Source organism: Mytilus galloprovincialis, chromosome 2 (genome assembly GCF_965363235.1).
Source record: "Mytilus galloprovincialis chromosome 2, xbMytGall1.hap1.1, whole genome shotgun sequence".
NCBI lineage: Eukaryota > Metazoa > Mollusca > Bivalvia > Mytilida > Mytilidae > Mytilus > Mytilus galloprovincialis.
The window spans coordinates 30,159,913-30,226,084 of record NC_134839.1 but is presented as its reverse complement, the minus strand read 5'-3'; the positions used below and the strand labels follow the sequence as shown (position 1 = coordinate 30,226,084).

The 66,172-nt window shown below is 31.7% G+C and overlaps 1 protein-coding gene across 1 annotated transcript; it reads left to right on the top strand.

The window, feature by feature from the left end:
- The first annotated feature begins 23,553 nt into the window (after positions 1–23,553).
- Positions 23,554–34,641, top strand: LOC143062200 (L-proline trans-4-hydroxylase-like). Its single transcript, XM_076233983.1, has 8 exons — positions 23,554–23,627; positions 24,190–24,271; positions 25,459–25,569; positions 27,295–27,386; positions 28,397–28,487; positions 29,766–29,895; positions 30,932–31,083; positions 33,925–34,641. Exons 2-8 carry the CDS (start codon positions 24,230–24,232, stop codon positions 34,051–34,053), a joined length of 747 nt encoding a protein of 248 aa, XP_076090098.1. The 5' UTR covers positions 23,554–23,627; positions 24,190–24,229; the 3' UTR covers positions 34,054–34,641.
- The last annotated feature ends 31,531 nt before the right edge of the window (positions 34,642–66,172 follow it).

Sequence of the window (66,172 nt, the reverse complement as noted above, 5' to 3'; positions counted from 1 at the left end):
ACTAAGACCGAGAGAAACACAAATATAAGAGGAAAACAACAAAAAAGCAGAAACACTGATATAAAAAAAAAACAACTAACGACAATGCAAAACACACAGAAACGTACTATAAGATGACAACTGCCATTTTCCTCACTTGGTACAGGACATTTTAAGACAAATGGTGGGTTGAACCTGGTTTTATTGCTAGCCAAACCTCGGGCTTTTATGACAATGTTAAATATAACACTAAAATGAAAACATTTCATGACAGGAATACAGTACAAATAAATGCAAGAACTTTCAGGATAGAAAAATACACAAATAAACAAATAAACAATACAATAGAGTTTTTCGAGATGCTTACCAAAGAATAAAAACGGACACGTAAAACAACAAAGGACAGCGCAGAACCACGACTGAATCAAACTTTATTAAACATCCCCAGTGTCTGAGCAGAAAGATGATGAACCAGTGGTATGTCAAAGAACGGCTCGTCTTTTATCTAAAAAATGTCCTCGGAAGATGCCAAGAATATTCTGTATCTACTTCACAAATAATACATAATGGTCTTGAAGTATCATTTCCAGATACTTGCGTTGTTTATCATCTTAATTACTCTTTATATCGTTCGTTTTATATATTTTGTATATGTTTAACCGTAACTGTTTAGTCCATGCTTTGTAATGTTCTTTTCACTTGGCTCGGTATTCAAGTATACCGTAATTGTGTTGTTGTTCTTTGGACATTTTTAGTATTCTTTTAGTGTTTTGTTATGTCTCTAATAATGTCGATATGCCGTTTTTTGTTTCTGATGATATAGTTGTTTGTTTGATAGTGATTAAGGTTATAACACAATGTTGATTGCTGTAACCCATTTTTTTGTTTAAAATTTACCTAGAATGTATGTTGTTTTGCTGAAATATTGTGACGTCAATACAACGGAATTCTCTGCAACTGTAAGAAAAGAGAGAGGTTCAGCTAGCTATAGAAACAGGTTAAAATCACCATTATCTACAAAATGAAATGGCTGTACCGATGCAGGATTATGATAGTTGTTTTTCATTCGTTTGATGTAGTTGAGCTTTAAATTTAGCCATTTGATAAGGGATTTTACGTTAATATTTTCCTTCGAGTACGTTTTTTTTAAAAACTTTTTAATGCATTGTCTCACCTTGTCCGTATTCAAGATTTAGTTTTGAATTTAATTTGATATCTATTGTATTTCAGTATTGCATTTCATAAGCATCCTAATAGTTATAATTTAGTACGCCAGACGCGCGTTTCGTCTACATAAGACTCATCAGTGACGCTCATATCAAAATAGTTATAAAGCCAAACAATACAAAGTTGAAGAGCATAGAGGATCCAAAATTCCAAACAGTGGTGCCAAATACGGCTAAGGTAATCTATTCCTGGGACAAGAAAATCCTTAGTTTTTCGAAAAATTCAAAGTTTTGTATCAGGAAATTTATAAAAATGATCACATTATTGATATTCATGTCAACACCGAAGTGCTGACTACTGGGCTGGTGATACCCTCGGGGACGAAACGTCCACCAGCAGTGGCATCGACCCAGTGGTGTAAATAGTTATCAAAAGTACCAGGATTATAATTTAGTACGCCAGACGCGCGTTTCGTCTACATAAGACTCATCAGTGACGCTCATATCGAAATAGTTATAAAGCCAAAACAATACAAAGTTAAAGAGCATAGAGGATCCAAAATTCCAAAGAGTTGTGCCAAATACGGCTAAGGTAATCTATTCCAGGGACAAGAAAATCCTTTTTTTTTTTGAAAAATTTAAAGTTTTGTATCAGGAAATTTATACAAATGATCACATTATTGATATTCATGTCAACACCGAAGTGCTGACTACTGGGCTGGTGATACCCTCGGGGACGAAACGTCCACGAGCAGTGGCATCGACCCAGTGGTGTAAATAGTTATCAAAAGTACCAGGATTATAATTTAGTACGCCAGACGCGCTTTCTAAATTATAATCCTAAGACATCTATTTTGATCTTCAATTCCTTTAAAAAAAAATAAAACATTGATGCAGCATAAAAAAGAAATATGAATTAAAGTTTTATGAAAGCAGCATATAATATATAAACAATATAAAATCTCTCAGGTGCTCCGGAAGGGTAAGCAGATCCTGCTCAATATGTGGCACCCGTCGTGTTGCTCATGTTATATCAAATACGGTAAATAATCTTATTCAGTAGGTCACATTCACGAAAGGAAAGGGGATTGTAGTAACGACGTAAGGAACATATCAGATATCATCTTTTAAACAATTATTCCTTATCGGTCAACCAACTCGTGATGGCGTAAAAGGGGTAGGTCCGGTAAGGACCGATTTTGGCCTCAAATTTCAGGTTCATCTGACGAAAGATTTTGACCACTTTTTAAACACTTAAGTGTCTATTATATTTGAATTAATTAGTTTATGTGAAAGGTTTTAACAGATTTAGTCATTAAAAACGATCCGATTCAAGCTCAAATATTAAAAATCTACCTAATATGCCGAAAAATGTCACTTTTCAGATGGTTTTTGGTAAAAATGAAAGTGGCCGCATCCGTGTTCATTTTCAACCTTTATATATGTTATGTATTATCATAAAATACAACTTACATTTCAATATTAAGGATGAACACGAATGCGGCCACTTTCGTTTTACACGAAAACCGTCTAAAATTTAACTAAAATGCTAGAATTATGAGGATTTCAGTAATTTAGCATGACTTAATGGTGTTAGTACCGGATATATGTGCATTGTATTGTCAAAAACAGCCCATATTTATGTAGCAGAAGCATTCTACTGTCCAATAAATAACTAAAGGTTTACATTTTAACATTTTTGTAAAACTGCTATATTTTGGGGCCAAAAAGGGGTCTTACTGAACCTACTCCTTTACGAAGGGATGATTTCAACTTTACCATTTGGAACTCTTGGTTTAATAGCTTCCTTGTGAGCAGCAAACCTCTATCAAGACAAACATGATAGGAAATACAAGCACGGGAATATCGTATCAATTGGGAGATATATACCCCGTATGCAGGTGCTGCTGGAATGTTGCTACTTAGAAATGGAAAGTTCACAATTGGAAAGCTGAAATCATCTCTTTTGTCGTAAAGTTTTGTTTTAAATCGACCCTCATTGTCAATTTCTACATGTAAATCAAGATATGAGGCCAACTTAACTGTATCAGTTGTATCCTTTATCTCTAGTTCGATGGGATAGATGCGTTCAACATAGTCACTAAATTTTGAATTATTAAGTGAGAGAATAGCATCTATATAGCGGAAAGTAAAGTTAAAGGATATAGCTAACTTCTTATCTTTCTTCCTAAGAAGTTCCCGTATGAAGTCAGCCTTGTAATAATAAGGAAACAAGTAGGTAAGAAGAGGGGCACAATTGGTTCCTATTGGAATGCCGACAGTCTGTTGAAAAACATGTCCTCCGAACGTAACCAATATATTGTCAATCAAGAAATCAAGCATCTTGATAATGTCCATTTCAGAGAAGTTTTTTGTTTGAATCAGAGTGATCCTTTGGTATCTGTCGTCCCTCTTTTACAAAGTTGGATTTATCCCTCCCTAAGACAAGATACTTGTATCTACGTTGGCCATTCTTATTTATGAAACAAAGCAATACCAACTCTTTCAATATGTCTTTTAGTTTGGAATGTGGAATACTTGCGTAAAGTGTTATTTAGCCATTTTGTTAGGGATTTTACGATTTATATTTTCCTTGGATTTCGTTTTTTTTTACTTTTTAATGCATGGTGTCACCTTGTCCGTTTTTAAGACTTAGTTTTGAATTTACATTAATATATATTTAGAAATGCATTTCATAAGCATTCTAAGACATCTATTTTGATCTTCAATTCTTATTAGAAAATTAAATCATTGATGCATCATGAACATGAAATATGAATTAAAGTTATATGAAAGCAGCATATAATATATAAACAATATAAACTCTTACAAACAATTTTATCTGATGTTTCAAAAAGTTGCACACGACTGCTTTATTGTTTTTTTCTATTTTATTTCAGATTAAATGCATCAAAACTATTTTTCAGTAAAACAAATTTTGCTTTTCGAAATACTTTATGTATTGTATTTCAGATAAAAAAAAGCAAAGTTAAGAGCTTGGGTTTTGGTTAAAAGAATGAACATTACAGTTTAATCTAACTAACCATTGAAGTAGAAACATTTTCTAATTATCTTTATTTATTTACAGTTTAATGGTAACCTTCTTCTCTAAAACATGACACAATTTTCAAATAATTCAGTAATTCATACGTATGGAGACAGGAATATTCTGTAAAACATCGTCATGGGTCAGGCGCTGGACCTCGATAAGATTAAATGTACAGTGAAATTTCCGTTTTGATTATTTTGTGTTTTGTATCGGAATCACAGCAGTAGGAATATTATTCCGTGGTAATTGATGATCTATCAGACAACAAGATTCGCCATTAAGTACTACTTTCCGTGTGTGAATCAATGTAACAAGTTATGTTCCGGGTGTTACGCTTGTATTTCCGGTTTTGCGAAAAGCTATGGGTCTAAATCAAGGTTTCATGAAAGCCTTGTCGTTTTATGCATTTTCGCTATAAAATAAATTGTTTACAGAAGTCGGATGCACAAATAATACAAAATAGAGTCAAAAGCTATTTCTGGTAATTCTGTTAGTAATTACCAATATTTATAACCAGTATGTATAACCTTTTATCCTAGCAAAACATTTTCAATTTTCCCAACAACAAACCAGTAATATTAAATATAGTGTGTGCTTTTGTAACTAGCATATATATTTATAAAAATAATCAGACATAGTCTAGACCTCGTGACCAATATGTTAAAACGGTAAAACAAATCTACAAAACAACCAAATACTATTTAAGATAATTTCTTTTAGAGTAGTATGAAATAGGTTATATTTTTCCTTTGTTTTTTTTTAAATGTTTGATCATATTGTCCAAGATTCACGCGGTATCACCAGCCCAGTAGTCAACACTTGACATGAATATCAATAATGTGGTATTTTTTTTTTTTATAAATTTCCTGTTTACAAAACTTTGAATTTTTCAAAAAGTGGCTAAGGATTTCCTTATCCCAGGCATAGATTACCTTAGCCGTATTTGGCACAACATTTAGAAATTTTTGATTCTCAATGCTCTTCAACTGTGTACTTGTTTGGCTTTATAAATATTTTGATATCAGCATCACTGATGAGTCTTTTGTAGACGAAACGCGCGTCTGGCATACTAAATTATAATCCTGCTACCTTTGATAACTATTATCATTACACTTTATTATTTGTGGATTTATCATTCTGAAGCATTTGCAGAAATGCGTTGACAACGATTATATAAAAAAAGTTTAAAACCATATTAAATATGAATATCGCAAATAAACAAAAGAATAGCCATAAGTGCATGCTTTTTATTTATCGATCTCAAAAATTAAATAAGGTATCATAAAAAAATATGAAAGTAGAAGTTCTAACGTTTTATTTAAAAAATAATATTTTAGATGACAAAGTACGATTGAAACTTCTTTAACAGAATGAACAATCCATATACAAGTTAACTGTCTCTAAGGAGGTTTCAATAAGTCCTTATGTCAAAATTAAATTTACGCCGCGTTCCAGAAATGGATCTAAAAGCACAGGCACTTGTTTCTGTCAATGTGGGGTTTACTATCCATACCAGTACAAAAAAACACAAGGTAGCTAACGGAAATTTTCAATGTGTTCGCTTCAACCAATATTTTTTTTAATTTCCCGTGATTTTTTCACAAATAAAAGTACACCAGTCTGTCGGTGATTGATTTATCTTTACAATGAAACAACTTTCACGTACCTTGAGAATACCCCTCAAACAGAATAACACACTTCAGATGAGAATTATTGACCTTTTTCCAGACCATTGAATTTGTAAGGACTTAACTTCCGGTAAACTTAGGAAGTTAATATAACTGTGCAATCCCATTGGTTTAATTCATCTGGTTACCTGTTTATTTATACTAGTTACCAGTAACCAGAAAAATGTGACCAATGGGATTACACAGTTATAAAATTTTCATAAAATGTGTTTTGGAGACTCATCCCACTCAGAATATCTCATTTTTTATAATATTTCACTTGAATAACAAGAAATTTTAACACATGAGATTACTCACAAGGTCACAGGTGGATGTACAGCATCCCATATTAGGTGTAATACCACCATTGATTTTCCCCTATAAGTCTTTGTTAAATTTGCACTTTTCAAAAAATTCTGTAGAATTCATTCTTGTTTCAAATAAAGAAATACTTGGCATGAGCAAAGGTTTATCCTGTCCAGTACTAGAGAAAAAAAGTCACATAACATTTCATTGCATATAAGAAAATAACCATCACTGGAAGTTAACCAATCAAATTTCTCCCCTTATTTTATCTGTGTACAAGGTTTAGTCACCATGTAACCTCAAGATTACAAAATATTCAATAGAAATCCCAAAATAAAAAAATAATGGTGCTTTGAAATACCCAAAACATATGTTTATGACACAGAAATATTTTACTGCAATAAAATGTAGGACTAGTTACCTACAACTGTCAAATTCAAGGGAATATTTTTTTCGACCTATTTTCGTATACAACCGTATGTGACGTACCATGATTTTGTGGTATTACACCTCTAGCACAACGATTGAAAAAAATCTTACCAAAACTTGTTAAAGAAGATCAAACTGGATATGTTAAAAATAGATTTATTGGTTTTCATCTTAGACAGATACAATATATTATTGATTTCACTGATCTATACAAAATTGATGGGGCTATAGTCTTTGTTGATTTTTTAAAAGCGTTTGACTCTCTAGAATGGAATTTTATGTTCTCAGTTCTAAAACATTTTGGATTTTGGACTCACTGCCCTGAGTGATTAGTGGATTGTAACAAGGAACATCAGGAGGAGCTTGGACTCCTGAAGGATATTGCAACAAGCCAATATTTGAAATAAATATTTATTTATGTTGTTAAAAAAAAGTAATCCCGAGTATAAAACTGACATATAAAGGATGGCATTCTTTTACTTTAAGAGTCCCTATACTTTAGAGGTAGAGTTTATTCATGGTAATGGTTATGTTATTGGATGTTCTAGGATAGGGTTAGGTTTTAGAGTGAGAGCTAGTATTAGGGTTAAATATTGATAAGGGTTAGATGTGGGTGATTAATAGTTTAGTACAGCTCTATAAGGGATGGAACCTAAGGAGGTATTCGACATTTCATAATCCATCACATCAATTTTTATTTATCTTTTTATCATCTGTCACATCACTTCATCATCCATCACACCATTATGATGGGAAATTCAGTGGTAAGAGATAAGAAGATGATGTAATGGAAATAATGTCTGACGAATGTAGTGACAGTCGGAATTTTGATGTTGAAAATAAATACTCTGTAAAGTGGTATATTCAGGTTTGAATAGCTATGCTTATTCATATATACATCAAATTGAGAATGGAAATGGGGATTGTGTCAAAGAGACAACAACCCGACCATGGAGTAGACAACAGCCGAGGGCCACCAATGTGTCTTCAATGTAGCAAGAAACTCCCGCACCCGGAGGTGTCCTTCAGCTGGCCACTAAACAAATATGTATACTAATTCAGTGATAATGGACGCCATACTTAACTCCAAATTATGTACAAGAAACAAAAATTAAAAATCATGCAAGACTAACACAGGCCAGAGGCTCCTGACTTGGGACAGGCGCAAAATTGCGGCAGGGTTGAATTTAGTTAAATTGTTGTACTCTTCAGTCTCTTGTACAGTCAGGATTCTACTTCGTCAAAATTATCTCCCCATTACGCCAGTTCATTTTCACAATCGTAGAAATAGAAGCCATTGTAGGGATGACGCGCTGCCAATTTTGTTCCTGGAAACCGATAAATTTATCCACATAGCACTATTACGATCCTTATTTGTCAGTTGTATTTTAAAAAGACAAATGTATCTACTAGCTAATGAGCATCAGGTAATGATCTTGTCTGCATTGATTCAAACTTAAAAACTATTGTCTGATCGGTTGTCAGGTGGAATTTTCGAAAATTCTTAAATATTTAAAAAAAATCGAATTAAATATTTCGTGGAAGGGCAGACTAAAAATTTTCAGTTGTTGAAGATTATAAACCCTAGTTATCAAACACAAATAAAAATATATTTTTTCAAAGATATGCATTTTCATCATCCAACTTAACAGTCAGGATTCTACTTCGTCAAAATTATCTCCCCATTACGCCAATTCATTTTCACAATCGTAAAAATGGAAGCCATTGTAGGGATGACGCGCTGCCAATTTTGCTCTTTTTCAATTTTTGAAAACCGATAAATTTATCCACATAGCACTATTACGATCCTTGAATGTGAGTTGTATTTTAAAAGACAAATGTATTTACTAGCTAATGAACATCAGTTAATGGTCTTGTCTGCATTGGTTAAACTGAAACTATTGTCTGATCGGTTGTCAGGTGGAATTTTCGAAAATTCACAAACATTTAAAAAAATACTAATTAATTATTACGTGCAAGGGCAGACTAGATTTTTTTAGTGGTTGAAGACTATAAACCCTAGTTATCACATTAAAAAAAAATGTTTTCCAAGACAATTTTCATCATCCAACTTGAAAGACTGTCGTCAAGAACTTTTAGTAAAAAAAAATAGCTATTCGTACACACCTACTCTGTTTTTGTGATTCATTAGATAGGTATTTCACTTGACCCATATGTTTCATCTTTTAGTATTGTGATTTTTTAATGTTATAAAGTCAACCTGTAGCTTTGATATATAAAATGATAGAATCTGAAGCGAGATGATGTATCAAATATTCTTACTTTGTACAATTTCAAGATAAAATATTCAACTCAAATGTCCTAACATAAAAAGGTGCACTCGTTTTTCACTTTTGGATATAATTGTTACCCATTTTTTGGATTTTTTTCTTGAGTCACATAATGGAAGGGCAGACACGAAAATTTCTGAACTAATAGATTGATATGTTCTCCGTCCGTGGTTAATTTCTTTTTAAAATCGGAGGTTATGCATTTTCTTCATCCAACTTGATAGATGCCGATGTCGTCGACTTGATATCTAATTGTTCTGTTTAACTATGTAATAGATAAATCAAAAACTTATGCAAATTGTGTTTTAAAATAAAACACTTCGTTATTGAGATGAAAATTGTCGTTTTATTTGTTTCTATTAAATTTTAAAATTTTTGTTACTATAGTAAACATTAAAGTAAGCATTTATCGCCTTCCCTAACAAAGAGCTTCGATTCTTTTGTTCTATTTCAACCGGGTTTCCGACTGTTAAAAGACTGTCGTCAAGTACTTTAATAAAATTGTTAAAAATTAGCTAGTCGAACACACCTTCTCTGTTTTTGTGATTCATTAGATAGGTATTTCACTTGACCCATATATTTCATCTTTTCGTACTGTGATTTTTTATGTTATAAAGTCAACCTGTAGCTTTGATATATAAAAATGATAGAATCTGAAGCGAGATGATATATCAAATACTCTTGCTCTGTACGTTTTAAAGACAACATATACACCTCAAACACGCCTTAACATAAAAAGGTGCACTCGATTTTCTCTTTTCGATACAATTGTTACCCATTTTTGGGGATTTTTTTCCTGAGTCACATAATGGAAGGGCAGACACGAAAATTACTGAACTAATAGATTCATATGTTCTCCGTCCGTGGTAATTTAAAAAAAAAATCGGAGGTTAAGCATTTATCGCCTTCTCTAACAAAGAGCTTCGATTCTTTTGTTCTATTTCAACTGGGTTTCCACCTGTGTAGGAATATCATTTGTTTTAAAAAGCAAACCTGTGTGAACCGTGTGAATCAAATATAAGGCCAGTGTGCGTGTTTTGTTTCAGATTCACGATCAATGAAAAAGGATACAACAAATACAGTTAAATCTGCCTCATAAGCTCATATCTTGACTTACATATGAAAATTTACAATCAGGGTCGGTTGTAAACTAAACTTTACGACAAAACAGATGATTGCAGATTTCCAAGTGCGAACTTTCAATTTCTTTTATGCAACATTTCAATAGTGCCTGCATACGGAGTATATTTCTTGCAGTTGATACAATATTTCAAGGCTTGTATTTCCTTGCATGATTTTCTTGAAAGAGGGTTGCTGCTCACAAGGGAGCTAACGAATCAAGGGTTCCAAGTGGTGATATTAAACCATACATTTAATGACGCCATCATGAGTTGGTTAATCGCTATCAAATATCACTTTCACAGATGGTAGTGGATATATATTAATTTTTGTAACTACAATCTATATAAAAAAAGAAGATGTGGTATGATTGCCAATTCGACAACTCTCTACAAGAGACCAAATGTCACAGAAATAAACAACTATAGGTCACCGTACGCCTTCAACAATGAGTACATGCTATATAGTCAGCTATAAAAAAACCCAAGATGAATAATGTTAAACAATTCAAACGAGAAAACTAACTGCCGAATTAAAGTACCAATAAATGAACGAAAAACAAATATGTAAAACTCTATAAATGAACATTGATATTAAATGCTTCATGTTGCTGTAATTTAGCTTGCTTTACGAAGTTTAATCATTTCTGATGTCTATCAATTCAAATTTTGATATTTCTAAGATAAAGAAATGTTTAAAAACATAAAGATATTTCGATAATAGGTATACTAACTTTGAACTATATATTACTACAAAGAATTTCAGTTTGTTTCACCTTTCGTCCTACCTTGAACCCTACCTTACACAGGTCGAGAACTCTAGATTTCTTTACGTCAGAATATATTTGCATAGTAATTTCCCAAACACAAGGCTAATACGGCCTTGAAAAACTGACCAATCGACTCAATGAGTTACAATGCATTGTGGGATACTACGAGTTTACTACAACCGGAAAACACGTTGAACTAGTTGAAGAACTGTCAACTAATATAGTGTCTGGGATTATCAAAATATATGGGTTTTTTTCTGCGAATGTTATTATTGTAAAATATATAACATAATCTTCAATTTGAATGCTCAGATTAAAAAAGTATTGTTTACGGGCTTCCTTTTAAAGTTGTTGAACAGGTTTTTTTCCATTGTTATGCATTGTACCTGTGGTTGTGCAATGATTTTACGACCTGAAACAGTGAAATTTCCGATGAAATGACCACTGTCCACTATGAAATTTTTTTGAGCTGTTTTAAACCTGTATAATGTCATTCCAAAATCATTTCTGCCTAGAAAAACACGAAAACTTTCATTGAAACACTTACACTCTAAAAATTGTGTTTAGAGCCTAAACACTAGGTCACTTTCCTAGACACATTTGTGAAACCGATTTTTGACATGTTTTAAATCTAAACATGTTTAATATTTAATGTGCTAACAGCCTACACGTGTCAAGCTATAACGTGCTTAGACTGTAAACATGTTTAGATGTAAAGTGTTTAGACTAGAAACATGTTTTGCTAAAAAGTGCTTATACTGTAAACATGTTTAGTTGTAAAGTGTTGTATCTGGAAACATGTTTAGTTCTGAAGTGTTTTGTCAGGAAACACATTTATCGTTTTAGTGCGATAAGCCGTTACTTCATTAGACCCCAAAAAAACTAATATTCCGGAAGACTAGACTGTAAAACGTATGATAGCTCTCAATACTACATCATGTTTTCATACCATCACAAAAGGAGCCAAACGCATCAAACTAAGAAACTTGAATTTTCAAATCAAATTGATTGTGACTAATACCTTTTCAATTTGAATGAGTATTTTCTTTAATTCAATTGTCGACATTCGACTATTGCATTTTTTCTTCATTTCAAATATTCATTAAACAGTATAGAAAGTTTGAAATGAAATCATTATTATACTAATTCTAAGATTAAAAACAAAATTACAACATATGAAACAAAGGAATTTATGTAATTGTTTATTTCCAGTTAATCATTGAACACAATCAAATATAAACTCATAAAATCATAAATTCATATCAACGTACATATACATAATATTGACCAATCAAAACAATTTGAAAATGTCCTGTTTTCATTTTACAAGTCAATAAGAGCTTCTCCTTTCTTAGTACCCAACTGCTGGTCACTGGCCTGAAAGATAGAAAAATATTGATAAGCATCTAAGTAGAATTAATCAAAAAATATAAGCAACGAACTACAACACCAAAAAGTAAAGGCATGATTTAAGATCAAGATAACAACATTAGAACCGTGGTATAAAAGCATAAATGTTCTAATGAGTCAATTGATATTTTTAACATAAAACTTCTTTTCATGCTAAATATCATTCATTTGATCAAATATATATTGACATTTTTAAAATCAAATACACTTCGGATTCTTACCTAGCAATATAGTTGCTACAGTGCATTATCTCCTCTTTTAGCATGTCAAGACAAATGATGTCCTCTGCACTTCTCTCATCTAGAATAAAACAATACATATCAATAAAAATATAAGAAAGCACAACCGCTTATAACTATTGAAGAAAAACGAGCATCTTTTTATTTATTTTGAGCAAATGTTGATTGTGCATTTAGGAAGTGCTTACTAAAACAATGAACTCGATATGACACTGATTTTGCGAATGATGCACTCGGCATTACACAAGATGGTTTGAACACTAAAAGCTCTTACAAGCACTTGTTTCGTGGGATGGTTCCCCCTTTTTCTTCTGTTGCATTGCCTATACGGTAGTGTACTTGTAAATAATACTTATAACTGTCAATAATCATTTAAAATTGGCAGTACAAAATAAAAATCAGTATAGTTATAACTCCTTACCTTTCTGAAACAGTTAAGTTACGATCAGTTATGGTCAGAAGTAAACAGCGTGTGATACGGTGCTTTTTGTCCGCGATTTGCTTTTTGTCCGCTTTTGCTTTTTGTACGATTATTTTGCTTTTTGTCCGTTGCTTTTTGTCCGTTTTGCTTTTTGTCCGATAATTTTGCTTTTTGTCCGATACTTTTGCTTTTTGTCCGTTGCTTTTTGTCCGTTTTGCTTTTTGTCCGATAATTGTGCTTTTTGTCCGACACTTTTGCTTTTTGTCCGTTGCTTTTTGTCCGTTTTGCTTTTTAGCTCACCTGGACCATAGGACTAAGTGAGCTTTTCTCATTTTCTCATTATTCGTCGTCGTCATTAATTTTTACAAAAATCTTCTCTTCTGAAACTACTGGCAAAATTAAAGCAAACATGGCCAAAATCATCCTTAGGGTATTTAGTTTCAAAAAAGTATCCGATGACCCCGCCCAATAATTAAGATGATACACATGTATTACGTAAACTTTGTGATAGTGTTCCAAAAATGAAGTTTGTTTGTTTGTTATATTTGTAATATTTGTAATGTTTAAGAAAAATAAAGTTGTTGGAAATATGACAAAAATATTACCAGACTTAAAAAAGTTTTTTTTTAACTGAAATGTTGCAAAATATTTTGGAGCGACTGTCAATCGGCCATTCGCATATAAGTGCAAATGGTGACTATATATTATTAGCGGGAAGAAGAAACTGTGCGTTTAAGCAATAACATGTCGTAAATGTGTGCACTTCCACGCCGACAGGAGCCTGTATATTCAGTGGTTGTCGTTTGTTTATGTGTTACATATTTGTTTTTTCATTTATTTTTTTGACATAAATAAGGCCGTTAGTTTTCTCGTTTGAATTGTTTTACATTGTCTTATCGGGGCCTTTTATAGCTGACTATGCTGTATGGGCTTTCCTCATTGTTGAAGGCCGTACGGTGACCTAATGCTGTTAATGTCTGTGTCATTTTGGTCTTTTGTGGATAGTTGTCTCATTTGCAATAATACCACATCTTCTTTTTTATAAGAATGCCAACTCCTCACACGTACAATTATTACTTCATTTTCTTTTTTTCACTCATCTAATTATTATGTCTATTTTAATTCAATATTGTATCCATATAAATGTATATGAACGCTTACATATATATAATTATTGCGATATCATATATAAGAGAGAGGCAAAGTGTACCAAAGGATAATCACACTAAAAAGGGTTGAAACAAACCAACAAAGCCGCAGCTGAATGAAAAACAACAAGATACACAACAGTCCACAAAACAAATGGTCCGAGAACACAATTAATTCGTAGTGCATTTCTTTTAGAACATAAATGAAAATTAAAAAAATCCCACCTGCGCTTTCTCAATGAAACTTTTACAGTGTGTTGTACTAATTTTGGGACAAATTATATCAAAATTATAGAAAACTTCATCGCGTCTAACTCAAAATATGGACAGTTTTGTGTTTAGGGTGTCTTGAAATCTTTTGACAGCTTCCGAAGTGCTAATTTTTAACCTTTTTCAGCTGGACCAAATCACTACTTTCCTGTAAAATTCTGGACCCAAATTTTTTTACAGTGTAATTTCACCCCCCCCTCCCCTACTTACAATGTGAGGCATTAAACAAGGAGAAATAAATTTGGAAGGGGTATAAAAATTATTGGCAAGTAACCCACTGTTATCACTAGGGACTAATAACGAAAATCAAGGGACGACAATTGTGGTCTCGGACGAAATCATTGAAATTTAAAATCTGAGCAACAAGAACCAATGCAACTGTGATGATGTATGGTTAACTGGAAGAGTAAGATAATCCTGCTCCGTCCATTAAGTTTTAAAAAGTCATGTATTAAACTCAAACTCTCGAACACGTTGTCTTGGAAGATCTTTATTCCAAGGGGGTCCTTAATAGTTGCTTTTTGATAATCCTATAAGGAGTTTATAATTTAACTCCTTGCGAACACTTTCATAAGGAACGAAAATTCCCATCTGCATCTTTTTGAAAAGATTGCAAATATTGTTTAAATTAAATAGGGTTTCCCATTTCAAACCCAGCGTCTCGGAAAATCTCATTTTAGGGCACTAGACAATGATTAAATGTAGTAATTCGATAATAATACATGGATAGCGTGGCCTTTGACTTCGGATTCTTTGTTTCTTCTTCCCGCTCAAAAAATAGCACGTGGTACGCATGCCGTCTTCGGCCTAAATGTGTTGTAATTCTAAACGTGTTTAGGAAAGTGTCTAAATATTGAAAGTGCTTAGAATTTAAACACGTTTAGCTTCATATAGTTGACGATGTAGCTAAACATGTTTAGCACAACATGTTTATTGCAAAGTGCTGAGAGCCAAAACATGTTTAGTGCGAAGTGCTGAGAGCCAAAACATGTTTAGTTTTTAATGCTTAGAAATTAAACACTTTCCTTAGCACTTAAGTCTTGCAACACGTTTAAATTCTAAGCACTATTTTTACAGTGTATTTCTGTACTGGATGTGTAAATTTTTTATCATGACCTGAACTGAAAGTAAGAACATCATAATATTCAGTATGCTAAAACTAAGTGTTATGAAAGTGACAGGGCGGATCCAGCCATTTTCAAAAGGCGGGTCCTAACCCAAGACAAAAGGGGTGGGTGGGGTGATGTGGGGTGGGGGTTCCAACTGCATGTCCTCATTCAAATGCATTGATCGTTCAAAAAAGGGGATCCAACCCCCGGAACCCCCTTCCCCCTTTGGGTCCGCCACTGAGAGGGTAAGTTATATAGCTTAATACATTTTGTATAGCTTCATCCATCGATAAAGTCCCTTTGTTGCTAATTTTATCATAAAATATACCTCAAAGGTTTTTTATCGTTCGGCTGCTGTCATGTTGACGTATGTGAAATATCTCCAATATTTAAAGCCTCTGGATCACAGTGGGTGCCATATTACCTATTATTTTTATTCTAAAACGTGCTTTGTATATAGAAATAAGAAGATGAGGTATGAGTGCCAAATGAGACATCTTTCCAAAAAAGACATAATCTAGTAAAGTAAGCAATCACAGGTTCATTGCCGAAAAGTACGCTATAAATGACCCCAAAAAAAAAAGATAAGATAACTTTATTAGCACTAACGCTAACAGTGGATATTTATGAGAGAAATATATAAAAGTAAAAATAGAAACATATACATTATTACAGAAATCAATTACCTTTTAATAATGAGTTTCTCACCAACAAGCATCCATTCAAATAGTTGACAACAAATTTTAATATTGTTGGGGAATTACTATTTAGAATTGATATGAGCAAGTTATATTATAAAGAAGTTAATTTTTAATGAGGTTATCTCTCACATAGTTATAGGAGGAACATTTCAAAAGAAAGTGTAGTTCATCTTCAATTTCCCCATTGTTACAGCAGACATACCTTACTCTGCTTTGATATTTTTAGATATCACCCTCTTTCAATAGATACAGTATGAGCACTTAACCTCAATCTACATAATATTGATCTATCACATTTGGATTTGCATTGATCAACATACAAGGGTCTACTATTTGGTTTATATAGTATATTGAAAAAGTTTAATTTTTATTTTGATTGATTTCAGTCTCTTGCTTCTGGAAGGCTAAATTGTGGATTCTCTCTTGGATGGGTTTTATATACATTTTAATATCAATTTGATTTAGATCAATAAAATAAAATCCAAGTTTTGAAATCAGATTTTTCATATTTATTATCCAAGAGTTATTTTTTTCAGTTGCTTTATATATTTTTAGGGCAAGTGAATTATTTGACTCAAGTATATGAAGCCAATATTGTATTGCTGAAAATTCAATTCTGGTATATAAAGGCAATCTATTCAGCTCGGCTTAACATGCAGCATTTGATGCTTTACAATGTATTCCTAGAATTTCTTAAATAAATTAATACTGTAAGTGTTCAAAGGGATCTGAATCTCTGTGTTGTTTGCCTATTCCCCATACTTCACTACCGTATAGGGCAATAGGCACAACTAGGGAGTCAAATAAATTTTCTAAAAGCTTGCATTGGTTATTCAGTCAAATTGGTTTTTTTTTAATTTTAAAAAGTGCTTTTCTACCCTTTTCAACAAGCAATGAGCTGCAGAGATTTAGATTTCCTGTGTGCTGCAGTGCCATGCCAAGGTACATGTAGCAGTATGATTTGACAGTTTCCAGGAATTTGTTATTATATCTAAAAAAAAAAAAACATATTATGGGTTTTTCCATTTCAGTTAAATATAATAACTTTTGATTTGTTTGTTAACTTCTAGTTTCCAGCATTTACGAAAGTCACTAAGACCATTTAAAGCTGTTTGTAATCCCTTTTCAGAATTTGATAATAAAACTATATCATCTGCAAATAAAAGGGAATTTATTGTTGTATCTCCAATTCCAATGGGATCTGTTTTAGCATCTTGGAGACTTTTAACCAAATTATTTATGTAAAGATTAAATAATAACGGACTGAGAACATCTCCCTGTTTAACGCCACGGTTGGAAACAAATTCTTCACTGAGACCATTTTGGAATTTAATCTACATGTTGTATCGTCATACATAGAATGGATTATATAAAAACGTTTACAGGGTAATTTAAGTTCCAAAAGGATATAAAATGTGTTACATATTTGTTTTTCGTTCATTTTTTTTTATATAATTAAGGCCGTTATTTTTCTCGATTGAATTGTTTTACATTGTCATATCGGTGTACTTTATAGCTGACTATGCGGTATGGGCTTTGCTCATTGTTGAAGACCGTACGATGACCTATAAATGTTAATTTCTGTGTCAGTTTGGTCTCTTGTGGACAGTTGTTCCATTGGCAATCATACCACATCTTCTTTTTTTTTTTATATATTAGACTCAACGCTGCAATTTTCACAAAACATATCAAATTTTCCAGCTCGTCGTACATACATATGGATAACACCATTACAGCTTATTTCCTATTGCATGCAGAGCAAATTTTTGGTTAGCTTGCTTGCTTTCTTTGTATATTGTACAATCATATTAGGATAAAAACAAATTAAATTCAAATAGAAAATATACAAGTTAAGCTATGCCTATATTTATCGTTTAAAGATGTCAATCTATTTTTCAAAGCTTGTTTAAACAACTATACATACAAAGAAAGCAAGCCAACCAAAGTTTTACTTTGCAAGCATTAGGAAATCAACTGTAATGATTTTATTCAGATTGGCAATGTCCGAGCCCGTTAAAAAACAAAAACAAAATGAAACTACAGTTGCTGACTTCACTACCTTCAAAACAAAGGGAACAGTTTGGAAGTCTCATATACTGAAATGTGACAAAAATAAATACTTATCGATTTTGTTAACACTGCCATGTATGTTAATATTTCTTCGCCTTTTTACGATCACAAAATTCAAGGATCACACATTTGCCTTTAATTATCTATACGGACATTGCTGTACTCGTGAATATTAGCACCGGCTGTTATCGACGGCTTACGTTACACCAGTAAGTTTGTCTCATGGGTAATTGTGTTTTTCGCTGTTGTTTCGTTGTTGTCGGGTGGACGAATACATGAAATCTCCGTGCCATCATCAAACATATTATAGTGCCTAACAAGATTTTGTGAGGTAGACGAAATTGACTTTAAAACGATCGTATTGACTTTTGATGTGAAGAAATAGGCAGATCGGACATATTTTGACTTTAGTTACTTACTTCTTAAGTTTGGGATTAATTGTAATCAACATATTCCAATGAGACTGAAAAATGCTTTTTTTTATTATGATAAATAATAATTTTACCTGCCGTAGTCGTGCGTAAAATATATTTCGGTATTTCTCTTACGAAAATGACTTGTTTAATGGAACAAAACGTATTATTTGTTAACTTTCTCTTTACTCTTCACAATAGGCTTTTAAAAAATAACCTTTCCAACTGTATATTCCGAAAATTTTGTGAAAATCGAATAAGTGGCAATTCTTACCTTTCATACCTTAACTTTTATTGATAAAACATAATATTGACTCTTCCAGTGTCCAGTTTGAAGCTCATTTTAGTTACCGGTCACATTCATGCACGTTCTAATTAATCAATAGTCATGTATGAAAAGCATAAACAAGTTTGAAGGTAAACTAATAACAACTTAATCCAATCAAATTGCCTACGATTCAATAACAATGACCAGTCCACATCATAAAAATGTATAGGGGTAAACTGGGTAGGGAGAAAATGTCAGATATATTAAGTTCATTATTTTGCAATAACGAGTAAAAATTTGTTAAGCAATAGATTTGTTATAATTTCATAATCATGTCGTTATGTATTGGTATAGTTTTTGGATCTTTCATTAGCGTATTTAAGGCTGTAGAAAGTTTGGCCTTCAAAAGTCAACATAATCATTGACTTTATACAGAAAATTCGCCTTTTTAAAACATTAAATGTTTCACAAATAATACGCGACAACAAAGCAAAATCATTTCTTAAAACACTGCAAAAAAAATAATTCTGATTGATGCAGTGGTATTGTCATAAATTGCACTGGAGTGAACAGTGGTACATCAAACGTCGAATTCCCTCACACAATGTTATCACACACTTTTTTTTTTTTTTTTTATAATGGCTATATATCGGGTAATTCAAACCCTTTTTTCTTCGCATAGAAACAACTCTTCGTTAATCTGAGCATGGAAGGAATACTTTATATCACGAACTATAAATGAGGATACACAAAACGAAAAACTAAGCGTGTGAATCCCGCACTGCACGAAAAAATGTGTTGTTTTTCAGTAAATAACACGTGTTCTCGGTTGATTGTAAACACGTAGTAGTCCATGCATTGTTACTCATTAAGTGGATTGGTCAAAAACCTAGGTAAAAATAAATTGCGTCACATGTAGATAAACAATTACATGTGCGACGACATAAGTATGCTAATTTATGCATTTCCATATAAGGTAGTGGTCCCGACCTGTTACAATAAGTAAACAAGTACTCAAATGTGACTTAACCTTTATATCAATGGTTATCAAATACTACATTTGATATATCATCAATATAGATAAATAGGGGAAATGAATGGTAAGGTCATCTTTCAACTTTTTAACAAAATGTTCAGTTTTTATAGTTATCAAAGTTACCAGTAATAAGAGTTCTATTTTAATGTTTAAACCATGTAAATATTTGTATTTTCTCCAGTATATTACAATATGCAAAATTATTGGGGGTGTACATCATTTATCTATTTGGGCAGCCATAATCATTCTGATCAAAGCATACGACACACCGTCAAAACCTTTATTCAAACAATTAGGATGGTTAACTTTTAAAAAAAGAATCACATATCACAAATGAGTATTAATGTATAAGAGTGTAAATAATATTGCATCTGATTATTTTTGTTAATTATTTCACAATAACCAAAATGTTAATGCCAGATATTCTTTACGTTCATCGGACAATAAGGGAGCTACCATTTGATTTGTATGGGGGGTGGGGGTGGGTGGGTGGAGTTGGGGGAGCTATGATGCAATTTGAAAAAAATAGGCAGGACAAGAGTTTTGAGTAAAAAAAATGCAGGATGAGACAGTTGCAAAAAAAAAAAGTCAGGATAAACTAAATATTAAAAAAGGTAGGATCGAATAGAGTGAAAAATAAAAAGGCAGGACAGAGATTACAACTAAAAAAAATGCAGGACCGAATTTTTCAACCTAGCCCCCCCCCCTCTTTCCCCCATAAAAATCAAATGGTAACTCCCTAATTGCCTTTTCAGGTATACAACCACTAATTCACAGCCCCATTGCTTTCTATGTTAAATTCTGCAATTTCAAGCATTTATGGCTACTTTGTCTTAACTTCAAATAAAGTGGCAGTTATTTCATGTCAAAACTGTATATTATCCTTACTTCTGCTGAACGAATCAACATACCGTTAATTGCATATTAGAGCGTACTGGTTCCCAGAAGTTTGATAGTACAAAAACAGGAACTTCTAATCTGAACAACAGGCCAAATGTGCCCTCCTATTACAATTTCATATACTTCTTTATTATTCAAGTAAAACTTTTAACAAGGGTTCTGCAGTGATCCCAAATCCTCAAGCTTTTATTTGATACAAAAACTACCAAAATATTCCCACTATTGACAAAGATACAGCTATGCGTAGGAACTATTTTGTTTAAAATATGTACTACTGTGTTGTATGTTATCTCCGACCGGGCCTGAAGTTAGTGGTTCTATACCGTTATACAACATCCGAGAACAAATTTTATGAAAATTAACATTTCGATATTTCGGTACAGTTCTTTGGGAAGTATTCCTGTAGAAATAAAAAAGATAGAAACGATAGAACAGTCCAAACAAAGTTATTATAATTTCTTGTTCGTACACTAAGTTATTACATGAAATTTATCTATATTTAAATAAAAATCCATATATTTGTCTTGTACATGTATATCATTAATAAAATATGTTTATGTAACAATTTTGTATTTTTTTCACCGGTTTTGGTTTTGCATAAAAAGCTGTTTGTATGCATCTATATGATACGGAGTATATTGTTGTTATATTTTGAATTATTCAGAGGGCATCAAGGAGATTAGTAGTGTAGTTACTGATTTAACCCTCTTTATCTATTAAATATATAATTCAAATAGAGAAAAATATTCAACGAGTGGTCGAACAACACATTACTTCACGAATGCGCATAGCACATGAGAGTTAATTATCAGTGTTGTTTGGTCATGAGTTGAATAATTTTCTCTATTTGAATTCTTTGATTAGTTATTCTTTTCATTACATTGGCAAATATTTTTTTATGAAATTAAAGTAGAAAATGTAAGGAACTATATATTTTTCTATGCATTCACATATTGCTTTGATCCGACATTATCGACATCGTGACAACGCCTATTGTTGTATAACATTAGAGGAGTGAAATAATTACGTTTATTTCAAATGTGAAATTATTGGTTTTTATTTCACTTGGAAATCTATGTTAATCATTGCAACCAGTGTAATAAAAACCAACATCACAAAGTTGATAGACATCAGAAATTTCGTCAATCTCATAATTCAGAATAAATTATTGCAACATGTTTACAAACATAAATGAAGTGTCAATATCCATTTATAAAGTGTGCATTTCAGCTTAGGACCAGAAGATGAAAATATAATTACATTGTAACCATATGCACAAACATTTTGAGTTTTATTGTATGTATACTTTTGTTACGTTTGCTATTCATGGGTAGGATTTTCTAATATAGTTCCATTGGCTTACCAATAAAAGAGGGACGAAAGATACCAAAGGGACAGTCAAACTCATAAATCTAAAACAAACTGACAACGCCATGGCTAAAAATGAAAAAGACAAACAAACAACAGCACACATGACACAACATAAAAAACTAAAGAATAAACAACACGAACCCCACCAAAAAACTAGGGGTGATCTCAGGTGCTCCGGAAGGGTAGGCAGATCCTGCTCCACATGTGGCACCCGTCGTGTTGCTTATGTGATAACAAATCCGGTAAATAGTCTAATTCGGTAGGTCACATTCATGAAAGGGAAGGGGATTGTAGTTACGACGTAAGGATATCATTTGTGAAACGGTTATTCCATAACGGTCAACCAATTCGTGATGGCGTCCCTAAAATTTACGATGGGATGATTTCAACTTCACCATTTGGAACTCTTGGTTTAATAGCTTCCTTGTGAGCAGCAACCTTCTATCAAGAAAATCATGATAGGAAATGCAAGCACGGGAATATCGTATCAATTGGGAGATATATACACCGTATGCAGGTGCTGCTGGAATGTTGCTACTTAGAAATGGATAGTTCACAATTGGAAAGCTGAAATCATCTCTTTTGTCGTAAAGTTTTGTTTTCAACCGACCCTCATTGTCAATTTCTAGATGTAAGTCAAGATATGAGGCCGACTTAACTGTATATGTAGTATTCTTTATCTCTAGCTCGATGGGACAGATGCGTTCCACATAGTCACCAAATTTTGAATTATTTAGTGAAAGAACATCATCTATATAGCGGAAAGTAGAGTTAAAGGATATTGCTAACTTCTTATCTTTCTTCCTAAGAACTTCCTGCATAAAGCCAGCCTCATAATAATAAAGAAACAAGTCAGCAAGTAGAGGGGCACAGTTTGTTCCCATTGGAATGCCGATAGTCTGTTGAAAAACACGTCCTCCGAACGTAACAAATATGTTGTCAATCAAGAAATCAAGCATCTTGATAATATCAGTTTCAGAGAATTTTTTGTTTGAATCAGGGTGATTCTTTACAAAGTAGGATTTATCCCTCCCTTAGACAAGATACTTGTTTCTACATTATTCGATTTTCAATTCTTGAATTCTTTTAATATCTATTAAATCATTTAGATGGCAGATTTCTTGCTGTTCATATGTTACCAGAAATAAGTTTATGCATTATTAATATATATTCCATCTATAACACTTATTTCAATTAACTTTTATACTAATTATAAATAACTAACCGATAGTCGAAAAGGCACGATTCACTGGCTGTTTATCAAATAATGCATTCAAATTAAACTTCATCCGCTTTTCTTTTCTTCAAAATTATTTCAAATATTAAATTGTCCTCCTGTTGTGTCTTCTATCCTCTGTTTTTGGTATATACATTGATTATTTACAGTTATTTGATTCCTTTAATGTTTTGTTTTTAGAATACGAATATAATGCATCGTTTGAGATTAATGATGAAATAAAGCAGAAGTTTGATGACAATGGATATATATTAGTCAGGTATTCATGAATTTAAAACTAAACAAACCAAAATGTTAGTTGTTGTTGCTAAGCTCGTGCTACCGAATATTTGAAAAAAAAACATGCATGGTTAAATTCACCAAGTGTGTTACTACTTCGTTTATAACGTGTTTTGTCGTTGAGCATTATTTTCATTTTTATAGGTACACTCTTTTCTTTCGCTAAACTAACACATCATAATTATTTATAAATAAGAATGTGATATGATTGCCAATAAGACAACTATTCTCCCAAGTCACATTGTATTAAAAGTTAACGACAGTTACAGGTCAAAGTACGGCTCACACAAAATTACAAGCTATAATGGACACAAAAATGACCAGTGTAAAACAATTCAAACAATTCAAACAGGAAAAACAACGGTCCATCATATATAAAAATCAGAAATGAGAACCACTTATGCACCATATCAAAAATCGACAACAATGCACTGAATTGACTTAGGACAGGTGCAAAAAAATGCAACACATACACGATTTTAAATATTTCAAGTTTATAACTAAGATTCAACAAACAAATAATCAATCGTTGTATTTTGCAGGAAATTATTTGAACCTGACGTGATAAATAGAGTAAAGGAAATGATACAGAACAATGATCAGATGCTTAAGTATAAGTGTGACGTAGGTTAACACACATCTGATCAGTTTGAAAACAAATATACTGTTTATGTCATGCATGTACTGTATACATTATTATTGCAAATAATTTGAAAGATTGAGAGTAAATTTTTGTCAAATGTTCCCTAATCTGCATTTTCTCCCTTCTCGTTGACATTACAACACAAAACACTCCCATACATCTAATCAATATACCACTTTCTAGTTATGGTCTTCATCGGATAAGTTCTTCAATTATATTATATTATTATATATATTATATCATATGGTGTGATTTACCAGGTACAACAAATGGAAGTTATTAACTACCTTGACTGGCTATACAGCCCTTGCACGGTCGGTTTACCAGGTAGAGACCACCTTTACACATGCACTGTAAAAAAAATTAAACCTCAATTGACAACGTTCTCCATAATATTCAGGACAAGAAAACAAAATGAAATAATTGGTTCTTAAAACTAGAATCTGAATTTAACATACCAAAATATGGATTTACCAATTTCTGCTGATAATATTGTTAATCAGCAACTAATCTAAAACGGATAAGAAGACTTCCTCAAATGTTGCGCAGATTCCTCTGCAGGGTATAAAGTTGTGTTATTCTATTTTGAGCTCAACTTTGGGTTGTTTCTTATTGCAGAATATGGCATATACTATATTTTATAAAAGTTTGTTAATCAGCAACCAATTGCAAAACAGATTAACAGTATTCCAATAAACTAATTCTTACATTATTTGAATACATTTCGAGCTAAACGAGTAGCGAAGATAGAAAAAAAATGTCAGATTAACTATCTGTCCATCCTTGAATTAAAAAAAGACGTAAATCTTTAAGCACTTTTAAAACTTCACATTGTAACTTGAGGGTGGTAAAGGGTTATTTTCGTTCAAGGTGTTTTCCCATTTTTAAGTGAAGCCGTGAAAAAGGGTCGTAATTCACCGTGTTTCGTGAAATTGGTAAAAAGATCAACGTGCAAGAAATTTTTAGTTTTTCGTTCATCGTGAAATGGCAATTTTACTTCACGTTCTTCCGTGCAGATACACCCCTTTACGCCCCTCTAACTAGATCAATACAACCTTTCAATGGTCACATATAAACATAATGTACACAAATGCATTTTTTTGAATATTTGAAATACAATTCTTATTATAAAATGATATCTGATATGACATTCTTTTCATGTAATCAGATTCCTGACAAAGATGGTCATGTGTCATCTATGATAGCTTGGAACCAAGCTGGAAATGACGTAAGCGGTATGATGGCAAGATGTGAAAAAGTTGTAAATCTGGTTGAAAAGGTAGGTTGTGATCTGTTAAAATGGTATGTGTCGAAAAATGATATGATCACATTTTATATCAAAATTGTCCGCTTCATTTAAACTAAAGATCTTCTTAAAAAAACACGATAAAAACGAATAAAAATTTATGACAACTTTTGTATTTTAGAGGTACTATATATTTTGAGAACTGTACCTTTAAATGTAATCTTCAGATAGAACATTAGAGGCCTACATACAGGATACCACAAAGTTTTAACAAATGCATAACTCATGAAATGTAATTATGTCGGCGTTTCACTTAATGCAACAGAAGTTAAGGGAGTTCGCTTCTCAGTTTCAAAATAATTAACTTTTCAAAACACTAGTTTATATTGATACGGGATTGATAAGGGAATCCAAAGAGCAAAAAAATATATAGGTCGCCGTGCTTGTTTTCGAGATATTATAAACCATTGAAATTTTGGCGGGAAAATATTCTCTCTTGACGTTTCATAGCTTTATCATTGACAAGTTGAAGTTCTCAAAAACTGTTAAAAAATAAATAAAATTTTATAAGACTTTTGTAGACAGCTAATTATTATGCATGTCAATTTAAATATTATAAAAAGAAAAATGGGGGTCATCGGGCAAAAGTTGATTAGGCATTCAAATGGATAAAACCGGAGGATTCCGAAAATCTGAACAAAATTCCAAAACATGAAAAAAAAAGCTTCCTTAAGAATAGCAACGTCACTATTGTGATTCGGAGTTTCAGTCTCTCCATGTTGCAAATTTTGAATGCATAAAATATATCTGGTTCAAAGGATATCATTCCTTCACGATAAGGGTCAATAAAATGTACCTGTTTCAAAGAACATTTTATGAAAATTCACAATAACTGAAAGTGGGCTGTCCATATTCATATTCTAATTATGTAACCAGTTGGATGATTGTCCAGTTTTATTTTTTATCATTATTATTTAAGAACACGACTACACAGACCGAATCAAAGTTGTCAAATATTTGCACAATACCAACGAAAATGATTGTAATAAATTGTGCACTAAACAAGGTCATGTTTTCTCTGAACTTTAATGACACTAAATACATTGGATGTTGTATGTGGACTAAATAATTTTTTTGGTCTTAGATACATGATGTTTTATATAAATAGTTGTTAGTAGCTGCAAGTACTCTCAAATCTTAACTTACTAGTGTCTTTTGAGTGTGCGCATCAGTCCGGTCTGAGTTTTCGTTTGATGTTTTCTGCGTTGTATTATGTGATGAGTTAAGATTTTTTCAATTGATTTATATAGTTTGTTCTTATGTTGTACTTTTACATCACTGTCTAAGGTTATGGGAACAGTTCGGCCAGCAAACTATGTTTAACCACGTCACCTTTTATTCCGGACCTTGTAGTTCAGTTGTTGTTGTTTGTTCATGTCTGTTTCTGAAAATTGTTTTGCTATGAATAAGGCTGCTATTTTTTTCAATTTAGTTTTTTCATATTTTTAATGTCGGGGCATTTCATGGCCAACCATACGGTAAAAGTTGTTACAGTTCACATGGTTGCTTAAAATAACCTACTACAGTGGAACTTTGCTGGATAGTCGCCTCATTGGCAATCATACAACATCTCCTTATTTTATATTAGTAGATATCTGCTCGGATTTCTCTTGTCTGAATTTTTGTTTATTAAAAGGAAACTTGAAATTTGAATAAATTTTCTGCGTTGAAAGAACAATGGAATTTCTTTTGTTTAAGTGTCTTGGTGGAGAAGTGTACTTATACCATTCGAAGTTCACCATAAAGTGGCCCAAGAATGGAGCAGGTTTCCATTGGCATCAGGACTATGGGTAAGTGAAATAAGCAACAAGTCGATGAACTGTTATTCTGAATATATAAACCATTATGGTTGCCCTCAATTTGTGCCGCTGTACGGAGTTAAATTTTATGGACGAAATCGTTTGCAGTGAACATTCGTAAATAATAAAACTTATTCTAAGCAATAACCCAAGATTGATATCATTAAAGGGAAACCGAAATACCTGTTAATCGGGGCTCCTATTTAACAATCTTTCTATGTACATTTACAAAGTACACATGCATAACAGAGAAGCAACATATACCAACGGGATATTAACTTACAAGTAGAAAACAAACAGACATAGTCATGGTTGAAAATCCCACAAGATTACAAACAACAGTATATAAAAAACACTGAACAACACAAGCCCCGCATAAAAATCGTGGTATACATCATGTACTCTGGAAGGGTATTAAAATCCAACTTCACATTCGACGCGCGTCTTGTTGCTACTGAAAATACACTTATAAGCTATATTAAGCGTTTAGGCATCAGTCAATATAGGATTGATTATTGACTACTAGTATTACCTAACCCTAAGACATCATTAAAATCAACAAACCATCGGTCAGGCAAATGCACTTTTTTCTTTACCTATATACCAAACTGCAAGGCAATTTAGGTACAGGCATTTTCTGAAAAAAAATGATATGTTATGGTTCCGTTAAATTGACAAACTTTAGTGAGCAATCAAAACAGACATAATAGATTAATGTGACCATAATTGGGGTCCAGCAGTCTAAACAGTGTTAAATATGTACAACCATAGAACTTGACCGAATGTTAGAACTTGAATTAGAAACAAGTTTGTCATGACAAAGAATAGACGAAACTTTTACCAAATAAACTATAACTATATAAAAAGAGAAAAGTCTGTTTAGCTGATCTGAATATTTTGAATCACATTAAGGTTATCGATGATCTGATAGAAAAAGGACATTATTAAACATATTTGACTAGAATATTGACAATTATAATCCTCTGATTTAAAAAAAAAAGATATTGGTATGATTATGGGAATCTGTATCCTGATATGGGAACATTCTTTGTGGCAATCGATGAGTGTACTGTGGAAAATGGATGCTTACAGGTAAGGTACTTTTAATTTCGTACTACCCGGGAGGTTTGCTTAATATGGTGGTCGTATCCTAAAGTCATCATACGTCCCGTTTGCGTTGAATGTCACAACTTCCGTATGAAACAACTTCCGTATGTTAACAATTACTAGTATTTTAATTGTATGTAGACCTGTTATAAACCATCATTTATATCACTATTTTTTACGTGCAATGCTCTCCCCAAATGTACACACATCTAGTTTTGTCCGATTACTCTGTTCATTACGTTTATAACCGTATAACAAATAACAATAACAAAAAAAGAAGCATTTAATTCTTATAATTACATATTTTATGCATTCGTGAACTAACGAGTTAATTTATAATTTTGGACTGTCTATCGAATTGTATCAGCCTATCGAAAGTACGTCATCTTATGAAACATACATGCTTTGTAAATGTATGGAAAGATAAGAATGCCCTTATTAAAAATGTTCTTTTCGAAATTACTTCGACAAAACAAACAAAATACGGAAATATTAGATGCTGTACCTGGTATGACTTTATCTGTAATAAATTTAACATGAATTGTCTCCCGTTCTCCATGTTTTGAAAAAAAGTTTTCGTATCTTTGATTGAACTAGTGTTGTTGTCTTCGTATTATACATAATACATTAACATATAAATTACCACTGAAATTTTCTGCAGAGTGCATAAACCGGAAAATTTGGGCTTTAATGGAACATAAGGTAATGTTTTATAATTGCAGAATTTTGTCTTGAACAATAAAGGCAACAGTAGTATACCGCTGTTTAGAAGTCATATTTCGATAAAACAAAACCAAATCCGAGTAACAAACTAAAACAGAGGGAACCACATCAACTATAAAAGATAAACATCTGAAATACAACAAAAGCAAACGTCAACATACATAGAAACGAACTTCAGATAACAACTGTTCCTGACTTGGTACAGAATATTTTATGAAGTAAGGGTGGACTACTGATTGTGTTGATGTAATACTTCCACACACGTACAGACAGCTGGTTACTCTCTGTTTATGAGGCATTGTATGTAACGTCTAAACATATAAAAAAGAATATGTGGTATGATTGCTAATGAGACAACTCTCCACAAGAGACCAAAATGACACAGATGTTGTCAATTATATATTAAACACAATCAAACAGACCCCAACTCTTGTATAACTGTCAGACGGTGATAGTCAATTTGACTACATTTTTACATCATGAAGCTCAGAAAGCTAAACACGATGTTAAATATGCACATGCCAAACTATATATTTATAGCTTCTCCGTGGATCTCACAAATGTGGACGACTGAACCACACTAAAGATGACGGACAATTCTCTCCCTCGAATGAAAGATTGGAATTCTTAAAAAAGATACTTCCTCTGGATGTTGTAGAAATGAAATCAGGTAAATCATTATTTGATTACTAATAAATGCAACTGTACAAGAAGCAGAATAAAAACAAATTTTATATTTCTATAATACACATTTGATGACTGTGCGGTTGCTTCTTTGTTATACTAGTAAGCTTAATATATGGGTGATGCTTAACAAACAATGTTGAAAACATTGTGGCACATGGACTGACGATACGAAGGGATTTTCAAATGTTCGGGTTTGAATTTTTCTGATGAAGAGCGTTTCGGACGCTCAAAATTTATTTAGGAGTATATTCTTTTCTTAGCAAATGGTTGATGCTACAATCGGTGGATTGTCAGTACCGAGGGGTATCATCAGTTCAGAAGTGAGTTCGTTGGAACCAATACGATTTATACTATAATTGTCCTAAAACTTACCGGTTGATAAATTGTGAAATTTCATATAATAAACTAAGGTTCCAACTCCCTAAGGCAAGGTTGACCTTATGAATAATTTGGCTATGATTATTAGAGTACCTTATATCCTAACGTTCTACGTTTCAAATATTTGGGTTTCAGTGTTCCTGATTTAGGTTTATTAAGACAACGCTTCCGACTAATGCGATTTATAAAGTGTTCTATTCATGTATAAATGTATCCCAGAGAAATGTGAAAAGAAAAAAGAAAACTAGACAAACAAAATACTAGAGACTGATCTACACAACAGCTGATTATCTTATAATATCATAAAATATATATAACATGACGATACATATACTAGCGAACTTTGAAGTCGATAAGTAAGCAAATTATATAGAAATAGTCAACTACTTCTGCACAGTTGACTTAAGATAAATCTTAGGTTCATTTTTGTTCATATTGCTTCCCATCTATTCAAGTTTTTGTCAGTTGATTTTTGGTTTTGAGTGTTATTGGTGAAAGTAAATGCACAAAAGCCCCACGGACGCACACAATTTAATAAATTCTATTTTCATTTGTTTTACAACGACTTGATAGTGCACTATAATTTGATAGTCTAGTAATTTAGAATTGTCGAAGCTGTATATGTTTTTCTCTATCTCTAGGTGATGCCGTTTTCTTCCATTGCAATGTCCTACATATGAGTGAGATTAACACAAGTGACAAACGCCGCATTGGATTTCCAGTATGTTACAATAGGGCAAGTAACAGTCCAACGAAGAAACACCACCATCCGCCGTACTCTCCGATAAGCAAGGTAATAATGTAAAGATTTATTAATACTAAAACTGTCGATCATAAAAAAACATACTTATCCTTTGTCTTTTAGAAGGCATAGACATACTGCATGCTCGTTACAGACTAGTAATCTCTAAATTGTAGGTTTTAAATGTGGCCAATTCTACGTTAGGATGACCAATAGTCTACATCTGAGCAATATAGATTGTAAGATAACGCTCGTTGAGATGCCTTATTCTTATATATACAGTTAAACCTGTTTCAAGAGACCACTCATAGGAGAGCAAAACAGTGGTCTCATAAGACAGCGGTCTTTTAATACAGGTTCTACCTATAAGAAATGCACTACAGAGGGATCTTAAATAAATGGTATTATAACACTGGTTGTGCTTAATACAGGTGGTCTCTTAAGTAAGTTTGACTGTATTGTGTTGTTCTCTCTGTAAGCCTATGATAAATATAAAAGATAAAAGAGATCCTGATGAAGACTTTGCCATCCCCATGTCAGTAAACTAATTTTACCACAGCTGTCCATTTAAGTGACTGTCATTACTGTCTTCATAATCATAGTTCTAATAAGCCTCAACTGATATCATTCCTACGAGTAGAGGAAACCAAAAATCAGAAAATAGTCAGTCGTTTTAAAATTAGCATGTCAGAAACGATTAACGACTTCGCGTCGTTTTGACCATAACCACTTGATAAATTTTAATAAGTATTAACGGGTGTACTATGCATGCAGGACATGCAACTTGTTTGAGCACTGAAACACTAGTAGAAGCGAGGAAAGTTCATTTTACGATTTTTGTTTTACGTTGGTGTTGATGTTGTTTTTTTTTTATTTGTTTGTTTGTTTGTTTGTTTGTTTTTTTTTTTATCGTTGTGAACATTTAAATATTCACCCACATCTCTCGTGTATAGTTTGGTGTCGTCCACTTTGGACACATTGATACATTTTTTCACCTTAAACACACTTGGCAGTGGCGTAGCTTGCCTTCTGTTTATACCGAGGCAGGGGGTTAGTGGGGCGCACCCCCTGAAGCTATAGAGGTTTTTACAATTTGAACAAGAAAAATCGTTAAAAATAGTTGCTGTTCAATGTTATTTCATCATAATAATGTTGAGTATATGCCTTACTATCTATACTCAAAGCTATAAAAATAACAAAATACGTTCAGGTATCACATTAGAAAACCAATGAAAAGTCAGTTTCCTGACTTGCTAGCAGTTACAGAAAGCAGGAACATATATATATATATTGACATATTGTTCCCAGCAGAAAGCCAGATCAAATGCCAAATGACTCCCAATATATTTCCAAGCCGTAGTACACTCTAATACCGAATTAGACTATTTACCGAATTTGTTATCACATAAGCAACACGACGGGTGCCACATGTGGAGCAGGATCTGCTTACTCTTCCGGAGCACCTGAGATAACCCCTAGTTTTTGGTGGGGTTCGTGTTGTTTATTCTTTAGTTTTCTATGTTGTGTCGTGTGTGCTGTTGTTTGTTTGTGTTTTTCATTTTTAGCCATGGCGTTGTCAGTTGTCAGTTAGATTGATGAGTTTGACTGTCTCTTTGGTGTCTTTCGTCCCTCTCTTCTCTAATATAGTTGGCTGTACCTCACACGTCATATCGCAAGAAATCATGACCTTGCTCGGTGGATAGAAGAAACCTTTACAAAATGTTCAATACAGAAAAAAAACAAACAAACGCAAATATTAAGGTTTATTTGTGATAAGTTTTGTGATGATCATTTATTTGGTCGTAGGTCACAAATCAACGAATTATAGATAATCACCACAAAATGACAGCTGGATTGAACAAACGAATTTCAGGATAAACTAGGAGAAAAACATATGCTACATGTAAAGTGTAGCACGGCACTTGTTTTAGTGGTGTATTCCTTTGAAGGTCTTGAAATTACATTTTGAATGAATTTTAACTTTTTTTTTCATTCACGATGAACATGACAACCAGCGAATAACTAACATTTACTTTATTCTGAAGTCTTCTTTATAAATGAACAGTATTTGGTTGATTTTTGTTTATATATAAACTGACATTATGTATTAACTAACAGACATATTTCTCTGCAATAAGTGATTCCTTTAAATATTTTAAATTCCCGGCTTGTGAAAACGTACTATGAATTAAAATAGCGAGAATAAAACTTGAGAACCACAACATATAAATTATTTTCTGTGCACTATAATATATAAATGCATATTTTGTCTTGTTTAGTACCAAAGTCAATGAACATAGTCGTAGGGGAACATGTCAACAGTTTGAATGCTTAGAATGGGATTATCAAATATTTATTTTTTAATCATTGTCGCCCATAATTTGATTTCCTTTATTTTATAATTTAGCACCATTTTAAATCCATATTCTTTTAAATTTAAATTAATTTCAGGGCCGATTTTTCTGTTTTCTTAAAACCTCAACCAGGCCCTCATATACTAGAAATTATTCTGACACAAAATTGACCTAATTCAATGGTAAAGTGATTTGATCGGGTGACTCGTGAGTTGCATCCTCATCTATTCTACTCACTGTTTTCGCTTGCAATGGGATAGGACAAAATAAATCTGTTGTCGATTTCCTTTTCCTCTGACAAACTTGAATTACAGAAAACTACCGTAAAGGGTATTTCCAAGTAGAGGAGGGAAAATTAATTCAAATGTTCCCATAAGTCTTGAATAATTCGTAAAGGATATGAATCAATAACCGCACCAACAAGACATAACTTTAACGAGGCAACTGCCTCGGTTACCTCAACGTAAGCTACGCCCCTGCCTTGTCCAGTAATTACATAACATGTAATTAATTGTACAACATTTTCGTATATTAACAGGTTTCAAATGAAGATTTATTTAGCTGTACAAACATTACCGATATGACTGGCAAGGATTTTATAGACCTATCTAATGCACCAACAGTTAAGAGTCAGTTAACATCGTTCGGACAAAATGGTACAAATTAAGAAGAAACAACTACACACCAAGATAAAGATAAATAAATCTAAACTTTTGGTAAACTTGCAGAATAGTACACAAGAGTCACCCCCGTTATACATAGTTTATCGAACAGTTGTTGAATGAGATAGCAAGATTTGTAATCTCTAAATCAGTCACAAATATTTATATTAGTATAATCACAACACGGACATTTTGATAACATTGGGTAAAACAGTAAACATATCTGATATTATTTTCACCTGAATATAAGACAGGTATGTATAGAAGGTCATGAAAGTTTGAACACGATCATGATAAAACGGTGTTTTCCATTTTATAGAGAAATGACTGTATCATGACAGGAGTTTAACACTCGTTTTCCGTTCGTTTGATATTTTTGAGCTTTTGATATTGGTATTTGAAAAGGGGTTTTCTGTTTTCTATTTTGTATTAAAATTTATAGAACATTTTATTGTACCGTAATTTCAGCTTCGTGTGGAGAAATTTGCCGATATAGCCGTTTACAGTAGATGTAAATGTGATAGATTTTTGTTTGTCCTCGACCAGTTTTTGGTGGTTATTTTGATTCATTATTTAATAAAGGTCCCATCAAATGGGTTGGGTGTTTCAATCCTGTATTTTGCCCTCGTACAGTCGTATTGTGTTGTCACATTCGAAACAATAGGCTATTATAATAAATTCGCTATTGCTGCTTAATTTCCACAGTTATCGCGCTTTGTAGGACTTTATTAATGTATCTTATTTATTCTTACTTTTGTGTTTTAGTGATTATTGTTTTTTCAAGATCTCTTTTGTTCTTTTTCCTTTTTACATAAGTCCAAAAGGATCATTCTTAAGTCAAATCGGAAACACGAGATTTAGAATACGAGATTTGAAATGTGGATTTGAAATTCATTATCTTTATCTTTAGAATTGTCATTCAAATTTATTGGATTTGAAATTCAATGTCCAATGAAACCAATAAAAGAAAACTTCCGGGTTACGATGCTATTAATGCCAGTAATATGTGTTTATGAAATCGGTTCGATGTGATTTATTAATTCTCTGTAATTAAGAAGAACGGAGATCAAACACCGTACCGTGCATCTCCAACTTGGTGTTTTTGTTGAATTGAAAAGAAGAAGATGTAACGAAATAAAGAACTTCCACGAAACACAGAGACACTACGGCAAATACACATCAATCATGTACAATAGATATGATAAGAAAACTGGTAAACATTGTAAAATGTATATTCTTTAGTGAACTATACTAGGATGAACCTAAATGACAGTCAAAATTACCTGCAAGGGGTTAGAACCATTGTTTTCTGTCTGTTATGATGTGAATATATGGTGGCTAATTATTAGTCGTGTTTTGAGGTCGAAGTTTACCGATTGTCACCTTATAGTAAACAATCAACAAAGAAACATGGGTATTGACCACGCGTATAGCATGTACAATCAGATAATAGTTTGTTTAATGACAGATTCATGCGTATTGCGATCACCGGATTTTTACGAGACGGGTCACGCTAAGGTCACTTTTCATACGGAAAATATGTCGGCGAGTTGTTTCCTGGAAGAAAGCAATAAAAAAAGTAAACTTTATCTAAATGTTGACAAATGAAAGAATTTTCTTCAGAAATAAGTATATGTACATAGATTTGATAATGAAAACTATCCATTTAGTTATAAAAAGCATATGCATCAATTTTTGTTAATTTGAGGTTTCATATGACTTTACATAATTCTTAATGAACTTAAAGATTTGTTTTTACTCACGCAGAAATTTATGAAGTTAGTATTTCATAATTATTTGTTACCAGTTAATTGTTGAGACAGTACTTAAATATAAAAAAGAAGAACATATTTCGAGGGTTGTTATAGTTTTGTAATTCATTTTATATCATCAATTTAATTAGATTCTTTTGATTTTGAAAAAAAGTGTTAAGTTTTCATTAAAAAATGAATGATACTAAAGATCGAAAAGCCCTTTTGAAAATTTAAAGTTTTCGATAATAATTGTTTCAGCGATAAACGAAAACTCAAGTTAACCCTCGTACAAATACAAATGGTTTGTCAATGATATTATAGGTCCTTCATGGCTTCAATGAACATGACATTGACCAGAAAATCGGAGGACTTACCTTGTTGGTACTAAATACCTAAGCTTTGCATAAGTCAGTACAAAACAGCGGTACATTGCCGGCCCATGTACATGTTCTAGAAAGGAATTATTTATAAGATTGCCAAAATGTATGTCCGAAGTTAAAGTGGGTCTTATGAAATACTGTGAAACTGTTAACTTAATAGTGAACAAAATGTAAAATATACTACACCGAGAAAGAAGTGATCAGTATGCTTGAGTTTCTGATTGACAATATAGTTGTTAAATTAGGAGGTATAGTTTTCAAACAATATGTCGGCATTTCTTTGGGAAAGAACTGGGCGTCTCTCTTTTTCGAACTTCAAATGAGTAGGGATTCCTTCATACACTTGTCACAGCAACAAGATCAAACAAACCAGAACAATTTCCCATTCAAATATATTGATAAGTGTCTGGTTAGGTCCCTTTCATATAACCTCCTACCTCAGGCATAGATTACCTTAGCTGTATTTGGCAAAACTTTTAAGAATTTTGGTCCTCAATGCTCTTTAACTTCGTACTTTATTTGGCCTTTTTAACTTTTTTGAATTCGAGCGTCACTGATGAGTCTTTTGAAGACAAAACGCGCATCTGGCGTATATATAAAATTTAGTCCTGGTATCTATGATGAGTTTATCTCCACAACTAGGATCTCCTCCGCCTAATTGTTATACATGTACTCTGAGTTTGACAAAAAGGTAATCTCAGGACCAGAATCTAAAACAGACAAACGAACATGCAGCTGTAAATAAAGGTAACAATAGAAGACCGTTGTTTGAAAGTCATAAATTCGTTAAAAGAAAACAAATCCGGGTTACAGACTCCGAGTCCGAGGAAAACACAAATATAAGAGGAAAACAACCAAAAAAACAGAAACACTGATGTCAACAAAAAAACTATCGACAATGCAACAAACACAAAATGACAACTGCTATTTTCCTCACTTGGTACAGAATATTTTAAGAAAAATTGTGGTTTGAACCTGGTGTTGTGGCTTTCCAAACCTCGCGCTTTTATAGCAATGTTAAATATAACACTCATAGGAAAACATTTCATGACAGGAATTCAGTACAAATAAATGCAAGACTTTCAAGATAAACAAATACACAAATAAACAAATAAACAATATATAATAGAGCATTTCGACATACCAACCACAGAATAAAAACGAACACGTAAAAAAACAGAGGACAGCACACAAAAACTAACAGCAGAACCACGAACTGTCTTTCTCACGACCTAATAAACATCCCAAGTTTCTGAGCAGAAAGATGATGAACCAGTGTTATATCAAAAAACGTCACGTCCGTTATCCAAAATAATATCCTCGGAAGATACCAAGAACTCATTGATTAATATTCCGTATCAACTTCACAAATAATACACGATGATTTTATTTATTAATATTACTTTTACTTATGTATCTTGTCATACTTTGAATGACAAAACTATTTCATTAATTAATACTTCTTTTACTGTTAAGTCTGTTTTTGTGATATACATTTGACGTGACTCTGTACTCTGTACTTATGTATCCCGTCATACTTTGAACCACATAGTTATTTTATTTATTATTATTACTTTTACTGTTAAGTCTATTTTTGTTATATCTACTTTACGTGACTCTGTATTTATGTATCCCGTCATACTTTGAACGACTAAAAATATTTTTATGTCTACCTGTGCGAATTTCAAATGCGCAATTTACATCAGTACTTAAAACCTTCCATCCTTTATGGGTGGATTTTACATAGATAAATACAATCGTATAATATAAGCAAAATGTGGATGTTAAATTTGATGTATGCCTTTTTGTGCTTCTTCGTTACATTTGTTGATTTTATAGTGATTAAGATGATAACACAATGTTGACTGCTGTACCCCTGTTTTTGACATTTTTACCTATTGTGTCCGTTTGCTTTGTTCACGCAGCGTTGACAATTTAATGGAATTTGATACGACTGTCATACAAGTGAGAGGTTTAGCTAGCTATAAAACCAGGTTCAATCCACCATTTTCTACATAAGAAAATGCCTGTACCAAGTCAGGAATATGACAGTTGTTATCCATTCGTTTGATGTGTTTGAACTGTGATTTTGCCATTTGATTTTGGAACTTTCGTTTTTGAATTTTCCTCGAAGTTCAGTATTTTTGTGTTTTTACTTTTTTCCAGATACTGGCCTTGTTTATCATCTTAATAACGCTTTCTATCGTTCGTTTTATATATATTTTGTCTGTTTCGTCGATGTTTTGTAATGTCCTTTTCACGTGGCTCGGTATTCGTGTATCCCGCTATTGTGCTATTGTTCTATGGACATTTTTAGTATTCTTCCTGTTTTTTGTTTTGTCTCTATATAGTGTCGTTATGCAATTTTTTTGTTTCAGTTGATATAGTTGTTTGTTTGATGGTGATTAAAGTTATAAAACAATGTTGATTGTTGTATCCCATATTTTTTTTAAAGTTTACCTATCATGTATGTTATTTAGCTCAAATATTGACGCCAATATATTGTAATTTTCGGCAACTGTCATAAAAGAAAGGTTTAGCTAGCTATATAAACAGGTTGAAATTACCATTTTCTACATAAGGAAATGGGTGTACCGAGGCAGGATTATGATAGTTGCTTTTCATTCGTTTGATGTAGTTGAGCTTTTAATTTTGCCATTTGATAAGGAATTTTACGTTTTGTATTTTTCTTGCAGTTCGTTTTTTAAACGCTTTAATGCATTGTCTCACCTTGTCCGTTTTCAAGACTTAGTTTTGAATTTACTTTAATATCTGTTGTATTTAAGAATTTAAGCATTCTATGACATCTATTTTGATCTTCAATATTCCTATTAGAAAATTAAAACATTGATGCAGCATGAACATGAAATATGAATTAAAGTTATATGAAACCAGCATATAATATATAAACAATATAAAAACTCTTACAAACAATTTTACCTGATATCTAAAAAGTTGCACACGACTGCTTTATTGTTAATTTCTATTTTATTTCAGATTAAAGGCATCAAAACTATTTTTTTTAGTAAAACAAATTTTGCTTTTCGAATTACTCTATGTATTGTATTTCAGATAAAAAGCAAAGTTAAGAGCTTGGACTTTGGTTTAAAGAATGAACATTACAGTTTAATTTAACTAACCATTGAAGTAGAAACATTTTCTAATTATCTTTATTTATTTACAGTTTAATAGTAACCTTCTTCCCTAAAACATGACACAATTTTCAAATAATTCAGTAATTCATACGTATGGAGACAGGAATATTCTGTAAAACATCGTCATGGGTCAGGCGCTGGACCTCGATAAGATTAAATGTACAGTGAAATTTCCGTTTTGATTATTTTGTGTTTTATATCGGAATCACAGCAGTAGGAATATTATTCCGTGGTAATTGATGATCTATCAGACAACAAGATTCGCCATTAAGTACTACTTTCCGTGTGTGAATCAATGTAACAAGTTATGTTCCGGGTGTTACGCTTGTATTTCCGGTTTTGCGAAAAGCTATGGGTCTAAATCAAGGTTTCATGAAAGCCTTGTCGTTTTATGCATTTTCGCTATAAAATAAATTGTTTACAGAAGTCGGATGCACAAATAATACAAAATAGAGTCAAAAGCTATTTCTGGTAATTCTGTTAGTAATTACCAATATTTATAACCAGTATGTATAACCTTTTATCTTAGCAAAACATTTTCAATTTTCCCAACAACAAACCAGTAATATTAAATATGGTGTGTGCTTTTGTAACTAGCATATGTATTGATAAAAATAATCTGAAATAGTCTAGACTTCGTGATCAATATGTTAAAACGGTAAAACAAATTTACAAACAACCAAATACTATTTAAGATAATTTCTTTTAGAGTAGTATGAAATAGGTTACATTTTTCTTTTGTTTAAATGTTTGATAACATTGTCCAAGATTCACGGGGTATCACCAGCCCAGTAGTCAACGCTTCGGTGTTGACATGAATATCAATAATGTTGTAATTTTTATAAATTTCCTGTTTACAAAATTTTGAACTTTTCGAAAAACTAAGGATTTTTTATCCCAGGCATTGATTACCTTAGCCTTATTTGGCACAATATTTTAGAATTTTTTATTCTTAATGCTCTTCAACTGTGTACTTGTTTGGCTTTTAAATATTTTGATATCAGCATCACTGATGGATCTTCTGAAGACAAAACGCGCGTCTGGCGTACTAAATTATAATTTTGCTACCTTTGATAACTATTAACATTATATATTTTTTTTATTATTTGTGGATTTATCATTCTGAAGCTTTTATGATACCTCATTTCTGCATTTGCAGAAATGAGGTATCATAAAAAAAAATATGAAAGTAGAAGTTATAACTAAGTTTTATTTAAAAAAAATAATATTTTAGATGACCAAGTACGATTGAAACTTCTTTAAGACCTCGGTTTATCAAAGCATAGTATCTAAAACATTTCTCATTTGGAGCAAGATCTGGTTACCCTTCCTGAGCGCCTTAGATCACCCCAGTTTTTGGTGGTGTTCGTGTTGCTTAGTCTTTAGTTTTTCTATGTTGTATCTTGTGTACTTTATTTGTTTGTTTGTGTTTTTCTGTGTTAGACATGGTGTTGTCAGTTTATTTTCGACCCTTTTTAAAATCAAATGATGATTTCAAGTACAAGACTTTAACTTTCATTTCAGTAAGTATACATCTATTTCGTTATGAAGACTTAAAATGTAGTATTATCTGGACATGATAATTGAAACTTATCAAAAATCTTTAGGTTAGGTTTCAGCCAATGGATTAAATGGTAAACAAATCAAAAGACACTTATGAAAAATGTCAGAATTATACCAAAAGTTTCTTCAGTTGTAGCAATCTAAGCATTTTTATCAAACGTGTGAATCATATACAATTCTATATATATTGATCATACTGTTTAAACTATAAAATACATAAAAAAAAAAAACCAAAAAAAAAAAAACGCGAAAATATTACCCAAATATTTGACAGTTCTTCTAACCCTAAGTACCCTCATAATTTAAATTTTGTGTTTCATAAACATGTAAATGTTTATATTCCAATATATTGCCACGATCTTCCTCTTCCAAATCAACTGATTGAGCACAATCGGCTATTATACTGGTAATGCGCTCCTTATTTTAGCAATACTGAATTAAATGTGCTATGTACTTCCGTTAATGGCGACTGAATGTAGAATTGAATTGACAAGACTTTTGGAAACGTCCTTTGAGAATGTTTAACACCATATGATGTTGCGTGGCGTTAATCAAGATTCATTTTCTATAAAACATTTGTTGATCCCTCGAGTCTAACTTTCCACCGAATCATCTCACCTTGGCAACTTAAATAAAGGATTAATCTCATTTCTATAGTTTCAAAGGAAATAATTGCCATGTTTATTCCATTTTTGTATTAAAAAATGAAAACGACATAAGTTTTCTCAATACGTTTGCTATGAATAATTAGCTCGTTTGGATCCGTCGATCTCCTTTTAATTAACAGTTTATTCCCCCGTTTCGGCTTTTCATCACACACTGTGCTAAGCATCAATCATTTTGAATTAACGGCCAAATATATCAAAATGGTCTTTGGAAATTAATCAGTTAGATGAATTGAAATGGTCTGCTATTGTCATTGATGAAATACGTCACGGAAAGCGCTTTGACAAATTATTTTGATATCTTTATTTTATTATTTTGTACTACCATTATATAAATTTTATTATGCAAACGAATGGCTCCTCAACGTTGGCAGAATAAATTCACTTACTTTTGGAGTAAGATGTGGGAAAGAGGAAATAACAGAATATAATTACTGTAAAATGCAGTATTAAACAATTACGAATGAATCATTCACTCTCAGATAAAATAGTAATTAGTGAAATTAATGCCCATAGAGTAGAACAATACAATCTTACACATAAAAGATCGAAAGTCGAAACAAATACTACGATTACCTTATAATTTCGTTTTCAAAATGTGATTCCAAACGCATCTTGTTATAAATATTTAAGGTTGTCTGATTAATCTTTGTTTTATATTTTCTCTTAACGATACAATTTAGTCATCCGAATTATATTTTTCAATACCATTAATTTACTTTAATTTCAAAGTGGATATTTATTATTTATATACTGTATTTTAAAAAAAATGTATCTTAAAAAAAAACAAAAAAATGGTCTACCACTAAAAAAAACAGTGATGTGTTTTTAAGTACTACGTAGTCGATATAATCAGTTTACAAGGACCGTTTTTACCACGTAGTCGATATAACCAATTTCCAAGGGAATTAACTACCACGTGATTAGTATTACAAGTTCCCCTAGGATTTTACTATCACGTGGTCCTGATTATCAGTCCCAGTTAGAATTAACTATTTCTGTATTATTAGAAAAAGTGTGCGATAAATACGGTTCACTACGCACCAGGTGAATAAAATCCATAGGCGATTCGGTCTTTGCCTCACCTCTTATTGATTGTACTAACCCTCTATGGACCAGTAGAGGGTAGTAGCAAACCAAATAAATAGTACCCGCTATTTGGATTCGCCTTCATCAGGGACGCTAAACCAAAACATATAAAAGTCTGGGACTGTATATAATAAAACATGTAAGGAATATATAACCAAAAGGTAAAAGAACATAAAAACGAACTCCAAGGAAAAATCAAAACGAAAAGGCCCCAGGCAAATGGTGAAATCAAAACCCCAAACGAATGGATAACAACTGTCATATTCCTGACTTGGTACAGGCATTTTCTTATGTAGAAAATGGTGAATTAAAACTGGGTTTTATACCTAGCTAAACCTCTCACTTGTATGGCAGTCGCATCTTATTCAATAATATTGACAACGAAGTGTGAATAAAACAGACATAGTAGATGAAAATGTCAAAAAAAGGGATACAGCAGTCAACATTATGATATAATCTCAATCGCTATAAAAACAAACATTAACATTGAGAAAGGAAATCGGAAATGTGTCAAAGCGACAACAACTCGACCATAGAGCAGACAACAGCCGAATGCCACCAATGGGTCTTCAATGTAGAAAAAAACTCCCGCACCCACCGCTCCCGCAGAAGCCAACTTTGCCTTATAATTAAGACATGTATGTACCGAAGAGCTGACCACTCTACACGGAAGTGACAGTCTAGCAGCAGTGGCATTGACCGACCGTTTATGAAAATAAGATTACATTGCATGGGTGCTTTTCTTGATTAACCTTCATTTGGGACGCCAAAACCAAAACATATGAAAGCCCAGAATGTATAATTAAGAAGAAACGTGTTGAACCAAATATGACCAAAATGTAAAATCAAAAAAATACTGAACTCCGATGAAAATTCAAAAAGGGACTTCCCTAATCTAATGGCAAAATCAAAAGACCCAACACATCAACTGAATGGATAACAACTGTCATATTCCTAACTTGGTACAGTCATTTTCTTATGCAGAATATGGTGGGTGTAAAAACAAGTTAGACAAAGAGCTAAAGTCAAGTTTGGAAGAGGGAGTTGGAACCTAGATTGTTGATGAATCTCTTAAATTTTCAGCAGGGACTTTAAGAAACAGTAGGTTATTATTCATGTCAGTACCGAAACACTAACAATTGAATTAATGATACCCTCGGTCTACCAGCAGTTGTATCGATTAAGTGTTGGTAAATTCATCTGGGGAGTTATTTTAGATTTACATTCATCGGGAACGCTCAAACCAAAACATTTGAAAACCAGGTATTTACAAATACAGACACGTTAACGCTCAGTCATATGGCGGGGTCAGTTTATTTTGAGTTTATGCGTTTGAATTTCCCTCTGGTATCGTTCTAACTTCTTTTAAAAGTCCCTCTGGTTTTCGACCTTCTGTTAAGAGCTATATGACCATAGAAAAATTTGTAAATCTGATAATTGATATAAAACTAAGGTTGATACTCCATTAAGTAAAGTTGACCTTAGACGTTGGTGCCTGAAGTGACTTTTGACTTTGGTGACAGTTCTGTTTATGTCATTTTGGTTTTCTGCTCTAAAGGTATCAACCTGCAGGCGATATAAACAAGTCCTATGACACAACATATATATTTTATTTAGTACATGTATTTTGAGAGCAGTTGATATATTATTACATGATTTGTGTTTTCCTTTCGGACCTACCTTGATTTAAAATTGCTTCTTACAAAAAATTAGAAAACAAGGGGTTTATTATAATATAAGTTGAAGTAATGTTTTTTTTTAAATTATTGATGTATTTGAGCTTTTGTTGACTTATAGAATATCTGTTTGAGAGCTAATCACGAATTCCGCGTTGATGATATCGCTGGAACCACGAGACACACGACGGATGTCCTAATGGAACAATTTCCCTTCCGGAGCACATTTCCGGGTTTGTTAATCTTTTCTTTTCTTTATAATGTTTTGTGGACTATTGTTTTGATGTTTGTCCTGTATTATATCTGTCTTGAATCAACTTACAGTTTTTGATTGTTCCCATGTTGTCTTTCCCTGTTTGAAAAAAAAGGACAATAACAATAAAAAAATTAATTGTGAAAATCAACTAGAATTGCAATCACAAGCAAGCATAACACAGCATTTTCTTACTCGTCTCTCTCACTTCCATGTTCTTCTCCTCATTCTCTCTTCTTTCTATTTATTTAGTTTTGTAGGATTTCTGCAATACTCTCCCACCGGTCAACCCCCTGTCCTCCCTCCCTGTGTGAGTGACAGTCTACTCTGCAATACTCCCCAATGGTCAACCCACTGTCCAACCTCCCTTTGTGAGTAACAGTCTTCTCTGATAAGCACTGCTGAAATAAACAGCATAACCGTTGACAAAACATGATACATTGTGAATTTATAAACTTGAGTGCTTCAAATATCTGTTAGCTTTTTCTTTAGATATGGTTCGTTTATCAAATAACTTCTCAATTTTCTTTTGATTCAAATTAATAGCCTGTTTCATAATTTATATAACATAACATTTGTTTCTTTCTCAAACATAAAAAGTACGTAAACCGTTAGTCCCTTGTGCGTATAATGATTACCGAGTCGGAAAATCACAAAATGTCACCAGATACGTGAAGTTAAATATTAATATGCTCTTTCACATTATACATAGTGGTGTTAACGAAGTTTTAAACGGTTGAAGAACTGCTAATACTAAAGAGCGAACAGTGGAACATATACGATAAGTGTTAAACATAAAAGTTTAATGGTTACTGATATAGATCATTGGTTTGTATAATGTAGATGATTAGGCTTGTGTTCGTACCATGGAAGATAATTGATAATTTAATTGTATTCTTACAACAAGTGAATAATTAATAGGAAAACAATGATTAAAGGGCAAAACAGTAATGATGAAGACGACTCGTAATAGGTATTTAGTCTTAAATTCATGAAATCTGTCAAGATAAACAAAGTTATTTTATAATGGAACGTCTTTTTATCTGTACGAAACTATTACAATTATCATTTATATCTCCCAATTTATATTAGATTAACTCAAAAGTACATATCTAATTAAATCGGAAAAGTCAAACCCACAGAGAGAAAGATAAATAGAGATAGTTAGAGAAAGATAAATAGATAGGTAGAATAAAAAGAGAGAGATAGTTTTTGTCAAGTTTGAGTGCCGTAATTGTCTAGTAATATGTTTTGTGTAACTCCCCTTATCTTTAATTCTGTATTTCTTTCTTTCTCTTTTGGTAATTTACATCGGAATACGTTTTTCATAGTACCATTCATCTGGGATTTATTGAAAAAAAAACAATCAATGTAATTTGTTAGTACATTATCCAAAGAATAAAAGGAAATTGTTCATATAGAAAAGGAACGAAAAATTCATATATAATTGTTCTTTATGAAACTATAAGGGGGCTCGCGGGTCTATATCAATTTTTTTTATTTAATATAGGATTTCGCTATATTTCTCTATAAATAAACTTTATCTTATACTTAATAGAAAAATGAAATAAAAAATGTGGCCACCGTTCATTTACGCTCACAATTTGCCTTCGAAAGAAGCATACATTTTTGTTTATGTCCTTTTTTCTGTTGAACTAATAGGAGAAATAGCGGTAATAGCGAAATAAAAAAGAACTAAATTACAGAAATCGCTTAAATTTTACAATTATTTAGTTTATGTACAGCTTATTCGAAAACATTGATAAAAAATATAGGTTACCGAATTAACTGCTGAGAGAATACGTTGTCTTTTAACTGTACTCGTCAGTATTTGTATGATGACAAAGTTGATTTGATTCTCCTTGTTTTTTCGACAAATTGGTGATGATGGCAGATCTATGACCCAAAACTACCATAGACTGGGGACTATAAACAGCTGGAAATATAGACACCTGAATTTTTGTCGAAGACTATATGCCCAATAGCTGTCGGTATTTTTTGTTGTTTATTATTGACTCATTTACGTTTGCCCCAAATACCTTTTGTTCACTGTTAAAGGTCGTACGGTGACCTTTAGTTGTTAATTTCTGTTTCATTTTGTCTGTTGTATATAGTTGTCTCATTGGCAGCATATCACATCTTATTTTTATATTTTGCACATATTTTAGAATGAACTGATATCTCATTACACCAAAAAGGACCCAAGCGTTGACGACAAAAAAAAGGAAGGATCTGGAGACCAAGAAAATAACAAAAATAAATGTGTTTCGTTTTACTAGAGACATGAAGTACAATTGCATTTTAAAAATCTGGTTTGGCTGTGTATGAATGACTGCTCATTTCCTAAACACAAAAAAAAATATAATGTGTGTTGAATCATCTTTTGAATCCTTCACTTTAATTGCTTGACGTTTGTGCACTGTACTACTCTTTACTGTTATGTTTTTATGTTTTTTGTTCTGGTAGCTTGTCTACTATTGAACTGTCAATCTTTCCATACATAATTGAAATTATGATTATAAACATAATATTTGGTGTAAATATCACTAGTCTAGCATAATAACAATATTTTTACTGCATGGATAGTCTCGTTGAATGTCAAATACATATTCTGTGAAATTCTAGTGCAACTGTCTACATGTTTTAATACAAACCATGATTAAATATTACTCATACTGTATTTTGAAATAAACAATGGCAAATTTGAGCATATTTTACTTACTTAAATAAATGATTTCAAATTAAATTGGAATACTCTTCTGATAATTCCAGTTTTATGATGCAATCCGATTCCAATTTAAAAAAAAAGTTGGTTTAGTTACATGTGTATAGATTGGATACATAAAGTTCCTTTGCGTTTGGATAAACTGAGAATAACAATTTGATTGACATCTGCAACGAAGTTAGATCTTTAAGCGTAGTTTATCTTTTAATGTATATAAATATATAAAAAATAGCAACCTATTTAAGCGTGGATCAGTTTGTGAAAATAAACTGATATAGTTACTGAATTAAAATTATATAAATGTCTAAGAATATAACTTAAACACGCTTATTAATACATTAAAAAGTTCTATTCGATTTTAAATAGAAATACGCAATATTTCGCTAAACAAATTAGCTTCATCAGGCGTGTGTATCTCTCAAGGTAAAATCGGATGCATGACAAAAAAATATTATTGTAGCTTAATCTATACAAAATTTGAGGAAAAGTGTAACATATTTATTGATGTTGCATAAAATATGTTTGTAGCTACAACTACTTAAAGTTGGAATAAAAGTTTAACAAATTTATAGATGTTCGATTAATTGTATGAATTTCTATAAATTAATTTGTATGATTTCAAGATAATTATTTGTTTTGATTTGCTTTTAAATCCTTTTTCGTCTCTCTCATTGAGTCCATCAGGTTCAAGAGTTCGTATCTGGTGCATCCAAAATCTCTCTCTCTTTTGTCTTCCTTGTGTATCGCAATTTTGATTTTTCTCAATGATTTGAAATGTGACGTTTTCAAAATCATGTCCTGCTCTTAAAAGGTGTCTTGTAATTGGGCAGTTTCTTTCTTTTGTATAAAATGACCGATGGTTATTTAGTCGGATGTTAAATGGTGTTTCTGTTTCACCAACATATTGTAATTTGCAAGTTCCACACGCTAGAACATAAATGCAATTTTGTATTTTTTATAAATAGGTTGTATTTTTTCTTTGTGACTGTGCTGACGAATTGGGTTTCGATGTTGGTGACTTTGCAGCCCTTACAATTGCCCCTTCCGCATGGTTTATAACCTCCGATTGTTGATATCTCCTGTTTAGATACTTTGGATGTTACTAGAATATCTTTGAGGTTTTTTTGGTCTGCGGTAAGCCATAATGGGAGGTGATGAAAAAATCTCTTTTTAGGAAGGATCATTTTCAATAAGACGCCAGTGTTTGTGGACAATTGATGAAAGATTTGTCAGGTCAGGATGAAAGCTAAAAACAAATGGGATTTTATTTGTCTGGGCCGTCTTTTCTTTGTATTCAAGTAGGTTTGTTCGGTCTTTTTCTTTGCTTTACGGTAAGCTTCTAAAATATTTTTGCTCTTATAACCTCTTGATTTAAGTTGCTGTCTGAGTTTCCCCAATCGATGGTTTCATTTTGATTCCGATGAATGAATCCGTTTTAACCTGATGGCTTGGCTGTACGGGAGCAGTGTTTCGGGTGACAACTCTTCGGAGAGAGAAATTGGTGTTTATCAGTTTTTTGATGTGAAGGTCGGTTGTCATGACTCCGTTTTCTAAAGTTATGGCGGTGTCGAGAAACGCAATTTTCTCATTTGAAACTTCAGATGTGAACTTAATATATATGTGAACTTATATATATATATATGAACCATCGGAGTTAAACAAATTTATAGAAAATTAGTCATACCTCTGTAGATTAAAAGTTTTAACCCATCAAACAATGTACGATGCGTAATTCTATCAAGAAACATATAAAATACAAACACCTATCAGTTAGTCTGGCTATTAAACCAGGTTTAATCCACCATTTTCTACATACGGAAATGTCTTTACCAAGTTAGGAATATGACAGTTGTTATCCATTTAATTGATGTGTTTGGACTTCTGATTTTGCCATTTGATTATGGACTTTCCGTTTGGAATTTCTTCGGAGTTATGGCATTTCTGTGATTTTACTTTTTATCAAGAAACGATAACTTTATTGAATAGATATAGGAAGATGTGGTGTGAGTGCCAATGAGACAACTCTCCCTCCAAATAACAATTTATAAAAGTAAACCATTATAGGTCAATGTACGGCCTTCAACAAATCTGCACATCAAAACATTATATAGATGAAATCTACATATCAAAACATTATATAGGTGAAATCTACATATCAAAACATTATATAGGTTAAATCTACACATCAAACCATTATATATAGGTTAAATCTACACATCAAAACGTTATATAGGTGAAATCTACACATCAAAACATTATGTAGGTGAAATCTACATATCAAAACATTATATAGGTTAAATCTACACATCAAAACATTATATAGGTGAAATCTACATATCAAAACATTATATAGGTTAAATCTACACATCAAAACATTATATAGGTGAAATCTACACATCAAAACAGTATATAGGTTGAATATACACATCAAAACATTATATAGGTGAAATCTACACATCAAACCATTATATAGGTGAAATCTACATATCTAAACATTATATAGGTTAAATCTACATATCAAAACATTATATAGGTTAAATCTACATATCAAAACATTATATAGGTGAAATCTACATATCTAATCATTATATAGGTTAAATCTACACATCAAAACATTATATAGGTTAAATCTACACATCAAAACATTATATAGGTGAAATATACATATCAAAACATTATATAGGTGAAATCTACACATCAAAACATTATATAGGCGAAATTTACACATCAAAACATTATAAAGGTAAAATCTACACATCAAAATAATATATAGGTTAAATCTGCACATCAAAACATTATATAGATGAAATCTACATATCAAAACATTATATAGGTGAAATCTACATATCAAAACATTATATAGGTTAAATCTACACATCAAACCATTATATAGGTTAAATCTACACATCAAAACGTTATATAGGTGAAATCTACACATCAAAACATTATGTAGGTGAAATCTACATATCAAAACATTATATAGGTTAAATCTACACATCAAAACATTATATAGGTTAAATCTATGAAATCTACACATCAAAACATTATATAGGTGAAATCTACACATCAAAACAGTATATAGGTTGAATATACACATCAAAACATTATATAGGTGAAATCTACACATCAAACCATTATATAGGTGAAATCTATAAAATCTACACATCAAAACATTATATAGGTAAAATCTACATATCAAAACATTATATAGGTAACATCTACACATCAAAACATTATATAGGTGAAATCTACATATCAAAACTTTATTTAGGTTAAATCTACACATCAAAACATTATATAAGTTAAATCTACACATCAAAACATTATATAGGTGAAATCTACTACACATCAAAACATTATATAGGTGAAATCTACTACACATCAAAACATTATATAGGTGAAATCTACATATCAAAACATTATATAGGTTAAATCTACACATCAAAACATTATATAGGTTAAATCTACACATCAAAACATTATATAGGTGAAATCTACTACACAGCAAACCATTATATAGGTGAAATCTACATATCTAAACATTATATAGGTTAAATCTACACATCAAAACATTATATAGGTTAGATCTACATATCAAAACATTATATAGGTGAAATCTACACATCAAAACATTACATAGGTGAAATCTACACATCAAAACATTATATAGGTGAAATCTACACATCAAAACATTATATAGGTTAAATTTACACATCAAAACATTATATAGGTTAAATCTACACATCAAAACATTATATAGGTGAAATCTACTACACAGCAAACCATTATATAGGTGAAATCTACATATCTAAACATTATATAGGTTAAATCTACACATCAAAACATTATATAGGTTAGATCTACATATCAAAACATTATATAGGTGAAATCTACATATCTAAACATTATATAGGTTAAATCTACATATCAAAACATTATATAGGTTAAATCTACATATCAGAACATTATATAGGTGAAATCTACATATCTAATCATTATATAGGTTAAATCTACACATCAAAACATTATATAGGTTAAATCTACACATCAAAACATTATATAGGTGAAATATACATATCAATACATTATATAGGTGAAATCTACACATCAAAACATTATATAGGCGAAATTTACACATCAAAACATTATAAAGGTAAAATCTACACATCAAAATAATATATAGGTTAAATCTGCACATCAAAACATTATATAGGTTAAATCTATGAAATCTTTATACACATCAAAACATTATATAGGTTAAATCTATGAAATCTATATACACATCAAAACATTATATAAGTGAAATCTACATATCAAAACATTATATAGGTGAAATCTACACATCAAAACATTACATAGGTGAAATCTACACATCAAAACATTATATAGGTGAAATCTACACATCAAAACATTATATAGGTTAAATCTATGAAATCTACACATCAAAACATTATGTAGGTTAAATCTACACATCAAAACATTTTATAGGTTAAATCTACACATCAAAACATTATATAGGTGAAATCTACACATCAAAACATTATATAGCACCATTAACATATCAGGTAAGGGGAAGGTATGGAAACAGGTAGGATCAATTGAGACCGCAGTTTCTTAAAATCTGAAGGGTATCATTTTAAATGCCTATATAAGCTTTAAAAATGATAACAAAATCAAAATCATCTTTCAGTATTGACAAACCTAAGCATTTCATAAAAATATATAGTGTGAAATATTCTGATTTTAAATTTTAATAAACCACACCTACCTTGTCCTAGGAGTAACATGTTTAGGTTTGATCGTTGCTGTTGAAGGTTAATCCAGAAAAGCGTTTTGGAGACAGTTTTAGTATGACTATTTTTGTGTTATTTATTTTATTAGATCTCATTTGTCTTATAATGATTATTAAAGTATTCAAGTAATTTGTATTATAATATGTTTCTTACAAATGGTTGCGATATGTTATAATTTTGCTTTTGATTGAATAAAAGATCGAGCAAGCAGATATATATCGAGTTATGTAAACCGAATTTTTGACACTGGACTAGACTTTTAAAGAATAATGTTTTAAATGACTTTAATCTTTTGTAGTGTCTGTTTATTTCAATAATAAGCTGAAGAAGCACATGACAGATCAGGAGGTGCATGCATTGCAACAAGGACGCTTATCTATTTCAAAAGATCAAAGTTGACCTGTAGAAGTCAATCATATGTTAGTTTTTGTGTTGTCTAAAGGTTGTTGTTTCATTGACTTTTACCCCAATTGTTTTTAAGCTTTTCGCGTTAAAAAATTGTAATTTTTCTATTGGTAGGGTAAACCAACCCACAAATGTGAATTTGCTTGGCAAAATTTGAGTTTACAAAAACAGACTGCAATAAAAAATAAACCAAGATGGAAATCCAGAGAGTAGGCATGGATTCAAAATCCACAGCATTAAAAAAATAATTCATTAGAATAGACTAATTATAAGTTTATCAGTAGAAATTTCACAGCATGAAAAATAAGGGAACGTACTCCGTTTTTTTCCAAATAACGTAAGACCTGATATTTTCAATATTTACATGGATGAATGTACTTGCTACTTACACTACCGGAAATAGACAGCTTCGTTACCCTATCGTGTTAACACACAATAATTACTATAATACATAATTGGCCAACATGTCCTTATCTATGGCCACGTAAGCGTGTAAAATACTATTGTTTAAGTTTAAATGACGGCCAGCGGTTCGTCCTGCTTTATAGTCAATTTCCGGTTTCCGACGTTAAGCAGAAAATTTCTTAAACTGCCTAACCATTAAAAATATCATTCAATTTCCGGTAACATTTTGTGCAGTAGTTATCACGTTAGAAAAGGAAATAATCCTTTTAATTCGTAGTAACTTTCAAAAGCATAGTGTTTTAACACAGTTCCATCTTAGTGTAAGTGATATGATTAATCTGGAATTTGCTTGAAAGGACGCGTCTGTCTGTATAGGTCTTTAGAAACAAAAGTTTAGTTATTGAAATGAAAGAAAACTTCTCCATTTAAGATTTAACAAAATGTATGGGATATGTCTATGAGACAGCAATCGAACAAAGAATATTGAATAAGATTTTTTTTTTTATTAATTAATTTGTCCAACGCTTTCAACAATGAGATTCATGTTTGATTGCAGAAACTTAAAGATCTTGGTTGTAAACATCCGGTATATATTACATTCATAATCCCGTTACAGTAAACGGAGTGAAAATACTTCATTGTGAATGTAGAATAGTAAACCAAAATGTCTGCGGTTTCCGGTGCATGGTGGTCAATGTGCTTAAAAGATTTGCTGACTAAATGCTAATTGGGATTTAGGTGGAGCAACCGAGGAAGGTCATAGGATGGATTAAAAACCCCTTTCTATTCACTTAATAAAAGTGACCTGATAACCACATGAATTTATTAATTTACTATAATGCATTCAACATCGGTGCAGTATAAAAAACAAGGTCAACTAGTAAAAATTAAAATAATAATAGAAATCATATTCGTGACTCATTAAATTGCTAGAATTGACGATCACCCAGTGATGAACTGACCATGCGGAAATCGTTTCTTTATCCACCGTTTTAATATATTTATTGCATAAATGAATCATAAAACCCAGATTAACCGAGTGGATAAACCGTGGAACCATATTAAATCTTAAACACTTTAAATTTGAATATTGTGTGACCAGGTAGCAAGAATTTTTCATCTCTGCGTTTATACTAACACGGATATTTGTTTGAAATGTATAAACTTGACGACAATTTCCATAAATAATGGACCTTCTTCACTTCATTCGTTAAATTGTATTTAATATATTTACTGTGTTTTGTTCCTTAAACGATTCATACTGGTTATCATTCAGCAGTTATTGCAAAATTCTTAGCAGGATTAAAGGTCACAAAGGACGATATCGTAGCCGAATGTTTGATTAGAGCTTAAATAAATATATTGGAAATATTGTCATAATATCGGTAAACAGCAGAATAAACGATATCAAACGAAATGTTAATGTCAAATTTTACACTAGACTCGAAACAAAAGATAGGGTTTCAATAAGTTTTCGCCTCATTTAAAACTCATTAACTTCGTTTTTGTACTGTTGATGAATTTTCTAAATGTTTTATTTAGTGAGATAATGGGAAAATGGACGATGCTTACAAATTTACCATAGTGGCGATTATCTTCTTACATTTGCAGTAACGGTATGAGTTTTATTATGGTAGTGACAAACATATAAGTAACACTTATTTCGTGTATCGTTCTGCCCTCTGCTTTTATTAACCTACGTAATCACTACATGTAGGTAGTCACGGTATCACGACGTTGAGACGTCAGGGTACTTATCAACGCAGTCAAAAAGTGGGCGAAGTTATCAGCGAAGCCACATTATATGTGTCAGCAATTGAATTTTGGTGGATAATTGTATCATTGGCAAACATACAACATCTCCATATGTTTACATTCAGAGTTTGCCATAATGCATCATATACAGTGACTCATAGTTGTCAACTTTTGGTGGATAATTGTATCATTGTCAAACATACCACATCTCCATATGTTTACATTCAGAGTTTGCCATAATGCATCACATACAGTGACTCATAGTTGTCAACTTTTGGTGGATAATTGTATCATTGTCAAACATACCACATCTCCATATGTTTACATTCAGAGTTTGCCATAATGCATCACATACAGTGACTCATAGTTGTCAACTTTTGGTGGATAGTTGTATCATTGGCAAACATACCACATCTCCATATGTTTACATTCAGAGTTGGCCAGAATGCATCACATACAGTGACTCATAGTTGTCAACTTCTATGACATTTGATCTCTGGTGGATAATTGTCTCATTGGCAAGCATACCACATCTTCTTATTATATACTGTCAAAGTTAATGTCATAGACAAATTTTGATCCTCTAATGTTCATACATGACAAAATCAGGGACAATTTAGATATAAGTTCCGTGATAATTTAAGTATTCTCTTTTGTATTAATGTGATCTAAAACGTCGACCCTTTATGGTGATAATAACATTACATTACAATCCCGACAACTCAACTGATCAAAACATTAACTCATGTAGTTCCTTTTGGTGTATTTTTTCTGTACATTATATATTCCCAAATGCATTCTTTTATTAATTTTTCAAACACATTTTCTTATTTCTCAGTTAAAAAACTAGGTTAAACATGGCATTGTTTAATGTCATACAGAACATTACCCATGGTTGCAAAATCATTTATAAGGTGTTTTTAATATTTTATTCAAAAATTATGATTAGTTTTCTTTTCGTTTGATGCACCAGGATAATTCTAATTATAACTTAGTACATCTAACTGTTAAAGTACTCATCCACTAATGGTAGGTCAAACTGGTTTTAGGGGTTGTCTTAAACTCGAAAAAAAGGTGAGAGCATAAACTCAAGGTTGAAGGCCACAGTGTTACTCTAAGATTTAGAACAGCAATTAAAGCAACTTTTTTTTTTTTTTTTTTTTATATATTTATGGGCGTTTATGGATTTTGTGTCTTGAATTAATACACAGTGTTCCCTCTAATCCGTAACTAACAGATGGACATTTAGGGTGCATAACAGGTTAGAAAATAGAAATATATAAAGAGTAATAAATAGATACCGACAAGCTTTGAAACATAAGTTTATAAGTTTACACACTATGTGCTGCGGTACAACACGTTTTCGGTGCTCAACATCTCTCCCCTTTTCAAGTTGCGATAATGGCGTGAGAGGAAAACGAAATATATATAAAAAACAAAAAACCTTCGAAAATAGACTTATCTTGATTGAAGTGTTCACACAATTCATCGTTAAAGAATCTAATTCATTTTGGGTAATATTTTTAAAAGCGTACACCAAAAGGTCGTAATTGGTCAATAACGGCATACAAATGGATATTCCTCCAATGGTAAAACGTTATATTCAGTTTTGTGTACACACAAGGAAACTATCATTAATGGGTTTATATTCTGATACAGTGAATTACTGAAAGGTGATTGATTCTATGTATTTACTGTTCTTAAGGATTTGAATGGTCATCTTATCTATGAGTTGTCCAAACTCTATTACTTTAGTAATTGTATGTCACCATGCAAAGATTGGAAGTAAAGACAACCAGCAGCGAGCATAATCTAAAGATTTTCTAGTCAGTGAGCTTTGCGAACGATCAGAGAACTTCAATTTTGAGTCTATAAAATGATGCTTTATAATATCTATGTCCTGAAACTGAAAAGAATAATGTATTAATTGCACATAATTAGTCTTTCGTTTATACACCTTAAGGTTTTTTTTCTACTTTTAATAAACTTGTCGTGGTTTTAACGTAAAAACTTGATTCCTAATTTCGAAACGTTATGCCCTTGTCAAATTGTTTATCGTCGTCATGATCTTTTGCGTACGGTAACAAAGCTGTAGTACGGGGTTGTCCGAAGTACCCAGCAGCAGAAATTTACATAGTAGGAAAATATAATAAGAATGACTATGTAAAACTTGACGTATTCTGGAATAAAATTAAGAATGGAAATGGGGAATGTTCCAAAGAGACAACAACCCGACCATAGAAAAAAACAACAGCAGAAGGTCACCAACAGGTCTTCAATGTAGACAGAAATTCCCGCACCCGGAGGCGTCCTTCAACTGGCCCCGAAACAAATATATACTAGTTCAGTGATAATGAACGCCATACTAATTTCCAAATTGTACACAAGAAACTAAAATTAAAATAATAAGACTAACAAAGGCCAGAGGCTCCTGACTTGGGACAGGCGTAAAAATGCGGCGGGGTTAAACATGTTTGTGAGATCTCAACCCTCCCCCTATACCTCTAGCCAATGTAGGTAAGTAAACGAATACGCACATTAAAATTCAGTTCAAGAGACGTCCGAGTCTGATGTCAGAAAATGTAACCAAAGAAAATCTATATGAAAAATGACAAATTATAATTCACTGTGTTTGGAATATCATTTAAAATTGCACTGGTTCTAATTGACTGTGTTGGTTTTTTCGTTTAGAACCTAATGTTTTATCGTTGTCTTGGTTTTGTTCAAGAGAAACTCTAGAAGATACCATGCTGAAGGCCGTACTTTGACTTTAAATAATGGTATACTTTTACAAATTGTGACTTAGATGAAGAGTTGTTTCATTTTCACTCGTACCACATCTTAATTCTTATATATGTAATTGGTGAAATGAGGCTTTTCTGAGAGAAAAAAAAACATTTAGTTGATGTATAGCAAAAATGGTTACCGATTTCGATATGCACGGTGTATATTCAGGTCGAAAACAAATCAAAACAATAAATCAAAGCGTAGGTTCTGCAATATATATCGACAATTTGAAGGGTAGGCAATTTGAACTGTGAAATAAAAGAGATGGTGTGTTGGTAAGGGTTCAAATGTTTAGTCGCAAAATAAAACCTAAGGAGCACTCAAAGAGTTATTACACTCTCTCTACAAGACATTGGTTTTGAAGTCCTTATTCTGACCAGATGTGTCTGCACATACATCCATCCCGTACAGACAGAAGAATACACTGTAGCCCTCATTAGTACATGTATGTCTTTTTATGTTATTTTCATTTTGAAAGATATTACATACAGAATCAAAACATGTCACACTTAAGTCAGTGAGTCAGATAAGCGTCAATGTATGGTATCTTCATAATAACTCCTACGACAATTGTTAGATTGTCAAATGTTAAAATAAGAGCACCAGCAGTCCGCAGATATAAACGATTAGTCATATCATGTTGGTGCACTTAACATTTATGAATTAAAACAATATAAAAGTTGTGAGTTCTATATTCAATCTAAGCAATATATATGTGATTCCATAATACCTTATTGAATAACATAATGAAATTTATAGACGGCTCTTTGCATTCTAAGACACTTTTGGAAAACAGGCAATATAGACACCTTACACATATACACATGTACGACGAGAGGTAATGTATTAAACTGTCTGATCAGTTCAACAAAATTGCCCGATTTTCATAGTGTATCCTGTGAATAAATGAAAAGATAAATAGTAAAATAGTAAAATATTCGAAAGAAGCAGTGAGTGTATAGAATTTTAATACAGTAAAAAAGATGATACAACACAGTACTAAGTTTTCGGTGTGTGTTTATACGCTGCCAAACTCTGGTTAAAACATTTCTATCTTTTAGTGGGAGAGAGTGGAAAAACAAAGAACGACAGTATTAAAAAAAAAGTTACGGAAGCAACCATTTAGCATTTTTATGGCCACCCCTTTTCCCAGCACAACCAAATCCCTAATGTTTGAAAATAAAATTACTGTTTTGAATGACGACAAATTGTAGTCGAAATTCAATCAATATTCTTTCAGAAAATGTCGTCATTTTGATACGCTCCCTCAATTTGTTAAGGCGGTGTCGGTAAAATGGATGTCAATACGACTTTCCGAACATGTCTGTTTGGAAGGGTTTTCTGTATTCCTGGTATGATCTAAATGAATTTACTTTTGATTTTTACAGTTGTAGTGGAAACACAAAATCGTTATTAATAAGTTAATTACTTCTTATCTTTAAATTTACAAATTTAAATCACGTGTTAAATTAGGTTTTTTTAAATTAAAAAATAAATAAAAAAATATAATAAAACACTGCTGATATTGTGTTTCCTGTTTATGAATATAGATATGTGCACTATATATTTTCAAAACATGTGTAGGACCACTCTAGCAGTAATTTTTTTATATATTTTTTTCTCTATGTTTGTTTTATATAAACATGTTTGAACGCAGTGCAATGTACTTAATTACTCTTTCTCCTCTCATTTACACAATATCATGAATTCAATATTGTTTGATAATGATAATAATAATAATAATAAAAAATAATAATAATAATAATAATAATCATTATAAGAATAGAACGGATAAAAATAAATTATAATAATAATAATAATATCAATAATAGTCATACTAATAAAAATAATAATTTTGATGATAATCATAATTTATAAATTATAAGTATAATAATAACAATAATAATAATAATCATGATTTATTATTCAAGACTTCTAAAAGCATTATACAATTTACTCATTAACAACAAATATAACTATGCAACTTTTGTTTGAGCATCGCCATACATTAAAATGTTTTCTTTTTCGCTGAACTTTATTTCTATTACCATCTTAATTTTAACATTGATAAATAATATAATACCAAATGTATAATTGATCAAGAGTGAAATCTTAAAACAGATAAAATATTGGTAACGAAATAATTATTAAATGTACATTTTTATAACTTTCTTTTACCAGCATCTGTCACGTTTTCGTTAAAATCATTAAAATCTCATTTTCTTTGTTTCTGAAGAATTAAAAACCGTTAATTTCAAACGGCTCATATAATTAACCTTTTAATATTAATGCACTTCCATTATTAGATGTTTCATCAATTCTGAAAAGAAGCCCGTTATCGATTTGGAGAATAGTCACGCCTCTGTGTTGACATCATTGGTTGATGCTCAATTTGTAACCAATGACAAATGCCCGCTGTGTGAACATTTTTTCACAAATAAACAAGTACACGGGACATTGATATTATTGAAAAATAATTTGATGTCGTTATAATCACGCAGCAAACCTTGATACCTGTGGTATTTTTACTCTAGTAATCCTCATTGCTAGTACATTGAGTTGATAATTCGAAAGTGTGATAAATTTTCAATTTAGTACATTTCTGAAAATTCAAAATGAGTAAAGGTGAAGAAAAAGAGGACTTCCGAATTAGTGTAACTGAAGATAGCGAGGACAGTTTGCATTCTTCGTGTGAGGACAGGTTAAAACCAGAAACTGAACATGAAAGTTCTGATTCAGAAAAATCGCCATCACCAGAGCCTCCTAAACAAAACAGAGCTAAATGTTCATTTTTTATCACAGACATTCTTGCCGAAACACACTCGCGAGTGCCACCGGACAATTCCAAATGTAACAGAGACTCTATTATTTATCAAAGACATTTTTTACCTAAAAGATGTGAAGACAGACAGCTAGTGTCACACAATACAGACTTATATTCAAAACACAGAGATGACAGTGGTAATTATATTATATCTAAGCCAATGCAGACTACAGGTTTTTGTTTTTGGGGTGGGGGTATTAGACTCAATGAAGATGGGGAGGTATAAAACGTATTTTTTTCAAGGATTTGAACTTATTTTTTTGTCATTACGTTTTCTTTAGAAATGAAGTATGTTTGAGATATACATAATATATACTATATTGATACATCCTGTAATCCAACTGTATCATAAGGTTGAACAATTAGTTAACAATAAAAGTCTCAATAATATTTAAACTTGCCATCAATTTTGAATTGTGCATGTATAAATACATAAAACCGAATGAGCAATTTATTTATTGTTAATCCTTGTATATTGCGCAAAGTTGGGAAATGTTGACTTTATTTGCATTACATGAGAAATTTTAAACATTTAATATATTTGCATATTCATAAACAAAAGAAAAATGTGGTACGTTGCAAATTTGTTTCTTTAAATACCTTTTAACAAACATCTTGTTTTTTAAGCACAATATAAAATATAAATAGAAAACGAAATATATACATATAATATTTTACTTCAATTAGATGATAAATAAAAGAACAAACAAACAAACAAATGAATACAAAAAATTTAAAAATGTATATAATATATAAATAGAAAAAAAGAAAAAAAAATGAAAAAAATAGATAAAAAGATAGATAAATAAATGAAATTACAAAAAAGGTTTACCATGCAGTACATAAATATAGAAATAAATAGATTAGATAAATTTACAAAACAAGGTTTACAAATACAAAAATATAGAAATAAAAAAATGAATGTTTTAGTTATACAACTGAATGGTATACTTCTTGTTTTTAAATTTTTTATTTTACACGCAAGTTGATCTACCTCACCGATTTTTATCTACTAGAGTATGTAACGGTGAATTCGAATATTATTTTTATGTGTCCTTGTATCTTGTTCTATTTTCCGTGTCTAATTTCCCTCTTTCTGGTCAAGAATGTTTCTTAAAAATCCTATATCACGATTTCGTTTCTTAAAAAAATATCAATTATGTTTTGGAAAACTGCCGGAACATATATAATGAAGAGATGATGGTGTACGCTAAGAAAACTATATCATGTTGGGCATAAATAAATGTGAATTATTGTTTTTATTATTATATACTTTTTTTACTTTTATTTTATGTTAGTTTGTTGTTTATGTCGTTAGTTTCAGTACATGTATCTCTTGACCACTGCAGTCAATGTCATAATATTATTACTATACGTTTAAATATATCATCCCCTACATTTGATTAATTAGACGAATGATGTAGGCATAATGGTATACATGTATATAAACAACTGCTTTCTGAGCTCTCTCTGTCGTTCTGCAAATTATTTTAAGTTCTTAAATTATAGCTTTCCACAACTCTTCTAGAAACGGACAAACTTAAACAAAAGTAAATATAAAAAAAGAAGATGCGGTATGATTGTCAATAAGACAACTCTCAAAAAGAGACAACATCACACAGAAATTAACAGCTATAGGTCACCGTACGGTTTTCAACAATGAACAAAGTAAAGTCTAACCGTTATTATCTGCATTTAATCATTCAATACAGAATATCATACCCAATAAAACGTTTTTTGAAACCTTGACTGTCTTTAATATTCGACTTAATATAAAAAAAATAGGATGTGGTATGATTTCTACTTAGACAACACCAGAGTCTGCCAAATGGCGTGGATGTAAGCAACTATATATCACTGAATGACTTTCATGGACATATGATTTTTTTATTATAATATTGGTACTGGTATACTGTATGAGGAAATCATTATTTTTTACATGTGTCAATAATTTTGTTTAGATTGAAGGACATTACCCTGTTAGTATAGGGTTTTTCCAAAACTAATACAAAGTTGATAGAAAAAATTATAAAACAAGATGTGCAATATTATTATAAAATATGTTATTGACTAGGCTATTTGTATAACACATGGTGTGGCTGTATATTATAAGTCAACCAGAATATTCCTTTAATGTTTCTATTGTAAAAGTGGGATTACATTTATAAAAAATGTCGATCTATAGACATGCACTAAGTGGACTGCTGACGATTGTATAGTGGTTTAATCAAATCATTTCTACATTCTCTCTCTCATTCATAAGAAAAGAATTCTTTCAGGTCCAACCGATGTTTTCTAAAATTGTAATAATGCGATGAATTGGTGATTTTTCAAGGCAAATAGCTAAATTATTTACCAAAAGGAAATGTGCGTTAAATGATCAAATGGAAAAAAATAGAATTTGTCTACGCTTGAATGACTTAACAACAGCTTAATCAAACCGATGAATATAAATATTTTATTCTAGAATTGAAGAAAAACAGGCATTGCTACAAAATAATAATTGAAATATCTTTTACAACAACAACAAATTAACCTTCTGTGTATTTCTATTGAATACATCCTCACCTGGCGAGTATCAAATGAAAAAAAGGACTTATTCCCAAAACTTAATTGTCGTTTTCTATGGTTCATTAAATTCCGAATGGTCAGCGTACGGTTCTTTAGTTGGTCTCTATCTCTCTTATGAATCTCCGGCCTCGGGACAAATACATTGCAGTTCAAAGTCCATTAAAATTTATTTTTCACCTGGAATCTGTAAAAGTCATAATAAAGATGTCAGATATTTTATAAAATGTCAAAGACATTGATGAACGTGTGTCTTATTTTTACAGTCTTCAGTCTTTTATCGTCTTGAGCTCCGCTTAACGATTTTCCTTATTTCCAAATTAAAGCTTTCTGGCTACTTTCCACAATAAGAATATACGCAAAAATTTAAATGAAGTTTTGGTGAATATTTGTCCTTACTATATATTTTCCGGTTCCTGTCTCTATATTTACTGCCTGAGAATTTTTATGAAGTTCGTTTTGTTTTGTCTTTAGTTTTCTTCGTAGTGTTTAGATAACGTGTCTGTCTATTCGTCGTGTTTCGTGTTTTCATCATTTATCATGGCGTTATCAGATGAGGTTTGAATGTTACCTTCGGGTACTGAACTAAACAATCTGTGCAAGTTTATAAGAATTATTATTCAATGCCTAGAATCTCCTGGGTCTCTATTTTACATATGTATTTAAAATTTAAACTATGTGAATTTATTTGTATATGTCTCTGTACCATTGTACTTTGGTTTATGAGAATAAAAAAAATATAGTTATCTGCAGCATTTTTTCCCCATATTTTTTTTTTATCTCAAAAATGATGATGACTAAACATGAATAACGTTCAGCACAATATTATCATATTTAAGTTGTGCATTTCTAAAATGTGTTTTATTTATTACAGATACAGATGACAAAATGGACTCTGATTTTGAAAATTCTACAATGTGTTCTAAACAACACAGGAAACCGCGTAAAGCGAGAACTGCATTCACAGACCATCAATTAAATAGTTTAGAAAAACACTTTGAAACACAGAAATACTTGAGCGTTCAAGATAGAATGGAGTTGGCATCAAAACTAAATCTTACAGACACACAAGTCAAGACATGGTATCAAAACAGAAGGTAAATATCTACAATGAAGCAAATTGAGAAAATACTATTTTTCATATGGCTAAATTAACACTCAGAATTACAATGTACGAGCGGATTGGGTTTGATTCCGGGAAAAACCAATATCAAATTTTGATATCTTGAATTCAAAATATAAATAAGATTTCTTAAAAACACATATATTTCCAGATACTTTTTTTTCTTGTTTAGCCATAGAACAAAACAGGGGTTAATCAAGTCATCTTTCAAACTATATACATACACGTAACCCGCATAGATGAGCATGATGAGACATATATGTAAATAAAATAAAAATATACAATTAGCTGCATGTAACACACGATAAAAAAATAAAACAACACTGTCTGAATGTATTGCGTCGGAAGCGCTCAACTGGACTTGCCTTTATCAGGAACGTTCAAAGCTGAGTATCTGCGAACTAAGGACTAACTTATGTGATTTTAATTTTTGTTGACTGATTCATACAAATTAATGTTTGATTTGATGACAAACAACTGAAGACGTTTTGATATTTTGATGAGCAAGAAATACAAATCATTTGTAACACGACCATTTTCGTTCCACAAAGCCACGGCATTTTAAACTGGAAATTTTCCGGTTGAGTATAAAATTACTCAAATCTTAAATGGCTTGAACATTATCTTAGGACAAGAGGAAATTGCATTAATGAATACTGATTAACAAAGCGAATCAATTGTTTCAAGTTTTTACTTGATTTCGTCTCTAACCGGAATCTAGCAAATTGCTGAGACAACATCCTATTATTTTGCAAATTAATATGATGTTTGTAAATTTGTGTAATTCCAGGGAGACACATGACATTCTCTGAATTCCCACAGCAAATGCGCGACAAATGCTTCACAAATTACCATCGTTAAATGGCAAATTTCCTGACATGTTAAATGTGATTACAAGTGATACTGTAGTTTTGTCACTGATCGTTTAATATAACAAAGTAAATGGCTTTATAAATTTTATGGAATGATCTAATTAATCCCACTGGAATCGTCTATTAATAATGTCATCAAAAATTTAAATCAAAGAGTAAAAATATTTAAGTTATAGTCGTTCAAGATTTGACGTTAGAAATTAGTTTTACTAGTTTAGATAAAGAAAAAAAATTGTAAAAATATATAAAAAAAGGGGGTGCTAAAAAGTTTGTTTAACTATCGTGTGCATAATACGTTAGGTAAAACCAACATTAACAAGAACAAAAGTTATATCTCAAATCAGTTTATTTGAATTCTCTGCATAATTTTGTCCACACTATTAATTTTGGAATGTTCGAAATCACTGCTTTCTTAAATACAAAAACAAAAATTCTAACCGGACGAAAAGGGTGTAGTCAAATTGTTTTCCTCTCTTAATAAATTTCCGATATCAAAATCAGATGATACAAATAACATTGTGTGACTCCCTTATAAATTCACTTACCTGAAATATTTATTTTTTTTAGAACAAAATGGAAAAGGCAAACAGCTGTCGGTTTAGAACTTTTAGCAGAAGCTGGTAATTTATCTGCCTTCAACCGGATGTTTCAAGGAGGGCCTTACTGGTCGTCATTTAACCAACACGCTGCAAGATTAATGACTGGGCTTGATGCTTACTATCTACGACCGGAAGTGCCGTCTTTTCCTAGTCGTCCACTATCTATGCCACGAATGTATCCTCCATCATCAAGTTAAAAGAAAGAAGTACCGTACTTGCTTTCTACGTTCTTATTCAGAGGATTATAAAAGTCAAAATGTTACCGAAAATGACATGACAAAGATCTCGATTCATGGCAAAATGTCGAAATATGTGATAGTTCAGAAACATTCAAGATATCTATTTGAAAATATTATATAAACAATGATTTATTTCTCCAAGTTATTTGTATCAAAATGTTGTACTGATTTAATAATAAAAAATAATTATATAAGTTTATTGTCTTTATAGTGTTTAAGAAATGTTATATATAATAATCAATGCTCCACTATATAAATCACATTATATTCTGTAATTTGGTCACATATACTGATATACTGACAAAGGGAGGCGAAGGTACTAAAGGGACATCCATACTCATAAGTCGAAATACATTGGCAATGTCAATGTCATACCCTAAAAGAAAAGACAAGCAACAGTATACGAAACACTACATAGAACACTTAAGAGAAACATTTAACTCTTGATTTTATTGCATAGTGAATAATCCAACAAAAGAAATAGTATCACACTT

Bases quoted from the DNA above. Each gene is read 5' to 3' on its own strand.
- LOC143062200 (XM_076233983.1), top strand. From the start codon at position 24,230: ATGATACAGAACAATGATCAGATGCTTAAGTATAAGTGTGAC. The intron at 24,272-25,458 runs GTAGGTTAACAC...TCATGTAATCAG, and splicing joins TGCTTAAGTATAAGTGTGAC to ATTCCTGACAAAGATGGTCA. The intron at 27,387-28,396 runs GTAAGTGAAATA...TAAAAAAAAAAG, and splicing joins CATTGGCATCAGGACTATGG to ATATTGGTATGATTATGGGA.